The sequence below is a fragment of the Platalea leucorodia genome (assembly GCF_965183815.1).
Source record: "Platalea leucorodia genome assembly, chromosome: 3".
NCBI lineage: Eukaryota > Metazoa > Chordata > Aves > Pelecaniformes > Threskiornithidae > Platalea > Platalea leucorodia.
This window is the reverse complement of record NC_138825.1, coordinates 69,578,738-69,650,826: the sequence shown is the minus strand read 5'-3', so window position 1 is coordinate 69,650,826 and position 72,089 is coordinate 69,578,738. Positions and strand designations below refer to the sequence as shown.

General features: G+C 41.7%; 1 protein-coding gene across 2 annotated transcripts; it reads left to right on the top strand.

Moving 5' to 3' along the window:
* Window positions 1-11,655: 11,655 nt before the first annotated feature.
* On the top strand, window positions 11,656-71,475 carry TPD52L1 (TPD52 like 1; the record flags this gene model as incomplete). Of its 2 annotated transcripts, XM_082305941.1 has the most annotated exons (8): window positions 11,656-11,737; window positions 29,528-29,643; window positions 37,319-37,467; window positions 50,427-50,528; window positions 57,573-57,587; window positions 60,358-60,396; window positions 66,907-66,967; window positions 71,344-71,475. In XM_082305941.1, 8 exons carry the CDS (start codon window positions 11,656-11,658, stop codon window positions 71,473-71,475), a joined length of 696 nt encoding a protein of 231 aa, XP_082162067.1. The 2 variants fall into 2 exon arrangements, with proteins under 2 accessions (XP_082162067.1, XP_082162068.1); XM_082305942.1 differs by lacking the exons at window positions 11,656-11,737; window positions 57,573-57,587 and having other exon boundaries at window positions 29,533-29,643.
* Between the last annotated feature and the right edge of the window lie 614 nt (window positions 71,476-72,089).

The following is a 72,089-nucleotide window of genomic DNA, read 5'->3' as shown; positions in this document are numbered from 1 at the left end:
ACAAATATAAACCAAAGAAGGATTTTAAGTGTATAGAGATCCTGCAATTTATTCTCTAGCAAGTCTCTTTCAAAGTCATCCTTAATTTGAGACCACAAGTTAGCAAAGAAATGGAAGGATGATGTTATTCCCCTGGGCATGAATTTACACTGTGTGTGTACAGCCCCAAAAGTCTGGCTCTTTCGAAGATTTCAGGCTCCTCTCACAAAAGCATGTGTCCCTTCAGCATGTGACATCCAGACACAGTATCTCAAAGAACCAGAGTTACGGTTTCCTCTTCTCTGTTTTTTTCCCACAAAATGTAAAATGTTTTGGTTTTATATTTGGTACCTGCCATTGTTAAACATAGAGAAAAGACTTGTACTCAGCTATTCCATATTTCAGTAATACCTCATGAATATCTAATCTTTTGAAGATTTACCAGTTATATAAACTATTCAACTAGAACTGTGTTGAAAAGAGAAATGTATAACCAAAGGCACAACCCAAGAATATACCAAGAGTAAAGTTTTATTACAAACAGAATTTTAAGATAACTGAGCAGGTAGCATCTGCAGAACCAAATATTTCTATGTACTAGATTAAAAAATTGCTATTTTTCTTTTAATTTGGCCTGTGTTTTTAAAGGCAGGCTATTTTAGTGCCTTTGGACATTTGCAACAAGCAAATGATAAGAATTTAAAAATATGGGAGAAAAGATAACTGACTGACTTTCTGTGGCTAAAAGTTCCTTACTTTTTTTTTTGGCTCTGAATTTTATCTTCATTTTTTTAGTGATAGAGTAACTAAAGCGTGTTTAAGGCAGCTGGTTTTTAATCTATACTTACCAATTTAAAATTACATTCATAAATGAAGCACATTCTGATTAGTTACCTTTCTTTTGGTATTTTTCTCTAAGCAGGTTCACACCAGATATTTACATAACCTCAGTCCTGTTGCTGGTTTGAACAGCCTGTGGGACTGTGAAATATGTTTTCTTAGAGCTGTAAGTGGAAGACGCTGACCCTCTCTAATTGTGTTTTCTTTTCTTTTAACGTAGTTGTGCTTTGTAATGTATTTCAGGAAAGGACACTCAAGGAAGGCAATTACTCACTCTTCCAGCATTAGTCAGCTTCTCCCAGTGAAGGGTCATGAAGACTACGTTCAGCATGAGACCAAGAGATATCAAGAGGTTCTGCAGCAGAACTTCCAAGAAATCATGGAAAAGGTTATTTGAGACTAACTTGACTTTCCAAACCCACTGTCACTGTTTTCCCAAAGATGAGAAGTCTGATTCTTTTCTAACAGGAGTGGTTTTAGGGGGCGGCTAAGTCCAATTAGATCCCTATCAAGGTCTTTCAACACCAAACTCTTCAATTAAATCAGGTTCATAGTGGTCTTCTATGTACTGAAGAATATCAGACAGTATTTTTTTTCTGTGGTCAGTAAAAATAAATTGGACTTTTCAGTTCAAGTGAAAGTAATGGGAACCAGCTTCAAAAGAAATGAGGACCTCAAGTACCAGGTTATTAATCTGTGGAGCTCCCTGCCAAAGGATGGCCCTCAGAGGGCTCTAAAATTTGTGGGTCTGTGGAGGACAAAAATGTTCATGGAAGAGAAATCCACTGAGATTCATGTCCCTGAACTGGAAATGGTTGGAGGCTGGGAAGTGTATGGGAAAAAGCATCGTTTTAAATAAATATTGTGCTAAGTGGATCTTTTCATCTGTGTCTTTCATCTGACCCCGTGCAGCTGTCTTGGGCTCACATATCTTCAGAATGGCTCACATATCTTCAGAATGTATGAAAGAAAAAAAATCTTTTACAGCCTTCAGGCTACATCTGAGACCCCTGTGCGGGGGGGAGACAGAAAGACCTAGGAACATTCTGTGCTTCCAAGCTTTTCTGATACTGGATATCCTAGTGCCAGTCTAGACATCACCAATGGTAACATCCTGGTGTTCCCAAAGCTCACCTGGCAGGTAATATGTCCCCCCTTATATCAACATTTATCAATTTCAATATAGAATTGGAAAGTATTAAAGGAGCTCGTATGGAGGTATGTGTGTATGTAGTAGGTGGCAAATGCTGGAGATACATCTGCTACTTTATCCCTTGGACAATAACAAGTTGATACTTTGGAGAAAGGAAGCAAATGTCTTGACTTAAATGTTGCAACAAAGTGCAGTTGAACAGATGAACTGAAAGCTATGTTGAACAATGCAGACACAGATGATATTGAACTGCAAAGAGTGTTAAAGCTTTGATGATGGATCTTGTATCTAATTTACAAAACAAGGTAACGTCTTTTCCTTTATCTAACCTATGTGATAAGAGTAGGGAGCCTTAGTAGAAAATACACACAACTTTCAATAAATGCAATAAATTCAACTTTCTTTGAAGTGGGTGAAATTCTCATACTTAACATATTCCCTGTACAGACTTTGTTCATGAGTTTTCGGGATGCTTTAGGCAGAGAGTCGCACGTTTCCTCTTACTCAAGTGCCGGTGGAAAATGGAGTTACAAGTATCGCTTACTGTTAAGAGGTAAGGTCTCGTGAGTGTAATATTGTTCTCTAATAATATAATTGTATAATTTAGCTTAGTGTTATTTTTTGTATTGTTTTGTATTGTTGTAGTACCTTTCGCCCCATAGAGCCAGAACCCCACTGTGTGAAACTGCAGACAAAACTGAAGTCCCTGTCTATAAAACTTAGAATGCAAATAACATTTTGTGCAGAAACACAGCATATCCTTGGCCTTTCCATCCATGGCGTATTACTAGAAAGTTTTAACCTGCGCATTGCTGGGGGATCTAACTTTTTATCACAACTAGAATGTTGTGCTCACTGAGGCCTGCCATTTTTCTTACGAAATGCATGTATGCATATGCTGCAGTTTATCCTACTAAACAATCATTCAACCTGAAGGACCAACAATTTCCACTGGTATTTCACAGTTCTTAGACCGTTTGCACTTATGTGAATTATTCAGTACAGGTTTTCCTCATTATTTTCCCTGGAAATTTAAAAGGAGTTTAGGATACTCGGCATCATGTGGAATCCTGGCTTCATTTCTGCCTTCTCTCTGCAAAATGCATGTAGTGACTCCCTACAAGCACAGAGAGATCCACTGAAGTCTGACACTAGATTGAATGGTGTCATTTTTGTGATGGAGGACAAAAACCAGCCAGTGTAATGCCATAAACATAATAAATGTATTTGATGCCTTTTACTGTTGTGTTGTGAAAATGGTGTAATCTGAAGTGTACAGTAACACATAAGTATTTCAAAAATTGAATAATTTGGCCTTTGTTTTATTCTATCTGACCTCTTAAACAAACAAACAAAACCCAACTGTCTTTAATTCCAGCATGACGAGAGAGACAATGACCTTTCTCAGGCAACAACTAAGCTGCTACAACTTGATCAAGACCTTTCAAGACAGAAAACAAAGTCTGAATTATGTCAATCTCTTCAGACAGCAAAGTGGAACAAAATCTCTCACAAGGCAAATTCGATGAGGAATCTCACCAAATCAGTGCAGAACTACATTAAAATAGGTCCTACTGTACTGTAGGTAGAAAATGAATCAGTTACTTTAAAATTAAATGACATAATTTCAATGGGATATTAATTTTATAACCAGATTTACCTTTAAAAAGCTGATTTCCTAACTGTATGTTACAGGAGAATATTAACTGGTAAATAACTGATTTCTTTTCCTGTATAATATGCCATGAGATGAACATGTTACTATTGAGCTCGTAAAGATTATAAGTTTGTTTCCCTAAAGATATTTATGGATCTCTTGAATGTAGAACGAGTTTTGTTGATTGCCAATACTTGCTAGGTAAAACACAGCTTGGATTTTCTTTACAGAAGACCACATTTCTGGTGTGGAAAAATAAGTAATATATATGAATGTAAAGAATAAATCAAATACAGCATCTAAAAATTTAGTAAAATTTTTTATTGTTCAGTAATTTGAACAGCATATGCCCCTGTAAGATTTTTAATTATGCTTCTACATAAACAGTGTTGTTAATATTGTTATAGCCCTGTAAGTAAATTGGGTGCTCAGTTTTCATTACGCTTCATAGAAACTTCTTAGGCTGCTTTAAAAACCTCTGCAGACAAGTAGAAAAAGTACATGTTCTAATTACACTGATAGTTTCACATGTTGAGAGAAATTTCTCAGCTATTTCATGCATTTGTGGCTGGAGTTGGGTTTGGGTTTTTTCATGTAGAAGTTGATGGCATTTCTGAGCTCAAATCTTGTCATGGTAGGATGTCTCTTATATGAGTACAGGAATTCATTCTTCCGACAGCCTCTGTTCTGCTTTTGTAAGTGGTAAATTCCAGCCTAAGGAGATGTCAAATCACAATGAAGTGAGGCTTGCCTAGAAAAAACAATCATAATTCATGTTTTATAGTAATTCAAATTCAAAACCACGAGCATGCGGTATATTTGTGGTATATTAAAGCAAAATGCTATTAGATGTATACAAATTAAGGCTGCCTTGGCCTTAGTTTTCTAATTTGTTAGAAAAGCAAAGTTGAGAAATAAGTAAATTTGGCACTTTGCTATGTTCTACAATATTTTAAGGAAAAGAACTTATTTTCTACCTAAAAATGTTCTTTTTCTTTAACCTCACTGCGTAATCATTTTCTTTTGGATTTGTTTTTCTTTGAGTAAAGTATTACCTGTTTGTATAGCTTCACAAACAAATGTCCAATACTTCCTTCGTCTGCCTTTACTCTCTTGCTTTTTTATTTTTAATATTACAGGCCTCGAGAAGCTATGCATCCTCAGTGTGTCCTGGAAAGCATTCAGTAGTATCGTATACACAAATTGGATATGGTGTCTGACTGACAAATATATGGATAATCAGCCATGGCAAATGCAGCATCGCTCAAACAAGTATTCTGGATCCTTCCACAAGTGAAGTTAACATGGACTGGTAATGAAGTGTGGAAGTTACGATGGCATGAGCAAAACCTAGACTAAATCTGCACTGCCCTGCCAACTACATATTGCCACCCCAGCTTCCAGCGAATAGCAGGATACAGACTGATGTACTGGAAAAAAAAATTTATTTTTACCTAAACTGCTAAACATACATGACAGTATAGGTGCTATCAGTATTCCTTTGAATGTATTCCCATGCTTCTACCATAGGAGTTAGGATTTGAAACCCACGGGTACTCAAGGAGACCAAATACCTGGTCTCTTCTCCGAAGTGACAAGTGGCAGGACAAGAGGACATGGGCTCAAGTTGTGCCAGGGGAGATTTAGATTAGATATCAGGAAAAATTTCTTCACGGAGAGAGTGGTGAGGCATTGGAACAGACTGCCCAGGGAAGCGGTGCAATCACAGACCCTGGCAGTATTCAAAACACGGGTGGATGTGGTGCTTAGGGACATGGTTTGGAGGGGGACCAGGCAGTTAGGTTAACGGTTGGACTCGATGATCTCAGAGGTCCTTTCCAACCTTAACGAATCCGTGATTCTATGATTCTACTTCAGGCACCGTGATTCTACTTCACCGTGCCGCGGTCGCACCCCCCGGCACGCCTGTTTGCTCGTCCAGGGAGCTTGCTGCCGCCGGCGGCCTGGGGCTCCCCGCCTCCCCGGGAGCGGCCCCCGCTGCCTTCCCCCTGCGGGGGACAGCCGCGGCCCGGGGCACAGCCACGCGAGGGGTGGCGAAGAACAGCGCTGCAGCCCGGGAGGGTGGGTGCTGGCCAGGGCCAGCCTCAGAGCCGAGGGGTGGGCCCAGGCAGGGGGACCAGCGGGCTGGGGGAGAGGGTCGCCCACACAAGGTTTGTCCTTGGGACGCCGGGGTCTTCTGTGGGGAGGCGACATCCCCTGCGTGTGCTGCTTTTGACCCTTGAGCCGGAAGCTTTCCTCGTACTCTCGCCTCTGAGCCTAGTATTTAAAATTAGATTTTCATATTAAAAGAAGCAGGAGACCGTAGAGGCGGTGGCCGGGCAGGGGACGGGCACTGAGAGGAGCTCGCCACTGTCGCACCTCCTGGCAGCCGTGGGGCTCTCGCTTGCACGCACAGGAGAAGCGCCCTCACCCGGCGGGGCGGGCGGGCGCTAGGCGGGCGGCTCCCAGCCCGCCCCCGGCAGGCGGCAGGGCGAGGGCTGCCTCCCCGGGGGCGGACGCGCAGCCGGTCGGGCGGTCCCTGCCCCCGAAGGGCTCCTCTTCGCGGTCATCCCCCCCACGCCGGGGCCACCACCGCGGGGCTCCCGCCGCCCGTCCCTCAGCGGGGCCGGCCGCGCCGCTGAGGCGAGGGGGCCGGGGCGGGGCGGCCGCAGGTGAGCGGCGCCTGGCCGGCAGGTGGCGCCGCCCGCCTCCGGCGGCGCGGGGGCGGGCAGCGGAGCGGCAGCGGCAGCCGGGCGCCGGCTGTCAGCGCCGAGAGAGCCGCGGGTGCGCGGCTCCGGCGGACGGCAGAGCGCCCCGCGCCATGGAGCCGCAGGCACAGGGTGAGTCTCGTCGGGACAGAGCCCCCGGGGCGGCGCGGGGGTCCCGTCCCTTCCGCCGCCGGGGGCTGCCGCTCCCCCCGGGGAAGGGCCGAGCCCGCCCGGGGACAGCGGTGGAGGTGCCCCGCGGCGGGGCGAGCCTGAGGGAGGGCGAGCCGCGGCCCGGGGCGCCGCCCGCCGCTCCGGCGCGGGGGCCGGTGAGAGGAGCGGGGTTGGAGGTACCCGTGAGCGGCTCCGCCGAGGGGCGCGGCGTGGCCCGGCCGGCCCGCGGAGCGCCCTCCATCCCGACCCGGGCTCCTTTCGGCTTCCCCGGTGTTACTGCGGGGTTGGGATGGAGACCTCCCTTTTCTCCTTCTGCTGCTCTTAAACCTTTCGCGGCCAAGTAGCCGGCGTACAACTTTGCCTGCGGTGAATCTGGGCGAGGGTGCGGGCTTCTCGTGGGCTGTCGGAAGCAGCGTCGCCCCGGCGGCGCGGCGGGAGCGGGGCGGCTGCGGCCCGGCCCCCGGCAGGGAGGGCGGGCGGGCGGGCAGGGCCCTGCGGGTCCGGCCCGCAGCGCTCCCCGCTGGGACCGGCCTGAAGTCGGGCGTGCCACAGCGTTTCTGCAGTTTCACCTCTCTCTCTCTCTCTCTGGGTAAAGTTAGCTGGCCTCCAAAGAACAGAAGAAACTTTTCTTGCAAGGTTTAGATGATGTTTGGGTCAACCTAAGGTCTTTAGCGTGCACAGATCTTCCTCACCTTTATGGTCTTATGTTTCCTGAAGAACCTTATGACTTCACCACACATGTCCGTAAGCCAGCAGTGCTAAGCAGGTGGTACAAATATTTCTGTGAGAGCAGAATGTTTAGAAACCGTGTTACGTCAGCTATAAAATAGGGAGAAGAAGTAAAGGGGAGATATATGCTCATTGAAATTAACTGACAAACTAGTCTTCCAGAATAGTTAAAAACTCCCTTAAACAAATGCACATGAAAGAGACAAATGTTGATTACAGATATGGTTGTACGTAAAGGAATACAGTGTGAAATTTGAGTTCGTGATGCTTGTGAAGGAGAAAGCCTTTCTGGCAAAAGTGTAGTATATGTGGTATCCTAATGGATACCTGGCTGAGGCTGACTGGCAAAATAAATGGATCTGTGGCTCAGTTCCTGGGTTTTTAAAAGTCAGTATTAAGATTATAGCATAAGACTGTTATTTAAACTAATTTTCTGAGTACATCTGTACAAATACTATGGTGGGAGCTCCTGTTCTTTAAACAGGAACTTCATATGGTAAAGGATTTGATCATTTCTTATTTTGTAGAACCAATGGAAAACAGTATCTGATTCTAATTAGCCAGATAGTGGTATATGTGCATGTGAATTTTTTACCTTCCCTGACTAGTGAGATGAGTAAATAGTATGTGTTAAAAATTCAAGCCTATAAATGTGTTTTGCTAATGCATGGTTTGGTCAGCAACTCTGTTTCTGCCATTGGTCTTTAATAAATTCTTCTGGATAAATATCTATTGGCTAGTGAGACAATATAAAAGCATTTTGTATTGCTTAATTTTATCTAATTAAGGATTCTTAGCCCTTCATTTTTCTGCGTGCAATGCAGGAGCTCAGGAGCTGGTTTTTTTTGTGATCTTAAACTTAGTTGACAGAAAGACAAACACAGGACTTTTCAAGGCTATACTCAATTCTTAAGTCACTGTTTTCTTCTGTTTCTCACCTGTGTCTTTTATTTCTACAGTTTCTCGGAACAGTCTCCTGTTACTTAAAAAATATCTTTCTTTGATATACTAGCAATACAAGCTGAGATTTTTGTGGTAGGTATTTGCATGCCAGCAAACCTTTGTTCCAAAATGTCCCTCTTCCATTGTAGACTTAATTCAGTCTAGATTCTTAATTCAATCCTACTGCAGTTAGGAGCTTTGCTGGTGAAAAGAATTTAACCTGTATGTGTCTAATGCAGCTGAGTTCAATTAAGTACATCTAAGCACTGGGCAGAAATCTGAATTTTTCAATCCCACTATGCAATTTGCAGAACATAGTTATAGGTGGTTGCTAACAAAACAGTAGCAATTTGCTTGGAAATATCGGCTTAAGCAGCAGGAAAACTGTGTATAAATTTTAATGAGTTTATGAATTGCTTCTAAGGAACCTTTAGATGCCCACAGAGAAATTAATCCTGAATGGTTTGTTCCAGTGTGCTCTGCTGGGGGATTGCATTCCAGTTGGAAAGACAAAGTAAAAGCTATAAATTTGAAAACACTGTCGGATTTCTCATATTTAACACTTTAAAGATTTTCTTCAAAAGGACTTTTCTATATAGTTGTGTTGTTTGTGCCATTTTATATTGTCCTGAAGGGAGGCTATGCCTGAGTAGATCAATTTCATGTACGAGAAATACACACATGCAAGTATAAAATTCTTCAGAGCACGAAAATAATTTCTGTCAGCATTTTTACATAGCAGCATGAATCAACTTTATAAATCTTAATGCAACTGTTGACCAAAAAAAACTATTATTACGTGTAACTGTACCAAGGTACTGCATAGAGGTCACAGCTAACATTTCTAACACAGTTTCTGTGTGGTTCAAGGCACAACATCTGTCCATGCCCCAAAGACTCTGAAAGTTAAATTCCCTCATGTTGATCTTAAAGCAGTAGAGAGATTTCATGGACTGAAATGGAATTGCTATTATACTTAAGTGTATTGAATATGTCTTGCAACATTCATGCTAACTAGATGAGACAGTCTACCAGACAAAGAATAATAGTAATTAATGTTAAAATATTTTCTAAAGAAATAAGCTTCTGTTAAATGTAAACAAATTCGTAAGTGTAATAAAAATAATAAATTGTACTTTACTTAAATTGTACCTTTAAGCCTCTGGGTGCTTTTATCTTTGATCACTTTTTCCTCTTAATGGTCCCAGAGCTAGCTGATCCCGGGAACACAGCAGCTATACTTGTGCTAGGTGCTAAAAATTCCATAAGAGCATCTTTGTTTTCCTTCCTATATCTGTCAGTCATTTTTAAAGTGAAAAGTTTGGAAGTCTGAAGAACAACGTTTCTCTCGGAAAGAGAGGAAAATTAGAACTGTGTATTTGCCTCTCATGATGCTCACTCTGCTCCAGGTCCAGATTAACTGACTGTCCTGCATAGTCCCGCTTTCTGGTTTAAAACTGTGAGTGTCCTCTAAGAATGGCAATGCCATGGATGTCTTCATCTGTCTCTCGTCTGAGAATCCCATGTGACTTTTAACACTGCAGCTTTGCTCTTAATACATCTCTCTCCTTTAGCAATACTTCTCCCTTTTTTCTTGTATCCAGCTATAGTCATACCTCCTTCTTTCTCTGTCATGCCCAGTCTTGAGTCTTACGCTGATAAAGCTCTCGTGCTTTCTGCTCTTTGCCCTTTTGCCTACCCAGGTAGCTCCGCCAGCTTCTTGCACTTCTAGCCTCTGAAAGGGTTTTTGAGGCATCTCCCTGTCCTAGCAATTCTTCTTACAGGTGTTCTGCATCCTCTGCCCCTTGTGTGTTGTGGCCGTAACAGCTTGCTGTGGCTCTGCGTACACCTGTGAAGTATTGTGGTGAGAGGTGTAGTTAGTTCAGATGTTAGACTCCTTCTCCCTCTTGCCTCTGCTGTGTGCGGCTGACATCGTGCTTCACCTGTGATCCTCGGGGCACTTGCATCTGACGTGAGGCCACAGAGCAGAGAGGCACCACCTGGGCCATTTGGCTGGAGCTTATGATCAGAAGAAAATCATCAGAAGTCGCAGCGTTAGCCCAGTGGCCCTCTCCCTGCCACGGTGGCACCTGTCATCTGACAGTCGGATGGTCTGAGGTCTCCCATGGTGGGAGCCAGTGGTGAGGAGGTTGTGTGTTATCTGCGATATGGCGTACAAGACTCGCCAAAACAGGGCATTGGCAGCTTGGTCAGCGTTCTCTCTCCCTCTTTCTCCTCACTAGCTACTCACGTGGTTACTAATGCAGACCTGAACCTGGACAGAGAGTCAGTCTCACGGTGGCAAGGTGGGGCTGAGGAACACAGGGAGATGTTACTTCACCGCAGCGGCGGTGCTGTGGCCGTCACACCGAAGCACGGTCTGGCTGGAGAGGGCAGCATCTTCCCTAGCCTCAGGTTCGGGGTTGGTGGCTTTGCCAAGGAGCACTGGCTGTTTTGTTCCGTGTTCACCTCTCCCCTGAGGGCAGAGTAAAACTAGTGGCTTGGGGCTGATTTACTGTAATTGTTCTATGAGAAGAAAATCCCTCTGCTCAGGTAAGTCCATCGGCACACAGGTTGGTCAGTGTTGATACATGTGAGAAAATGGGAAGGATGAGGGAAGGGGAACCTTAGTTTTCTTGCCTAGCAGCACCTCCTAGTTCCTTCCATTGTGAGAAGTTCATTTATGTTCCCCACCTATCTTTGCAAGGAAAGTGCCAGGCCATACATGCTTCTGAGGCCTCAAGATTCACTCTTGTTAACCAGGGGTTTGTGCCGTCTCCTTACTGCCCTCTGGGGCTCACCGTTGCCCTGCTGTGGAAAGCAGGAGAGAGGACTTTGCAAAGGGTCAGAAGTATATTGGGGTGATTGAACCAGCTAGTGATAAACTGCATATTTGATTGCATGATGGAAGTCTCAGCTGCTGTGTTAATAAGATCACATGAAGATGAGGTCAAGTGAAAATGGTAGGGTTGTAATTTATAATAAGATTCTTAAATATTTAACAGGAGTGCCCAGAGCTCGAGATAATTGCTCTTTCATCCTTTTTATACTAAAAAGAGAGAAAATATATGCATGGAATGAGTTATCGGGTATATCAGATTTTAAGCAAATAAATGTCTGAAATCAAATACAGTGCTTCTGTTTTACCCTTTTGAACCTGTACTGCTTTCAGCTTTATGACACTTGTCACAGGACGAAATTCAGTTTGCTGGGGCTGAGAAAATTTGAGTGGTTTCATGCTACATATGAGAACTGAGAATAGAATGCAGTGGGATTTGGAAAAGAGATATAAAAGTGATACCTCCTCTAAAATCTAGGACCAGTCTTATGAGGCATTGTAATTTTGCCGGTTTTACAACCATGAAGATAGAAAATGCAGAACACGCAAAACCAAACACGTCAAGCCCTAAAACATGTTTTTAAATTCTTGCTCTGTTTTTTCTCCTGTATCTTCTTATTTTCACAGGGCTGCTGGTATGAGTCCTACTGTGAGGCAGCACAAGCGTAGTCTGAGTCTGCTCTCAGTCAGTGTTCTCAAGTGTATGAGTGGAAAGATGAGTCTGCTGATGCTGTTCCAATGTGCCTCGCTGACTTGCGCAGTACAGTACAGAAATGCGTGCAATTCTTGAGGTGCTTTGCTTAGGCCGTGTGCTGCTTGAAGATCAAGGATGTGGCACAAGCTTGGCAGAAGATTGCAGAGGGGTTGAAGTATGTTCTGTGTGGCCGTATTTAGAAATGTAGATATTGTTCAGTAGCTTGTTTTAGCGTAATCCTGGAATTTGGGGTTAGAAAGACTGTAGTCAGCCTTTGTTTCAGAAAGTGTCTTAAGGGTAAAATTAGATCTTTCTTACTAATCAGAAAATACCTCTTCAGGTAATATATAAAGATGAGATCTGGACAGGCTAGTTTTGTCTGGTTTTATTTGTATGTCATAGAAATGCACAGTGGCAATGCCAAATTTTAGAAGTGTAGTCTGCTGTAGTCATATCGCTGCTCTCTAAACTGGGCATTTTGGCTGCTGGATTCTCTAAACCCGTCATGTACAAGAAATGGTGAGAGGGGACTGACAAATCTGGATTCTAATATCAGATGTCACACTGACCTTCTCCAAAACCTTGGGCATATTAGCTGATTTGTTTGATTCTCTAGGACAGAGGTAATGCTGCTTAGCCATCTTTGAAATCCATGGATCAAAATCGTATAATAGCTAACTAGGCTACCATCATGACACTTCTGCATCCGTGGCGTGGTTGTGTCGCAGGTGGATAACTGTAAAAGACACGGTCATTTAGCAGTGTTTGTATTGCACTTCAGCACTAAACCTCCTTTCTTTCTCTCGTGCTGTCTCTCATTCCCTCTCACTTTGTAAAAAGAAGTAGCGTTGTTAGCAGTGAGGATCTTTCTGCAAATGTTCTTATCTGAAAGTGTAAAACAAATTGAAGAACGGGACATACATGAAGTGATACTGCCTCAAGTACCATCTTATCATGATGATAAAGGTCTTCTACTGAATCCTCCATTTTGCCTCTCCTGCTTGGCACATTTTGCCTTTTCTGCACTTGTAGGACTTAAACTCTCTGGATAATAAAAACAGCTTCTAAAAGGCTGTCCTTGTTATTTACTTCTTTGCAAGATTTCTTGAACTTTTTGATTCTTTTTCACTTATTCCAGTAAAAAGGTACTGCGTTTATATTAATGGCGTGGGGTTAATGGCGTGGTGAAGTGAAGGATCCACTGTTGGATCCCCAAGCAGACAAGAAAGTTCCCACTGCAAATAGTCGCATAAAATCCTGGGAGTTCCTGGCTTCTCTCACGCTATCTGTCATGAAGCTTTCTTATGTAAGGCTGGTTGCTGAAAGCCATCTCCTTTTTGTAGCTGAAAGCCAGGGCTTTTACAACAACCAAATAAGAATAATACAACAGTAGAATTTATAAAGACAGTTTTACAGAAATAAGGAAAAGTCATGGTTACGTGTGTGTATCCTCTGGCCAGATACAACAGCTTCTCTCGTTTAGTCTGTTGTCAAACTGATGGACTTTTGAGATGCTTAGGAACTATGTGGTCAGGGATCCAATTCTTCGGCAATTTTTACGTCTTTGCTTTTCTAGTCACTGAAGGAGCATCCAGGTAGTGGGTATAAAGATCAGAAGGAGGTCTAATGCCTTCTGTCACTTCCAGAAAAGGGAAGGTAACGCTATGCCTTGAGCAGTCAGTTCCTTCTGAAGCAAGGAGGACTATCGGGAAAAATGCTTTCTACTGGGTTTTTTTTTGTTGGTCTTCTGGAGTTTGGGTTTTGTAAAGTTGTCCTGCTATCACCACTAATTTACCTTAGTATGCAGTTATCCTTGTTGTCCACCAAGAACCTAGTCAGTAAAGTGTTTTAAAGTAATGAAAGTACTTAAAATGTGTAATGGAAAGCAGTCACTTTTCAGCTTTGCTGTTTTAAAGGCAAAATTAGACTTTTAATGTTTTTGTAAGACAATAGAATTTAAAGTACTTTTAACAACAACAGATTCCTCAAAATGCAAACTCAAGATTCAGCGTTTAGTGTAACACAGGAACTAGGGCTCTAGCGGTGCTTTTGGCAAAGAGAGATATAAAATTACACTCTGAAAACATTTTTGATATTCATGCAAGCATAAAGTATCTCTAGATATGGTGTTGATTTTCCCAGTAAAAAGTGTTTGCACAAAATGTTTTTGTAGCAGGCAGTGCAGTTTATTTTCATGTGCTTTCTTGCTGAAAGAGCTACTTTTGTTTGCTGGTCAGTGAAGTTGTTATTTGCTTTCCCAGGCCCCAAGGGACCAGATCCTGCCCAAACTATTTCTTCCCCTTTTGAGAACCATTCTTTCTGTTTTTTCTTTCCGTTTGTACAGTCTGATTTCTGTCTGCGTTTAACTTTTGAAACAGCCTTCCTCTTTAGCCATCCAAATACATTAGTTGTCTCTCTTTAGTACTGGTGCTACACTTTAAAGTTGTATTTAATAACTACCTAATAATTAAAGCTACTAATTTATAAATTGTAAGTATGGAAAGCATGATTAAAAACTATGTATGGTATGGATTTGAAAGGCTGTATGATTTTTATTCTGTAAATATTTACAAATGGTGGCTGAAGGGAGCTGATGCTTTCCATGTTTGCCTCTTCAGTAAAGAGTTAGGTTTTTCTGTGCTCACCTGTTTGTCCAGGTGTTCTCTTTTCACCAGTTTCCTCACTAGGAAATTGCCTTGCCGCCTGGGTGGAGCTAAGGTGGTGCAGGTTTGTGGTTACAAAAAGGTTGCTTATAACCGTCTTAAAGTTTTAAAATACTTTTGCATGGTTTCCTTGGAATAATCGTTTTCATTGTGCTTTAGGTGGATTTAGTAATAACTTGTCATGCTGATGTTGGCTCAGGCATTTTAGGTGCTTATCTAATTCCTCTTTCTATATTTCTCACTTTAATTAAAATGTTCTTAACTCCACTGAGTAGATCACAGATAGGTCACTCTAGGAAATGCTGATAGATTTTTAGAGAATGATGCAGATCAAATATGTTTAGTTAGAATATCTCCTGAAGGCCTCAAATGCTTTATGTTCTTTCTCTGCTGGGTTGGTGCATGCTAAATTTTCATTAAAAAGTGATCAGAGATAGTTGTATTTAAACACAACCAGATTTTCCTTAGAGACAAGTAAAATGTATGTACATTAGAGTTAGAGGGGCAATTATGCCAGGAACAGAAGATTATCTTCTGCTCAAAGTATTTTAATAGGCAGATGGCAGCTATTAACTTATTATTGTGGGAGGAAGGAATCAAAGTCATAATCAGGGAGAATGATGTTTGCTGTGTAATTAAACTATCTAACCAGTGCTGTACACTGTTGTGTGCATATGAAAATACTGAAGAACCAATGAAGCCGTGTGGCCTTGCAAGAGTAAATCCTTCAGTCGTGTTGTGGGTCAGGTGGTGCCAAAGCTTTGATAGCAAAGAAAAGATGATGGTGAAGAAGGAACAATTACTTGAACAGCCTGACTGATTAAAAAAAAAAAAAAAAAAAAAAAAAAGGCGCTGAATAATGTCATTCATATAAACTGAATCACAATGCAGTTTTGAAGATTCAAATAGGGTCTTTGCAGAGTTAAATAACAGATATTGTCAGGAAACTGGAAGTCAAATACTACAAGTAGAGGAAAAAATATGTCTTCCCTTGTGATTTCAGATTGCTTCAAAAAGTAGAGAAGCATAGATAATGAGCAATATAGATGAAGTTTGCATTAAGCACAAGAAATAAAGAAGAGTATGCAATGATAATAGTATGTACCCATTCGAGAGAAGTTCAAAGATGGGAACTAGAGTTAGACCTAGATCCAGAATTAGAAGGCTGCTCGGTTGTGTCCAGGTCTGCACAGAAATATGGAGCGTGAACACATCCTGAAAGGGGAGCAGCAGTATTCTGGTCAGTTATGTGCTGCACATGGGAATCGAGGACAGGGGAAGGGTATAAGGAGAAGAATAAGATTTTTAGCAATTAAGTTGAATAGGGATGAAGATGTGAATGGAACTTACTAGCAGAGGTGCAAGCATTGGAATACTAGTTTGTTTTGGAAAAGTACATTGCATTATGTCCATCCTGCAACAACATCCCCAGAAAAATCTTACATAAGGTAGTAGAAGAGTGAAGACAAGAACTGTCTTGTGCTCTCTTTCTAGACCTTCTTAAGGTACTGAAGTTACAATAGGCATGATAACAGACTGGTTGATCTGTATGGAGTAGGGTAGAGGTCTGAGTGATGTGAACATCACCGCTGTGATCTAATGCAGCCTCGAGGGGGTAGCAACTCGTGCCACGTGCCTAAACCCCTTCCTTCTCTTACCAATTGGTCTGCCATTACCTGTATCCAGAGCAGCTGTCAGAGAAGCTGACCCTCTGTGGTTCAGGGCTGATCTTCCCTGTTGATCTTCAAGGAGGAAAAAACACACTCTCTCTGTGACGGCTGCCATTTTGGCTGGTATTTGAAGATAAATCAGGGACCTGAAAGACTGAGACAGTACAGTGTGGCTGGAAGTGCCAGTCTCTGTCTCCTGGTCCGATAAATAGCCGCCCTCCTGCAATACGGTCATTTGTGTAACTCAGGCCAACTGCAGAGGCATGCCTCCTGTCTTCAAACCCTACCCAACAGAAGGGAAGGCCAAGAAACCCGTTTCTATGGGAACTTCATGGATATCCAGGGCCCTAAACCCCAGATGTCTCCACCCACAGCCTCACTAAGCAAACACATTTCTTTGTAATGGCATGCTACAAAACACTGAGTGGGCAAAGCCACAAAATTAATGATGCCAAAAACTCTGAAGGCCTTAACATGGAGCTTAACATTAAGAGCAGAATAAGAAGTACCTCATTTCACAGCTCAGGGTGCTGGCAAAAAAAAACTAGAGGAAAAACAAATGAAACTTTGAGTTGAACAGGCCTGGCTAGATGGTGCTGTTCTGATTGAGAAGTGTTTTGTGTGGCCTGTGTCCAGAGAATTAGTGTAACGCTAACTCCAAATTCCAGGTTGATCAGAACCACCCACCGCAGCAATGGCTGCCTAGCTGCAAGGCAGTGCGTTTGCCGGAAGCAAGGTGGCACAAATTAGAGCTGCTTTTCAATATATTTGGAGTATGTGTTTTAACAAATAAAAAATTGTTTTATCTTAAACAAAGGGCCTGTGCAAGGGAATACATGGCCTTTGTCTCTGGTAAAATGGATTGTTTTCAAATAATATTTATATAAAAGAGCTTTATTTTTATTGATTTTAAATGAGAATGCGATTGTGTTGCAAGTAGATGCATCCAAGAGTAGGTCAGGTTTGTTTAGGGAAGCCTGGAGGAGGTCTACACTGTCAGATAACCCGCCTTAGGAAGGCTAAAGTGCACTGGTGCAAAGTAGCTACTCTTAATTACGAAGGGGTATTGCAAACTGAAGCAGGTAGTGCTTAAAGGTTGTGGGGAGGGGGAAGGACACAAGACATGCCTGTTCTGAGGAGCACGTTGATTCACTGCCTCTTCTTGGTGGCCGTGAGCTCTTACATAGTCAAGCATAAACATTTAAGAAAAACTCTGGGGACAGGAACTGTGCCTTTATCCCAACTTAGTGAGTGATTTATTGTTGTTAATTTATAATTATGATGCTGCCTACAAAGCTTAGTCACAGATCATGGACCTTTTGTGCCAAGCAGTATGCAAAAAGACAGTCCTGGTCCTTAAAAACTATAATCTTTACTCTCCCAATGTGAGAGATTGAGCAGATGTAGGGGAGGGTAATTTGTTCCTTCTCAGCATTCCTAAATGTGTGTTTTAGTATAGGTGACAATGCCGAGACATTTAATCTGTATTAGCGCAATGAATTTGAGCCTGAAGAGAATAAAGAATCTGTCGTGTGCCCAGTTATAATGGGCACTCTACACTGGGTTAAAAACTGGCTGGATGGCCGAGCCCAGAGAGTGGTGGTAAATGGAGTCAAATCCAGTTGGCGGCCGGTCATGAGTGCTGTTCCCCAGGGCTCAGTGTTGGGGCCGGTCCTGTTCAACATCTTCATTGATGATCGGGATGAGGGGATCGAGTGCACCCTCAGTAAGTTTGCAGATGACGCCAAGTTGGGTGGAAGAGTCGATCTGCTGGAGGGTAGGAAGGCCCTGCAGAGGGACCTGGACAGGCTGGATCGTTGGACTGGGGCCAACTGCATGAGATTCAACAAGGCTCAGTGCCGGGTCCTGCACTTCGGTCACAACAACCCCATGCAAGGCTACAGGCTGTGGGAGGAGTGGCTGGAGAGCTGCCTGGCAGAAAAGGACCTGGGGGTGCTGGTTGACAGCCGCCTGAACATGAGCCAGCAGTGTGCCCAGGTGGCCAAGAGGGCCAATGGCATCCTGGCCTGTATCAAGAATAGTGTGGCCAGCAGGACCAGGGAGGTGATAGTGCCCCTGTACTCGGCACTGGTGAGGCCTCACCTCGAGTACTGTGTTTAGTTTTGGGCCCCTCACTACAAGAAGGACATCAAGGTGCTGGAGCGTGTCCAGAGGAGGGCAACAAAGTTGGTGAAGGGTCTGGAGCACAAGTCTTATGAGGAGCAGCTGAGGGAGCTGGGGTGGTTTAGTCTAGAGAAGAGGAGGCTGAGGGGAGACCTTATTGCTCTCTACAGCTACCTGAAAGGAGGTTGTAGCAAGGTGGGGGTCAGTCTATTCTTCCAAGTAACAAGTGATAGGACGAGAGGAAATGGCCTGAAGCTGCGCCAGGGGAGGTTTAGGTTGGATATTAGGAAAAACTTGTTCACCAAAAGGGTGGTCAAGCATTGGAACAGGCTGCCCAGGGAAGTGGTTGAGTCCCCATCCCTGGAGGTATTTAAAGAACGAATAGATGTGGTGCTTGAGGACATGGTATAGTGATGGACTTGGCAGTGATAGGTTAATGGTTGGACTTGATAATCTTAAGGGTCTTTTCCAACCTTAACGATTCTATGATTCTGTGATAATTGTTCCCTGTGTGTTTTCCCTAGTAAGTTTACAGGATCAAAAGTGACACATCTGCCTTACATGTTCAGATAGTTGGATGAGGGTGTGGGGAAAGCAAAGCAACCTGCTGGCTGCAGCAAGATTTTGCTCCTTTGTAAATTAGACCTATAAAGATCTTGTTACGTATGTGTTTTGCTATCTAAAGGATTCAAATTATAGCTACTTGAAGATTTTATTTTTTAATATAATCTTATCACTTCTTGCAGCACAGATACTTTGTTGGAAGTTAATTGAGGAGGCTTGTGAGTTTAACTATACTGCAGTTAGATTGCTGTCTAGTGATATTCTTTTGCACCTGGCTTTAGAGAAATATAATAAACTGATCTTTTCTTAGGAGAGAAAGGTTATTAAATCCTGCCATTAAGTTTCTGTGATTTTGATTCAGTGAAGCAGATGTGTGAGCTTAATTATACAATTGATAGGATCACAGTCACTTCTGCCAGCTGAGGATGGGACCCAAGGTGCCTGTCTATTCTGAGATTAGAAAAATGTACCTTCGTGTATTTTTAGTGTGAAAGGGTGGGTTTAAGAAATTTGACTGACAGCTTCTACCTCTGACTGCCAGCATTTCCATGTCATAGCTCTTACCTTCCCCTACATTGCTTTTTCTCCAGTCTGATTATATATGCTTTTTTCCTTCATTTGTTTTATGCAGTCTGTTACAGTTTCTAGAGTACCTTACTTGTAGAGAACAAGACTCTTTTGTGACTCAGTGTCATCCACTTTCTCATTCCCTATTATTCCATTGTGACTTCGTCTTTTTTCTTTTTTTTTTTTGCCCCCCGTTCTGCCAAAGGAAAGAAAAAGAGATGATAACCCTTCCACTTGTGGCATATTTTTCTTGCCCTCGACCTTACAGAAGGTTGTGCAGAATGATCAATAGAAAGCACAGTAAGTGGTAAAATACTGTCATTACTTTCAGTATTGACATAATAGAAAGAAGCATCTGCTGTCTTTAAACTGTTAGAAAGCAATTGTTGTGAAATGTATTTCCATAGCTACAGCTTAGAAAGCAATGTCGCCCTTGTCTTCCCCAGGCAGGCAGGATTATTATTTTATACAAAGAGAGCTAGCTATTGGATACAATTCATAAGATCATGCCTACTGAGCATTTCTGGACATTTCAGATAATTATTTTGTTTGGAAGATCAGTTCTCACGTTGAAGCTTGGTACCTACTTTTAGTAGGTGATATATAGGGATTTTTTACCATGATTGCTATTCTCACTTTATCCATTGCATTTCTGTCTTTGGGGTGATTATCAAACTCCTTACCAATGTGTATGGCTTCTCGGTGCAGCGATCAAGCTGTGGAGTCCGTTTTCTGCCAGTTATTTGTGTGTAGACCATCTTTCTTCACTGGCATAGTTTGGCAGCTGTATCAGTGGCTTCTGGGGGAAAAATAACTTAGAGATCCTCAGTGTATGATTAATTTCTTTTTATTTTACTAATACATAGAAAAGAATTAGCACACTACAACTGGCTGCTTATCCAGGAGCTTCAAATAAAAGTGTTCCTTTGTTTGGAAACCTGCCAGTCTATCTCATAGCTATGGATAGATTTATTAATGCCTGGTTTTGCAGGGGTTAGGAAATGGAATGGAAAGCCTTCGTAAGGTCTGTAATGAGATGCTCCAGGATGGCTGGGGACACTTATTCTGAGATGGTAGACTATGTCCTAGAGCTCTTGAACACCCAAAAGCTGTACTCGGTCCCTCTCCTTGACACCACCCCCGACCCAAAGCCCAGTGGAGAGGGGAAATGCGAAGACACTTGCCCATCCATATCTCTTTCCCAAGACAGCATATTCAGAGGAAAAGGAAGATTGAGCCCCCATGGTCACAGGAAGTAGAATCTACAATTTCATTTAATATTTACACTTTTGACCTACATGACCTATATGTCTACAGTTCTTTCCTCTCTGAACCAAGATGAGCCCAGCCTCTAGTTTTATTTTCCAACCATAGCTTCAAAATCAGCCTTCCTCCTATTCTGAATTGTAAGTCCTCTAGGAGAAAGGCAGGCTGTAGGGTAATTTCTAGGCTCAAGCAGTTCAGACTTGTCCACAGTTAGCACCAAACACAGAAGGGAAGATCTTCCTTCAAGCAGTTTGTTTTCTATGTGAATCCTCCCATAATAACTCTGGAATGGAAAAAATGGTACTGGAAATCCTTGCAATTTTTAATAGTTTTTCTGCTCAATTTAGTTGTTTACTGTACATGCTTCTAGTCCCCCTTTTTCCCCCCTTAATCTGTATATCTGGTATTAAGACTACATTATAAAGCAGATCAAAGACACTAATGCAATGTCTGGACAGTTCCTTTGTTCTACTTACCATTTCATCCCTTTGAAGACTTAATTGCAATTTAAATTTGTAAACAGGTGTTTTCCAATTTTAAATAAGAAACAGTTCTGCCTACCTTGCTATGCTGTTAGCTACAATATAAGGACATGACAAAAGAAGATGTAATGTCATTTTGTTTACTAGAAGCGTTATACAATTAGAAGACGTTTTCTCACTATTTGATGTGAATATTAGATAACAAGGTAGGTATGCTATTTTTAACTGGTTGAGAAAAAATCAGAGCAGTAAAAGGGCTTCAATTCTTAACTGTTTTGTTAGAATACAGGATCATCTATATGATGTGGATCATCTATATTCTGCCACTGCCCAGCAGAAAAGGACCTGGGGGTGTTGGTCGACAGCTGGCTGAACATGAGCTAGCAGTGTGCTCAGGTGGCCAAGGCAGCCAGCAGCATCCTGGCTTGTATTGGGAACAGTGTGGCCAGCAGGACCAGGGAGGTGATGGTGCCCCTGTACTCAGCACTGGTGAGGCCACACCTCGACTACTGTGTTCAGTTTTGGGCCCCTCAATACAAGAAGGACATTGAGGTGCTGGAGCGTGTCCAGAGAAGGGCAGCGAAGTTGGTGAAGGGTCTGGAGCACAAGTCTTATGAGGAGCAGCTGAGGGAGCTGGGGTTGTTTAGCCTGGAGAAGAGGAGGCTGAGGGGAGGCCTTATCGCTCTCTACAGCTACCTGAAAGGAGGTTGTAGCGAGGTGGGGGTCGGTCTCTTCTCCCAAGTAACGAGTGATAGGACGAGAGGAAACAGCCTCAAGCTGCTCCAGGGGAGGTTTAGGTGGGATATTAGGAAAAACTTGTTCACCGAAAGGGTGGTCAAGCATTGGAACAGGCTGCCCAGGGAAGTGGTTGAGTCCCCATCCCTGGAGGTATTTAAAGAACGAATAGATGTGGTGCTCGAGGACATGGTATAGTGATGGACTTGGCAGTGATAGGTTAACGGTTGGACTTGATAATCTTAAAGGTCTTTTCCAACCTAAATGATTCTATGATTCTATACATTTCCCTGAAATGAATGTCAGAGAATGTAGACGAGCCAAAATTTGGTGTTCTTGCCTTTAATTTTACTATCATTATGGTTAATTCAACAGACATCACTGCCAGTAGTTTGGTGTTTTTTTTTTTTTTTTTTTTTTAACAAGGTCAGCATACAAAAATTAGCCTGATACGTAATACTCCAGAACATGAGCCTGAAAGGAATATAGAGAAAATACATAAAAAGCACTAATTAAAACATCTTCATCCAGTTAATCTTCCGATACCTGAATGAGTCTGAAAATCTGTCTTGGATTTTATCATTGTGTTCTTTAGTTAATTTAAATTTTGTGGAATAGTTACAGATCCTGTAGTTTCTAAGTGGCTTATTTAATTGTCATTCCTACAATTCTAGTAGCAAACATATGCACAGGTACAGATCAATGCTGAAACAGTTTCTTGCATTAAATCAGATTTAAGAACAGACTGTAAAACCAGTTACTAGTCTCAGCCACAACTACCATGACTTTGGGAGAGAGCTCAAAAATGCCTGTGAAGTGTTTCAGCATGCTGTAACTCCTTGTATGGTTGTTGTATTATCTTGTCATATGAATCTTTCAGAAGATCACATTAAATGTGTTCCCCCAGCTATCCACCCCCTACTTCTTTGTATTAGGATATTTATACAGAAGGATTGTTCGCTCAATTGTTTTGAGTTGGATCCTTCTGTATGACTTGCAGTTCCTAATTACTGATAATCCCATATTTTTCATATTTCTTGTGTATTTTATCTAATTATATGTGACAGCAAGTACGAAAACTTTCTTTAAAGTAAAAGCCAAACAGCTCTTTGCACTGATTTATACCTACTGTATGCTTTCCTATACTTTATGGGGGCTTTTTTTTTTTTTCTTTTGAAGTAACATATGTCCAGACAATCACTAGTCTGCCTGTTTGTGGAGGATAAATGAGTTACAGGGGTGTATTCTTAGTGTAATTTGTTGTAGGAATATAAGATTGTATGAGACCATAGGGACCTTCAGATCTTGTCCCCAGCAGTCTTAGGCTACAAGAAGAGGGGCTGTCTGGAAGAGAATGAGGGAGGTAGGCTGGGTCTTGCATCTGTCTCTGGGCAGAGTCCTGTGATGGCACATCCCAGAGCTAAGTCTTGATTCAGCTTCTGGATTGAGCTTGATTGCAACTGGAAAAAGTGGAGAGAAGGAAATAGGCAATGAGGACTCCTCAGCTGACCATGGGGTACGAGAGGTGGGAAGTTCATGGAATAGTTTCCACGATAGCTTCTGCTCCATTGATGCCTCTTGTGTGATTTTTCTGTGGAAGAGAATTGCTGAGCACCAGGCACAGCAACTGAAATTAAATTCAGGAGAACCAGCATTGACTTAATCTGGGCAAGACGAAGGAGGAGAAGAAAATAGATGCTAGTAAGTGGTGGTGTGTAGGCTCTACCCTCATGTCCTGTCTGTTAGTGACCTGCTTGAATGAAACTTGGAAAACATCTACTTTAGACCAATATATGGAGGTCAATGCCTAAAATATTGTGCTGTTAGTAAAGGTCACAAGAGATGCAGGACATCACCAATGCATTGTGCTCTTGTGATGGCTCGTAATCTATTGGATGAAGCTCCTAATTCATTCTGGGAAGCTTGCAGCACCTATGCTACAAAGCGAAGGAGAAGCTATTCACCCACCCAGCAACTAAATTGCTATTCTAAATGGGTGTAAAGTTAATTCCTGATTCCACACCTGGATATTGGTATAATTCTGAAATCGTAGCAGCTGTGCATCTGAAAAATTTTAATAACCATCACAATTCCAGTTTTCCCAGTTTTGACCATAGCTAGAAACAAGGCATGATCTTCAGTGTTTCTGGGAAGAGTGGGGAAGGGGAGCAGGGAATGCATCTTGAATGTGACTCCTCCATGAAGAAGCATAAACATACTAGTCAGGAAAAGGAGGAGCATTGGGAACCTCAGACCGACCTTTTCTTTTTTTTTTTCCTTTTTTTTTTTTTTTTCTTTCTTCTGCTACCAAATATCCATCAAGATTTTATGTTAATCTTGAAAACATCTCAGCTACTTGTACAACTCACTTCCCAAAGTGACCAAATCTTCCATGGTTCATAACTGATACCTGTGCATCTTTAGGCAAAAATACTGTCTCTCCCAGACCAGCTAGGTGTGTGTTGTCAGGTTACATAGCCGGGCAGGGGAGGAGAATGCTTGCCCAGGATTTTGAGACTGCATGAGAGCAGTACTTATAGGTGGGCTTATATGGCATTCCTTAAAGTGCACTGGAGGGTGCTAGGCTGCTCCTTGGAAACCTGCCCTTAGAAGGTGACTATATCATGTTCAGGGACTCGCAGTACTCCCCTTGGTCTGGAGGCTTTAGTTGTAAGTGTGTGAGATGACAGCATCTAGAGAGAGAAAGCAGTAACTGCAAGAAATGTTCTGCTGTCTTTGCAGCGTAGCACAGTGCAGAGATACCCACAAGCTCTGAGCAACATCAGAGCTCCTAGCTGAAGGCTCCAGAGCAGTATGTTATGTTATGTTATGTTATGTTATGTTATGTTATGTTATGTTATGTTATGTTATGTGTGTGCCTGAGCTGATAAGCTGTATAACTTGGTATGGCTAACTAGCAGAGAACAAGTTTGTACTGATGCAACTGTAGTCTGAGTTTGAGCTGGTGGATGCTGACCTATATGGTGCTCCATTTCAAATATAATAATGCCCTCATTGTAACCCCTCTGCTTATTGTTGCTGCTTTAGCAGTGCCGTTGACTATGTAGAACTTGTCTTTCATTTAGGAGGATTAAAGCATCATTATGTATTGGTCTGGGGAGTATCAGGTATCTTGCAGTTCTAGTATTACTGTGAGTCTCGGTGCAGTGAAGTCAGATAAAATCCATAATCAGGGGTAGGAACCCTAGCAGAGTAGGTTATTTTAGTGTCTTTACTTTTGTGAGCATGTAGGTAAAACTGCTTTAGCTTCCTGCACATAAAACCAGTTGGTAATTTAGCAGTAATGATTCTGACCAGGCATGTGTTTGTCACTTCATATGGAAAACTAATTTAGCCATTGGGAAATGTTTCACTTTGAAATTTTATGCTCCCTATATTTTGACAGAAGGAGCCTTAACTGGGAGTTAGTAAGCAATAAATATTTTCCCTAATCCTGGAAGTTAGGAGAAAGAATGACTTTAATTTTACAGCTTCCCCATACTTTCAGTAAGCTGTTGGGAAAACAGAGCCTTGAAATGTTACCTGACCAGATTCACAACTTCCCAACAACCTTCTTTAATAAGCAGCTAATGATCATTTGAATATTATTATTTAAGATAGCCTAAATTTAAAGGAAAATATGGGTTTTGCGTAGAGATCAGCAAATGGAAATTGAGGTGCGCTGTAAAAGCTACCATATTCCAGTGCTGCAGGAAAGATTTGCCTTGGACATCTGATCTGTATTTTAGTTTCTGTGAGAAGTTACAGATTATTTCTGTAACTACAGATACATTATGACTATCTGTAGGTATCTAGTTATCTATATAGATATATACTATGTAGATATATTTAATTCCAGGTGAATTGGAAGCAGTTAAGTTCCTTCTACCCCCAAAGGAAGAAGTGTGAAACTAACAAGAAGAGCTGTGTTACGTGCTCAGCTGCAACAACTGTATGTATAAACTGAATGTCTGTACATGCACACAGATGAATGTCTGCATTGCTAAAGTGCAGCTTTCTTTTTTCCTGGGTGAAGTACCTAATTGTTGGAATTGAATGTACATGGCGAAGTATAAAAATGCAGTGTTATCTTAAAATTCTGGCTTTTGGATGCCTAAATCTGGTACTCTTCTATATAGTGTTGAAAAATACTTAGTTTCTAGGGCTCAGCTCTAACCATTTAGCTGAATCAACTCATCCTTGTGTGTGTTTTCATGAATTGATAGATTGTGTGCTTAACAAAATGTGTAGTTAGATTAAACACACCAAATAGGATCCTACCTTGTTCCTTGATTCTTAAAGAATTACTCATGTGGTTAATTCAAGACATATCAGCAATCCCGCTGAGCTCTTGTATTGTTATGCTTCCGTACTTGGTGCATCTATAACCAATGTCTGAAAGGTGTATTTTCCAGGCTGCCTAGCTGAAAGGACCCTGCAGGGAAGGCTGAGAGGAGGCTGTGCTTCCTGCACAGAGTAAGAGGTGGGAGAGTATTTTGGGGTCCGCAGTACTAGCAATAGGAGCTGGTTTACTACCAAAATCATTACCAATTCTTACCTTGTCCTGGGGCTGTGCTGAACTCCTGCTGGGTAAGGTGCTGTAGGAACCTTGCAGAAGGTGTCCTTTGGTGGAATGGATGCTGTGCTGCTCGGAAGTACAAACCTGGACGTTTTTTTCTGTTGTTGTAAAATGGATTTTATGAATGGCCCTTCTTCCCTGGTTGGTTTCTCTGATACCTCATATAAGGATGAGCTCATCTAGCATTCTCTCTGTCTGTGAGATCACTTTAATCTTCTCTACCAACTGACTGTTTTAAGAAACCTCTAATTCTGTTTGAAATATAATACAGGACTTTGTGTTTATTAGAGGGGAAATAGGGACAGGCACATACATTAAAAAAAAAAAGACTAAGAAGAACAAAGTCTTGGGAAGCTTGCCTGCATACTTTGCTGTGCAATTGCTTGGAATTGTGGATAATAAATTCTCTAGGATATAAATCACAGGGACAGAGTTCTATGTTTACATTCTCAGTAGATGGAAAGAGTTGAGATCTCTTCTGCCTCAGGGAGCCTCTTTTCTTCCTAACGTATTCAGTTTTTTATTCCTCCCTTTCGTAAGACAGGCAAATTAGAGAAATGGCCTGTGAGGGTAGCCCCAGACACTGGTGAATAGATCTTTTCAGGTCAGATTCAAAAAATCAGTTTCTGTTGCTCAGGTGGGGAAGAGAGACTGAGAAATTCAGATGACCTAGCACTAGAAGTGAAGCATGCTATTAATGCTGATAGAACTGGCCCAGGACTGAAGTGGTCAGTCATAAGTGGTGAGAGGATACCAGCAAAGCTGTCTTCAACAAAGTAGAATGGCAGCAGAAGGTGAAGCCCAGGGCTGAGAGCTACTAGGTGTGGCTGGAAAAAACAAGGGTCATGAAGGAAAGGCAGAGACTGAGAACAGTGAGGAAAGAGTGAGTGAGTAGGTTGCTCATGGTAGTGCTCCTGTGAGGAAGTTCAGAACCAAGACTGAAAGAAGACTGCAACCCACAGTGTGGTGGAGAGATGTTCAGACTGGAGCTGTGAGGTGACTGAAGCGAAGCCACTGGCAATGGTCAGTGACCATTGGGGAAGACTCTGGTAGTGGCTTGAGCAAGAAGGTGGAGACGGAAGGATAAGACTAGATTTTGGAGGACTTGGATGAGAAGCAGGAGGTAAGAATTGGGACTGGCACTGGATGAGGTTGCAGAGGATCATGCAGAAGATTGACATTCATGTGCTATTTTGGAATCGATTGTAATTTGAGTTCAATCTTGAAGTTTGAACTTGACTGTTAGGTCTAGTTAAGTGTTACTCAGTCGTCTTTGATGATTTTGGCCCATGTTGGCTTCCATATCTATCTAACCATTGTCCGCCCATTCTGGCCTCTTTACCTAGCTAATCCCAAATGAATGCTGTCAACTAGTCTTGAGCACAGATCTGCCTTCTTTTTAGCTCAAGTATCAGTTGCTCCAAGATCACCTCATCTCACATCTACCCCAAGATTTTCCTTAAGGGTTTTCAGCCTTAACCCTGTTGCCCCTGAGCTTCTTCCTGGCATTTCCAAGAGCTGCCCTCTACTGCTGCTCCTCTATCTGTGAAAAAAAGAGACTGCTTTCAAGACCGTGGGGACTAAGTTTAGCCTGATTCCCATAGCAACGCCGTTAATCCTCAAACAAATACCAAACAACAATGGTGTTTAGGGATGGAGGGGTGTTAATAAAGGTGTTTTGGGAGTATTCCTACTGAATAAATGTGCTTTTCTTTTGTTGTGACTTTGTCAATCTAGGTTTTCCTGGCAAGCTGCTTTTTGGGTAATAGCTAAGGTATCAACTACTTCTATATGTTTTCATGTTTTTTAAAAGGTTTTGTGCTTAAGGATGGCGTTCTATTCTTGCGTATGGTGCCAGGCAGGGGACCAGCACCTCTGTTGCTGCTCTTTATCTTCCCACTCAGGGGAGGTTGTAATTAACAAGGCTGAGTTCACCACATTGTGCTCTGCAGTGAAGTTGATGGTATGAATCAAATCAGTTCTGTTCAGTTAAATAGGAGGAAATCCAGGTACACTGGGGGACTCTAGGTGGAAGAAATGACAGAAAGCTGGAGGGAGTTTTGCTTTCTGCATGAAAATATTAAGTACTCAATTTCAAATTGTTGAATATTCCAGACTTGTTGCTTGTAACCTCTATTCCCTACTGCCAAAACTTAACAAAGTTAAATTCTAATCTCTATGTAATAGAGTATACAGGCCTCTATGGACCTGGGAAACAAGTTGTTCCCTTCTGTATTAAGCAGTATACAGATGTCAGGAGTCAGCTGAGATGGTTGATTACCCTGATAAAGAACTGAAATACAGGGAAAAGTGTTGTCCCAAATGTAGCCTGGAGGAGAATTTTCTTCCACAACAGAAACAGATTGAGAACTTTAAAACAACTTCCAAATGAGTGAGAATGTTTTCTGTTATCTCATGTTTTGCATTGTTTTGTTTGCAGACAATGAAGCAATCATTCTTCTCTTTACTGAATGATTGGGAAATAGGTTGTATTTTGTTTCCTCTGTATATATTGGTGCTTATCTTGGTTATCATACATACTGATCCTGATCTTGGACACACAGAAGAAGAAAGTAACTGGAGGTCCAGTGAAGTTCACCCTTCACAGGTTTAGACTGGTATGTTTCTCTCTAACATTTAGAAAATTCAAACACTAGCTATGGCATTTGCTTCTGCAAACTGTGTACATCTGTAAGGTTCTCAAATTGCTGCAATCAGAGGTACTTTTAAAGCAAATTTCGCTCAGTTATATACTTCCTATATTGCTCAGTGTACTATTCACTATTCACATCAGTGATCCACATTAACTAGCTTTCTTATTTTGAAGAAAAAGCTTGCTTTCTTCCTTTTTTTCTTCTGTATTGTTAGAAGCAAGGAAATGCCTCATCAGGGACTAGTGGGGTCTGAGGTGATTGCTTCCTGGGAATGAGTGGTGCTTTCACATATTAAATTGCTTCTGTGCAGGCGTTATCATCTGATGCTTCCAATAGCTTTTCAGAAGCAAAGAGGAGCAGAATCCAAATGACCTTTAGGAGGAAAAGGTTGTTTTGTTTTTCTTTGTTTTTTTTTTTTTTTTCCCCTAGTGAGTGAATCATTCTTGGATTTTAGGGGAGGTCAGAAATAATTGATAATGGTTGTCTTGACATTTTAACTCTTTACTTTAAGGCCTGTTGGAAACGCAGTCTTTGCATGAAGCAGATGAAGATGCGGTCACTGATGTTGATTTCACCAGTATGATTTCTGAAGAAGAAAAAGAAGAGTTAAAGATTGAGCTAGCCAAGGTAATGAATTTGGATTTCTGTGAGTGTTACTGCTTCTGCTTCCTTGAACTGGACGATATTAATTGTAGGATGAAGTACTCATCATAAAGGTATGCTCTTCCTTTTTAGTAAAATTATTCTAGGCTACAATGATGTGAAGCAATTAATTTCCTTAAATACTTTTTGAAGATTAAATATCTTCTACTTGATGATTGTAGAGAGAAAGTTAAATATACCTTACCATTTTAGTCAAGACATATGTCTTTATTCATAAACCTTGCTTCATAAAGAATGAAAAGTGTTCTTATTAGATCTATGGTATTGTTGTTACAGTGGTTGTGATGTCTGATGGAAAAGATTCTTTGTGTGGTGCTCAGAGGAAAAGCTGCTGATGATGGTTACAGAAGAGACTGATGATGATTAGCACAGTAATTTCACCACATTTTTGTTTCCTTTGGCACTGATGTGTTTAGAAAGGGTTATATTTTTGGTTTGCATTTGTTGTTTGCTTAATTAAAGAACTTCAGAAGATGTCATGACACCATGAAGAGGTTTAAAAATAATAACAAGCAGATGGGAGGAAGAAGGTGTGAACCATGTGGTCTTTTTATTACAAAGATTAAAGAGATTGTCTAGATTCGGTCTACAATGGGAGGGTGGATTCAGCTTTAATTACTGCTGCTGAATACCACAGAAACAGAAGTGAAATTCCAAAATGGAAAATGAGAGAATGGGAAAACGTGAGGATTTACTTATTTTAAATATGAGACAAATAACAGAAATCACAGCTGTATGAAGCAGGGGAGTTGTTTCTGCCTTAATTGAAATAATGAATTTTTAAGACAGTAGGTTGGAAACTTCACATAGCAAGAATAAAATAACAACCCATTTGAATAGTAGGAAACCCAAAATTTGGGACTGTGAGCCTATATCCTCAAAGTGTAAACTGGCTAGGGAAAAAGCATTCCATCGTAATTGTTCCGTAGTGCTCTGTGAAGCATTTGCTGCTCTTACACACAGAATGGGCACCTCCAGAGGGCAGTTCTTTTGCAGAGATTGATCCCTCTCTTTCATACAACAGAAATATTTAAATTAATATTAAGTTGTAAGTTTAAATACTCTTAAGAAGTCACATTCTTTATGACTCTCAAGTCATTTACCTTCAGTGCTGATTTAGGATTTTCCGGTGAAACAAAAACCAAAAGATTCTTTTTTCACTTTACTGTTTTATCAAGCCGTGTGTTTCTGAGTTGCTAGTTAATTTTTACTTCTTTGCTGATCCTGTCACATCTGTAAATAATAAGGAAGCTGAAAATTTGCATGTTCAGTTCATCACATAGCGATGAGGTAGGAGTTGGGATGTTCATTATTGGCTTTTCGTCAGGACCAGAGGCAATGGGCACACACTGAAACACAGGAGATTCCCTCTGAACATCAGGAAACACATTTTTACTGTGAGTGTGACCGAGCACTGGCACAGGTTGCCCAGAGAGGTTGTGGAGTCTCCATCCTTGGAGATATTCAAAAGCTGTCTGGGCACAGTCCTGGGCAACTGGCTCTAGGTGGCTCTGCTTGGGCAGGGGGGTTGGACATGATGACCTCCAGAGGTCCCTTCCAACCTCAGCCATCCTGTTATTCTCTTCTCTTTTCTGGTGAAAGGGACTTAAGAGGCAGATGGAAACAAGGGAGGAAAAAAAGAACTTCCTGCAACCATCTGAGAATGATATGCCTCTCAAGAGAATTAATCTCAAGAGTTTCTAGGCATCCTTCCTGCTTGCTGATTCCTGTGGGAGCAGAGAGTTCTCAGTGGCTCATGGTAGAAATGCTTTAATTCAGGTACCAACACACAAGTGAGAGATTGCCTTTCAAATATTATGATCTTGGCCAACCTAGAAATTATTTTCTAAATTGCTCACAGCAGTTTACTGTCATACAGCTTATGCTTAAAAACAAAATAAAACTGATAATTATGCTAAGAAAGGTTTGGAAAACTTGAATTTAGAGTGAACAAAGTCTAAACTTAAATGAGGCTTATGATTCTTAGAAAAGACTGTGAAAACCATGTAAGACCTTGACTCCTTCAGAAAGAACCTCTGTGGGAATTGGTTAATGTTTCCTTTTGAAAAGCCGTTAGTCTTTACTTTCAAGCCCCCTCTGCTCCACCTGTGGTAGTTTTGTTTTCTTCCATGTTCTTATGTGTTAGGTAATACCTGTTTGAGCCTGTAGGAACAAGCACCTTTCTTCTTATTGTTCTGAAAGGTTCAAATCTTCCTTAATGCTGCAGTCACTTAATAGTTGATATAACGGGGAGCTGTTGTGAGCACCTGTTGTGCATGTATTTAAACAGAAAAAAATATATTCCATCTCTGTGTATGTGCTGTATATATTCTCTGTCTTCTTCCTCTTCCTCCTTCCTTCCCTGACATTAGGAGCGGAACTAGCACTACTGTTTCTTGACAGGTTTCTTGTATACTCTTTTCCTATTCCTCTGCTAGTAGTCTCTTTGTACTGGAAGCTTTTCAGAGTGTGTCCTAACTCTGTTCTTGTATTTGTAGTCTGGCTAACACAGCAGAGCTCTGACTCTAATCAAGCCTTGGAATTTCTACAATGCAAGTAAAATGAGTACCTCTTACAGGAACTTCCAACAGTCATTTGAGTTAACAGAGGTCAGTCTGAGACTTTGGATAATAGCAGAAAAATGTAGCCCGAAAACTTTACATAAGGCCAGAAGCTTACTAGCAGAACAGATTTCCCGCCCCCCCCCCCCCCCCCCCACCTCTTCCTCCCTCGGTGTGAGGAGCACAGTACAGTGACTCCTGAGTCATGATGGGGGCTGAGGTTTTGAGCTATCTCGCTCACTGCTGTCAGTTGTCCTTCCATTACGCTCACCAAAGTAGTCATTCACTCCTTGCTGTCTTCCCCCTCCCATGCCTTCACAAAAGCAGCTATCTGCTTTGATCTACAAGCTTTCTAGCTGATGCACAGGTTCTAAGTTCACCTGTGTGTGTTACTGCATGTTTATTCCCAGTTCGAGGAAAGATGTGAGTACCTTTTTCTGCTTAACTTAGGGCTAATTTTATTTATGAGTGTCCCTGATGTCTCTGGGTGCTGTTCACCCAAGGAAAAACTTATAAATCAACAGGTACTCGGCCTGGAGGTGTGAAGTTTGAGCTATATGATTTGGTGCAGAGGTGAAGTGCCTGTTATTTTTTTGTGCTGTGTTATTCTGTTCACAGTTAAAACGGCTTTCTTTAAAAGGCTACCATAGTAAGGCGCTCACATTTCCTTACAAATATTTTATGCATTTTATTATACATGTTATAATACTCAGCAATTTTGAAAAGGGGTAACAATTCAATAACAATCAGTAGTTTACTAAATACAATAGCTAATCAAAATTTAAGGGTCTCATGGATTGGCTTCATTGAGAAACAGTTTTTCTGTATGTTTGATGTAACTTTGTGTCTTCTGACATAAAAAGGATTGTGTGAAAAAACGATATAGAAAAGATGCAGTCTTGTGGGGTTTTTTGGTTGGTGTTTTTTTTGTTTGGTTTTTTTTTTTTTTTTTGAAAAACAATGAAATGAAGGGAAAGATGATTTTCTTCCTCACAAAGTGAACTTCTTTCTGTTATCAAGTACCCCCTCATAGTTGTTCTTCCCAACAGTGATATAGCTGGTCCTTCCTTATTACATTTTTTTGTTACATGTTTTCCAGCTTTTCTTACAGGATATAACTATGCAGAGAGTAGATACGCAGTTGTAGCCCAGGCGGGCAGATGCATGCTGCAGTCTGGCTGCTGCCGTGGTACCTGTGGTGGTGAACTGTGTGAGCCTGCCCCGAGGTGTTTCCGAGCCATGGTTCCATGATGTGAGAGGTTTTGTGGTGCTGCCCTTTCAAACTTTCTACCCCTACTATTTTCACCTGCTTGCCTCCTAGCTAGTTTTGGCAGCATGACGAGGAGGTGCTGTGCTGAGCTAGTGTGACGCAGCTGTGCAGGGGTGAATTGCGGTGGTGCGACAAAGACGGGTGTCCCAGCTCACAGGGGCCAGTGGGAGTTCCTTGGGACAGCACTGGCTCCAGGACCTCCCTGTCAGGGGACCGTGGCCTTAGTTTCTTTGCTGGCTTTGCTGTAGTTGCCTGCTGGTGTTGGTTGCATAACTCGCTTTTTATTTCTTTAAATGATACCTGACAAAGCCTGTCCCTGAGATACTTCTCACTCCTAAACAGCCATGTCTACCTTGCTTTCAGTAGTGATATATGCCTGTGGTACATATCACAGACCATGACCTTGGTGGGTGTACTGCTTGTGCTGCTTTAATTGATCACTGCCTGCCTCTCTCCTCCATCTCCAGCCGCTCGTTCCTGCCGCCTGTGCCGTGCCCACACAGGTACTTGCACACCTCTCCGCATTGGATCTGGGAACTGATCCGGCTTAAAAGTATCCCATGTTTTTTCTATGATGGCTTTTACCTGGTTCAGCTCCCCCTGGTGATGAGGGCTGTGCAAACAGCCAGGCCAGGGCACTACATATTTGGGTGATGTAGTGGTAGGGAAAAAGGATGCTTAATCTATCTTAGAAGTACACATATAACTATGCTGGCTTCTGTTTTCTGTTGCAGCCCCTTAATATTTTAATCACTTACTGCTTTGATCCTTAAAACAAGCATAATAAATACTCAATTTACTATTCAGCTTACCATTCAACCCATTCATCAGTATTATTCCAACCAGTAGCTGAATCTTTCCACCTCCACATTTTACATAGTACTGTGTGTATCTCAGAATATAGATAATACCAACTGAAATAATTTTTTATTAATAGTGGTTTATCCAAAATGCTCCATTTTACTGAATAAGTACTTTTTGGTTTGTTTTTTATGAACTTTTGTGAGTGTCTACTGGAAAAAATGGGAAAGATTATATGTTAAAGGTTAGAGAATTACTGGGATGTTTTTTTTCAGGCATGCCACCATCTTAAGAGGATGTTCAACCCTCTAAAACATACAATTTGCCCTAAAATAGTCAAAAAAGGCAAAACAAGGGAAAATACGTTTTTGTGCTTGTGTGCCGGACTTACGTGAACTTCACTGTCCTTCTTCCATATTATTAGTCAGTCCTAGATTTCAGAGAGATCTATGTGTAGTTGTGGATTTTTTCCTGGGGTCTCACCTTTGTGTCATTTACATGTTACTCATGTCAGCTAATCAAGGGAATCATAATGTCTTAGGTGGTCAGCTGCTCTCCTTGCTTTTGCATGTGTCCCACGCAATAATAGAGGAGAGAAAAAACAGCTACTAACTCTGATTCCTAAGCCCACAAAAAGGGAGAAGGGAACTTCTTCCCTATATGATGCATCTCTATTCTTCTGACTGTTGCACTTAGAAAGAAGGGAAACGTGAGGACTAGAAGGTTGTATTTCTGTTGACTTAAACCCTAGTTTCATAGTGGAGTCTGCATTTATAACAGTGGACTTTTCAAAAATGCCTAAGCAGGTGATGCCTGACTTCCATGGGAGTTAGGTATGTAACCTGCTTAAATGCTTTTCCAGATCCCACTATAAGTCCCTAATCCTTTCTGCCTACTTCACAGTCTTCAGTCACTGATATCTGAGCACTTGAGGGAGGCTTTCTGTCTTGCATTGTTTTAAAATGATGGAACTTGAGGAGGATTTTGTCAAATCAAAACCAGACTCTGATCTCTAAAGTAAAATAGTTTATTATTTTTAATACAGTCAAAAATACTGTTCATACTTATGCCATTGAGCACATGGTTAATTCTTGCTTAGGGCTTTACAGCTTTAGGTGTCTATTCAACGGAACAGATGGAAAGTAATTTTAATAAAGCCCTCAAATGTTTACATATCCAGGTACCTAATGATCAGCCCATATGGAAAGCATTAATGTTTAAGTACATGTAAGCATACTGGTATTGGTTTAAGTTAAGTTCTTTAGCAGTGTTAACTCAGGCAGGCTTGTGCGCTAAGGGGTTTGCTGTGGGTGGGAAACAACGAAAGGGATCTCTGAACTGCTGCCTGAGGAGTGCTGACATTTGCGATTTCTTCTTTCTGTGAGCATTTAACCAGTTATCCTCTCAGAAGAGAAACTCATGCTGCCTCTTGACAGCATTTCATTTGCAGGTTAGGAATATAATGGAGCATAAAGGACAAGGGAAGGAATAAAGCAGTTTTGGATTGTTAGGTATTCTATTGTCGAAGTGTTGGCATCACAGACATTGGTGAATACTGGTATCTTCTTCACCGAGGTCATGATTTTGCCTTGTGTTCATAGTCTTGCTGCTTAATTCCTGAGCTGCTTGAATAATTTAGATAGCAGGTAGTGACAAAAGAGAAACTGATAGCCGGGGGATTCAGGCGTGAGACTTTTCAAGAACAATGAGCTTGCAGCCAGTTTTACAGGGAAGTAGAGCATGAGTGTGTAAAATAAAAATAATGCTGGTATTGGCATCCTAAATATAGCCCTGGAGGTCAGCAACTCATTCTGCTGCTGCGTGCCTTGTTCCCTGCAGCCTATGGAGTTAAATCACAGGGAGGCTGTGGTTCCAGGGAACGCAACATATGGTGATCAGATACATTACCATATGTTATCCTATTAACATATGGAGGAAGGAACACAGTTGGTAAGGGAACTTCTAAACCTGAAGTGAAAGGCAGCTACTCTGGTGTCGCTTGCCCTTGCTAGCGTCAGTACCTCTGAGCGCTGCTCGCGTAGTTGGCTTAGGAGGCTTCCGGATGAAGAACGCAAACCCCGCTCGCAGCAGTGCTGCCCAGGGGAGGGTCCCGAGCCAGCGGCAGGCTGACTCAGCGGTCCCTCCTCTCAGTCCAGTGTTCTGGTCCTTGCCTTGCTAAGCCACTGGCTGGGTTCAAATGTTTGAAATAATGTTCACTGCAGGGAGAATTGTATCCCTCTGTTTGGGCTGAATGGTGTCTTTACAACTTCGCAGTTTGGTTAATGACTAGGAGCTCTGAAAAGACTAATCTGCTGTGTCTTCTGAATGATTCTATGCTTTGGGTAGGACCAGTTCACTCATGTTAACAGTACATCTGCTATATATTTTTATTTTACTGTTTTGAAATATGTAGAGCCTAAAATACATAGATAAAACTCATGTGACAAGGACGTAACTTTTTATGATACTCTGCAGTCATATGTTATCATGTGATTTTTTTTTTTTTTTTAACCTGCTCCTAAGAATTTGCATCTATTTTTTTCATGAATGGAAGACTCAAAAGCTGCAAATACGAAGTTAAAAGCCTGTGGATTGAAAGAGAGAGATCAGCCTGAATTATCCCATCTTCCCTTGTTCTGCCCATTCCCATTTTACTAGTGAATGGAAAGCTGATGTTTGAGACTCCTAATGCTCTAAGGCAGATCTTGGTCAAGTCGCTCAATAGTCACTTCCTTACTGGAGAATTCTCTCTCTTATTAGATGCACGTGTATGGTGGTGCACAGTGGTGGCATAGGTAGAGACATTCATTTAATGTAGCATCAGCTCTATTCTGGACATGTCTTTGTGATCTCCACAAGCACTCAAATCTCTCTGTCTCTCTAGTCACCTACGAAAAATGCAAGTTTATGTGAGATTAATTTAATCTCTTCATATTGTACATGTTTATCATTCTGTGGGAACAGGCTAACACCTTTCTCCTTTCTCCTCCTCCTTTGTGTCTCTCAGCTAGAGGATGAAATTTCAACTTTACGGCAAGTGCTAGCAGCCAAAGAAAAGCACCTCGTTGAAATTAAACAAAAGCTTGGCATAAGTCTGATGAATGAGCTGAAGCAGAACTTCAGCAAAAGCTGGCATGATATGCAGACCACTTCTGCGTGAGTACAGACCTTGCACAAATTCATTCTTATATGTTGTGTAGCATGTTGGGGGTACTGTCTTGATGAGCCCTGGTGTGAAATTTAGCAATTGAAATACCTGCCAGGAGGAGCAGATGGCAGGGACAAACATGTCAAGCTTCTCACAGCAAGGAGACCTGGAAAAAACCCTTCCACAGCAGCAACATGCTTTGCTACTGTGTCTTGCAAAATCACAGCAACTAAAACTGTTGTGGCACTGAGAAGGTTATTTTCCTGTCCATGGCACGTTCCTACAGTGTCCTTACTGAGGAGAGAAAGGACCTTTTTTAATCTCAGTGTATTATATTTTTCAACTTCCAAAAGAGACAATATAAAATAATAATAAAAAATACCAAAATGTTAGCAGCTATTTAAAAAAAAATGGTACCATCATCTGAATTATAAAGAATACTGGCAGGATTGGTTGATGTGTGACTCCATTTAATTCCTGCTTTTGGTTGTCCAAAAGAAACAAAAAAAATTGTTGGAGTAACTGTACCATCTTTGAGGTTATCATAAGTTCTATGCACGTTGAGTTTTTTGTTATTTTCCAGCAGCATGTTCTTAGGCAAGTCCTCAAAGTCTCTCACAGCCTTGGTTTACCACTGTGCAGAATGGGTAACTAGTTCACAAGTATTCAGTGAAACTCATCTTGTGTAATGTGTAAGCAGCTTTGGGTTCTCAGGGTGAAAGGTAATGCAGAAATGTGAAGAACTGTTACTCCACTGCTGTTGTTAAAATGGTTTTAACTTGATTTTTTTTTTTTTTTTTAACCCGAGCAATTATACTGTGGTAGTCTGTAGTCTAAGTCAGTTGCTGCCTTCCAGGAGGGTGTCTCTTAAAAATGCACCAGTTCTCGGATGAGGAAGCAGGGGAGGGAGGTTATTTGGGCTGCAGGTTGCTGCCAAGAACTACTGGTGCGAGGCTTTTGTCTCACATAAGGAAGGACTTAAAAATACATATATGGACATAGTGATAAGACCTATCCTGAATCTGCCACAAAAAAATGTTCAAACATAGGATAGGTATTGTTACTTGTAAGCTTCAAACACTTCTTGCTCTGTATCTCTGATGGAGTATCACTGAGAGAGACGGCGAATAAAACTATGAATTCCAAAGCTCTAGGAAGGCCATGATAATTACTGAGGGGCTGGTCTCAGTTTCATCCTGGTCTTTATACTTACACGTATGAACATACCATATTCCTCTAAATTTGGGGGGGCTGAATTAATAGCAACATTGGTAGAAAGAACCACCCACCTTTCATCAAGTGCTGTCTGAAAAGTTATTTGATTTTTTTTTTTTTTTTTTTTTTTAAATTGACAACTAAATTTGACACTTTTCGGGAGAAGCAAGAGTGAGCTGCTCCACAACAGAGCTGAGCTGAGAGTTGACAGCAAGGCAGGCAGGGCAGTGGCATCACCCACAAAGGAGCAATCCCACAGTACCTGAACAAAGAGAGCAGAGCAGGTCCAGTGACAGTAAACAGGGTCAAGCAAAGAGTTCAGATCTCCAGGTGAGTCTGTAGTGATGAACCATGTCCAAGGTCAAGCCAGGAAGACAAATCTGTGGGTCAAGATCAGTGGGGTACCTGGCCAGATACAGGCACCAGTAACGTATCTCAGGCAAGGACCAAGGCCTTAAACGGAGTCTGAGCTTTAGTGTAACTCCCAAGCGAAGGGGTGAGGAGCATAACAAGGCTTCTCCCAACTCTTTTCTCACACAGCACTGTCACCACAGTGTTACCCAAGGTTACACAGTTGTGCAGTCAGGACTGGCCTTGAGCCCAGGCGGCCAAACCTATGGGAGGAGTGGGGAAGAGTTTGCAGTGCCTCTTCATGCACTCAAGGCCCTGACAGAGACTTGGAAAAAATATGTAAAAATGTACATTTTTACATTAAAATAATCATTCTTTGTATTTTAATGAAAACTCAAATGACGCATAAACCCCTTAATAGGAAATGTAGTTTCTGTGTCTCCTATCTCTACCTTTTGGACAGTTTCTCAGCTAGGTCCTATTTCTCATGATGTGTCATTAACAGGGGCACTGCTGGCTCGGTGAGGATGTCTGGCATGTGCTAGGAGAGGATAGTCAAGACACACTGAGCTTTAGAAGAGAGGAGAGGCACAAGACACCTGAACTAGAGTTACTGGGAGACACTAGCAAAACTTTGAAACAAAAATTTTCATTTTTACTTGAAATTTGGTAACAAATTCAAAGACAGCTTTTCATTTTCCCTTTGCAATGTTGACATTTTCCACAAGGATAGAGAGAAGTAGGAGACTTTATCAGTATGGTAGCTGCTACTTTTTATATAAGATGAGTTTCAAAAACAACAAGCCATTAGGTGATGAGTGTCCATAAGTAGTTATGTGCAACTGAACAGCAGGGATGTCCATGGTCCAACTGCTATATAATTCTGGCTGACACCCATGCCAGTACGTGGATGCCAGTACAAATCATGGTAATCTGGCATTCTTCAGAATGGATGTGTTAAGTAATAAGAGGTGATTCATTGTTGCTGTACCAAAATAGCAATGGCGTAGCTTTACTCACTAAGATTCTCTGATTTAGTAAGGATGAAAAGCCTGTTTGAAAAAATGAAAATTCAAAATATTTACATGCTTGTACTTCAGGCTTCTAAATCCACAGTTAGTCATTTTAAGTTTTAAAAAGACCTGTTTTTAAGGAGGCACATTTTGCTTTCATTCAGTCTTACTGGGTTTTGTAGCTGCTGTGCTTTTCTGTTAAAGTTAAAACCACTTTTCTTTAATGGAGGACTTTTCAAAGCCACAGAGAACAATGAAGCACCAAATTTTTGTCCTCTTATTGTTAATAATCTTTTTAAGCTCTCCATTTAGGGATGCATTCTTAGGGTTAAAGTGGACTTAGAGGCAGAGAGGTGGACTTCTCTCAGAAAAAAATCTGTAAAGTGTGTCTGAACTAGTTAAGACTCGTGACCTAACTCACAGGACAGATGCCACCTGGAATGACTAAATTTAAACTTGAGATTCTATTTTTAAGCATTTACATTTTGAATGGTTGGCCACAGGTAGCTTAGGAGTTAGCCTGAGCATGCTTGACATGTACATGTCAAAAATTGTCATTAAAGGATTGTTATGATTAAAAAGGGAAAAAAAAAAAGTCATAATTTTCATACTGAGGAAAGCTAGAGCTGGAGGTCAGCGCTCTGATGTCCTCCGTAGATTGAAGGTTATGTCAGGCTCAACATACAGTTCTGTACAAAGTCTGTTTCCTTGTCATTGATTCATGCTTTAAGGTATGCAAAAGCAATTCTAACTACCTTTAGTAAGACATTACATTCGCAACAGTAATGTGCAGCTTTTTTGTATCAAATTAGCTTTTTTAAAATCAGTTTTCTTTCTCGCTAAAGAAAACCTGTAATGTTGTTTGCATTTTTTTGGCCTTGTATGAAATACAGCTGGAAGTCATTCACTTATTATGATAACCAGAATCATAATCTATTTTTCAAGTTCCTTGTTCATTTCCTCTGCCATTCTTCAGTGCACTGATTTTTTAGTATAATCTATGTGTTAGGGAAGGCAGGGGGTTCTACTATAGAGGATATCAGTAACCAGAGAGCAAACGATTGCCTCAAGTTTAATTTACTTTCATGGTGGTAAGGCATTCAACTGGAATGACTTCCCACACACACCTTTTTAAAGATCGGGTTTCCAGTGAATAGAGGTGGGTGGATATTCAGATAGCTTCTAGCAATGCAGTTTTTTAATTTATATTTTAAACATAGATAATTCATTCTTATTTAGATGCTAGAAGCAGGGTAATGTTGGCAGATTTCGAGGTTATTTATTTTAGCTTAAGAAATCATTAAAAATGTCTTTACAGGGATATTTACAAAGACCATAATTAAGCTGTTCTAATTAACATTTTGCTACAAAGGAAAGGTTTTATGTAACCTGAATGCAGTATGTTTACTTAGTTAAAGCTGTTTGATTGGTGGTGCTTCAATAAAGTTCCCACAGCTCTCTAGCCTTCCGTACTTCAGATTTTCACTGCATAGTGCGTTAAGGTAAGAAGATAGCTTCTATAAAGATTGACCAAGTTTTATACAGAATCACAGAATAGTTGAGGTTGGCAGCAATGTCAGGAGACTGTCTAGTCCAGCTCTCCCTTTCAGAGCAGGGTCAGCTAAAGCAGGGTGCTCAGGACTATGTCCAGTCAGGTTTTGAATATCTCCAAGGATGGAGACTCTACAGGCTCTCTGGGCAACCCGTCCAATTACCCTTATTGTGAAAAACCTTTTTCTTTTATTAGAATATTTCTTGCATTCAATTTGTGCCCATTGCCTCTTGCACTTTCACTAGATACCTCTGAGAAGAGTTTGCCTCTATCTTCTCTACTCCCTTTCATCAGGTTATTTATACACATTGATGAGATCTTCTCACGAGCCTTCTCTTCTCTAGGCTGACTATCCCAACTTTCTTAGCCTTTCCTCATACGAGAGATGCTCCAACCCCTTAGACATCTTTATGGCCCTTCACTGGACTTGCTCCAGTATGTCCATGTCTGCCTTGTGCTGGGGAGCGCAGAATAAGACCCAGCACTCCGGATGGGCCTTAACCAGGGCTGAGCAGAGGGGAAGGATCACCTCCCTTGACCTGTAGTCCCTCTTCCTAATGCAGCCCAGGATACTGTTAGCCACCTTTGCTGTCAGGGCACATTGCTGACTCATGTTCAGCTTGTTGTCTACCAGGACCCCAGGTCTTTTTCTGCAAGGCTGCTTTCCAGCTGGTTGGTCCCCAGCCTTTACTGACACATGGGGTTATTAATCCCAACCTACAGGACTCTGCATTTCCCTTTGTTGAACTTCATGAGCCTCCTGTTGCCCCATTTTCTTCAGGCAGTCAATGTCCCAGGTAATAGTATTCTTCAATGCAGTTACAGAATTGCATTGCATTATATGTGGAGAAGGTTGCAAGGATTAATTTATCCTCCTCACCAGTCCCTCACGTCAAGCACTAAAGACAGATCCACAAGATACCTTGGCCTTTGCTAAGCATATATGTTGTAACTATGCTTGACTTTGTCTGTCCCTTAGCTTTTAATTTGGTGCTCTTCTGTACTTCTCTGGAAAAAACCAGTAGGATGTTATAGTGTTGTCCTCTCCAGAGATATTTCGGTACTACTGAGTTTCTAAGGAGCAGTTGTATCTATAAAATTACCCACCAATAACCTCACTCCAGCCTAATAGTTCCCGGAAGCTCCTTTGTCGTTCTTTCCTGAAATAGTAGCAACTGTTAGAGGGCATAAGCATCCTCTGTTTTAAATGGATAACCTTTCAATCCATGGATGGAATAGTGATATAACTACAGGGATAGCTTCTAGGGAGATGAAAATGGTTCGTTTTGCTACCAACCCCCGCCTGCCTGCCCCCAAACAATACTCCGGACATTGAGACCACTGTAAGCAGCAGTTTTGCCATGGTCAATAAATTATTAGAACAGCTAAAAACTTAAAGAAAACCCATTATCTCCTTGAGGGCTGTAGCAGTGAAATGAAGTGAAATGTCTCAAAGCCCATACACTTAGTGATGCCAACCAGGGGATTGGGAAGCCTTTGATGTGATGGAAAGCGGACCCGTGCAAGATTGCCATCTAGGGTAGGAGTCTCACAAAGCTATGTTTTCAAAATGACTTTCCATCTTTTGCCTTCACAGACAAAAATTGTCACTTGTTTTAGAAAGGGAAAAATCTCATTAATTAGAGGCCAGAATCAAGAGAACTGTAAGTGCAAGCTCTGAACAGCATGTCTCCTAGAGAGTGCCTGGGGCTTTCTCAGGTGGTGGCTGTTTTTGAAGCCTTTTTAGGAAGGTTTCAATATTGCTCTGCTCTTACATGTAATACTTAGCTGAGATTTGGGACAAGCGCATTCAACATGGACTTGGCCTTTCCCTCCAGAGACAGAATAAGGCTCTCTTCATTGAGTACTAGTTGAAAACGAGGTGAGCAAGCTTAGTTCTGCTCATAGGGAACCTGAGGACAATTGTATGGGTTTCCACCAATAATAGGAGCTTAACGTTTTGTAATTCAAATTTCTACCAGGTAATGAGAAAATAGAATGTAATAGTCGCACTGCATGTGTTTTGGACTTGCAATCTATGCTACCTGCAGTCTTCATTGGAATAACTTTAAATATATAGTAATGTGTTCCAGAGGTTCAAAATTTTCTCAGGAGGTCAGATATAATTTGTGGACAGCTGCAGCCCTACTGTGACTTTTGGGAATTCAGTATACCATGTTCCCACACACATACTTGATATGAGCGGTAGTAAAAGAGACGTGGGTGTTTCTGTTCATTGCAATGTGTAATCACCTTTTGACATTTTCTTCTGTAAATTTGCAAGTAAATGTAGCAGTTGTGTAAGTGAAGAAATAGGCATGTTAGCTTTAGCAAGCACATTACCTGCATGTGAGCCTGTGCTATATGGAAGTAAAGGGAGCCTCACGCTTCTACTGACTTTGTGTCCTTTGGGTCAGATCAGACAATGTTCATGCCTTCTTCAAAAGACAATTTTTTTGCCACTTTTCAACATGTTATCTCTGGCCTTGAACTTGGAAGGGTGGAGTAATGGAAGATAAGGTTGAAGAAAGGACTTTGAGAAGTTAACTTAGCCTATTCTCATCGTCCCTTTTCTAAAAGATGTATGTCCGCTTGTTTATACCAGAAGCTTCAGCTAATGTAAATTACCCAGCAATGTCAGGTGATCTGTTCCAGATCAGTGAATATAGTTTTAATTTCTCAGGGAAGAACCCACTGTAATTATGATTGTGCACCAGAAAATATACACACATATAGATATCTGTATGTATGTATATCTAACCGTAAGGAGGGGAGGGGACGCCTGAGTGTAAATTGGAATCTCTGAAATGACCAGGATTAAAAATACCCAGGAAAGGGTCAGTGGAAAGGGGACAGAGGAAAGAAAAGGAAAGGGAGAAATGGAAGGAAAAGGAAGAATAGAAATGAAGCAAAAGGAAAGAGGAAGAAGGAAAACGAAAGGAAATGGAGGGAGGAAAGGAAAACAAAGGGAAGGGAAAAGGAAAGCAGAAAGGGAGAGGAAGAAAGACAAAGGAAAGAGAGGAAGAGGAGAAAGGAAGAGGAAGAAAGGAGAGGATGGGAAGGGGAAAAAAGGAAAAGGGAGGCTGGGATATGTTTACTCTGCATAATTTTGTTGATCTAGTGTACAGTACAGAACCCACAGACAGTGTTATTGGCATAGTTTAAGGGCTGGTGAACCGAGAAGTTTCGGCCCGGGATGTCTTAAGCTTATCTGTGCTTAAGCCGACATATTGTGGCTTTTCTACCTGGAGATTAACTGTACCACAACTGCTTGTTTATCCCCCGGTCTATGCTGCGTTGCACAAGTAGTGCCTTTCACGCAATTGTATCCCCAGTTTTTCCCAAGGTTTTGAAAATTACAGCGCAGGACAGCAGAGAATATTTGTCGCCTTCGTCTGGCACCTTTCCTGACCCGTGACTCTCTCCAGCCTACTGAACAGTCGTCTTCCGTGTGCTGCGCACGGGTTTCTGGCCGCAGGCAGGTCCCCTGTGGCCTGCAGAGGTTGGGTTCCCTCAGCTCTGCCCTTCCTCTCTGTGGGAGAGGAGCTACCTGGGGCACGCTTCCTCTGACTGATTCAGGCATATGTACCCATCCAACTGCCAGCACCGTTTCAATTAATTCTTAACGTACCTGGCAAAGGGAAGAATGGCTAAAAAAGTACATCAGTCATTGTTTGTTTTTGAAGTTGGAATGAATTCCAGGTGAGCACTAAAAATACAGCAACAACCCCACAACACCTTAGAGTTCACTGTGGGCAAAATGGCAATATGAATGCTTTTAAAGAATGTTTTATGTACGTGTTATCTGCCGTTCGTATATGCATTTATTTCATTTGAGCATTACAATAATTTAGTTAATGCTGAGCCCCGTTTTCACAGAAAATCAACAGAAAAATAGTTTACTAGCTGAGAGTTTCTCAGAGACCCAGATGCTTTACATTGAGTCCAGAAATGTCATTCTTAAGCTGACTAATGGTTTGAAAACTAAGAAGCAGCAAGCTCCATAGGGCATGACTTGTGCTACCAGGCTCCGCTCTACTGTATGGTTTTGTTGTTAATTGTTTGCATTTTGTTGCATCTTATGTAAGCTTTATCACAGAATAGGGTTTCTCAAATGGATTAATTTTGCATTGATGGAGAGGCACAATGCTGAATGAAGATGTACTAATTAGCAGATGTACTAATTTTACAGAAGCTGGATTTAAATTCTTTATAATTTACTGTAGTAGGTCAAATGTGCAGCTTGCCATGGAAAATATGAATATTATATTCGTAGCCTACTTCTGTCAGCAGTCCACATACTGCACCTCTAAAGGAAGGTTAGATTTGACTCTGCCATGTGAAGGTCAGTTCTGTACTGAGTTGAGATCAAATAGCATGCAGTATGATTATCCTGTCTTATCCTGCAGATGATGTTGGTCATTTAAACATCTAGTTCTCTGACCTCTCTGTATGTCTGCTGCTTGGCTATGCTCTACATGAAGCACTATTTCCTTCACACATTGTGCTTTATGAAACAGTATCTTCTTTCATTTGCTTTCGCTGGCTGTAAAAATCAGGTAGTGAGACCTGGTTGTCACGTGATAGTACAACCTAAACGCAATATATGAAACTGTCAAGTGAAAAAGCAGTCAAAATATGCTGCAAATCTACTTTGCCTAATTAGTATGTTACAGTACTGGAGATGTGAGTTATCTTTAAAGCTTCTTTTAAAAGTGTTGGGTATATTATCAGAATATAACTGCAATATCAGCTTATTTTATAACCTCCAATAATAATTTATAAACAATTGCTTTTGTTAAAGAAATACCCTATTTTAAAAACGCAATTATAATTGGAAGATGATGGACGAAATTCTTAGGTGAATGTCATATAAAAATGTAATGTTCAAAATGACACAGGTGAGTTTTATTTAGAAGTTTACAGTTGTGACAGCAATTCACATACCATGTTTGTTCAATCTTTCTGGTCTGTGAAATACATTATAAATATTTACTGTTAAGTGCTAAGTGAAAAGCGTGGAATATGATCCTTGTTAGCCACTACCAGCAATTCTTCTGTGCTGTGGAGTATGTTTAGATGCCACAAAAACAGAGAAGGCATTTCTACTCTAACTGCATAAATCAAGTAGCCTGTTTCTACTTTTACTAATGCTACTGGGCATCTGGCATAATGCTGTTAAACTCAGGGAGGTTATGGTGACTTTTTATTAATGCAAGAAAGGCATAGAGCCTAATGATGTATTTGTGTAAAAATGAGTGCCATGGGTTGGGTGGAAAGTGATATTTCTTGAATCTCTGTGTCCTAAATTCTCTGAGTTTGTTTCTACTGGATCATTTTTGCCTTAAGGTTCAGGGTCACTGACGTTACTTCAGCCGATGGCTGACTGCCTGTTGAGATGCTGTCACCTGTCCTGATGAGCTGGGTGGTCAGTACTTGCCCAACGATAGCCAGCAATGGCTGCTCAAAGGATGAAAGTACAGGTTTTATAGATGAGTTAGCGTGTTGGAGCAGTTGGGGGTGATAGGAGGGCTTATGCCATACGTACAGCACTTTTTCCCATAAATAAATGTTAGTAGGTCTTACCTGGAATATCCAACTTTATTTCTGCTCTTAAAGGTTTCTGAAAATTACATAAGCTGTTCAGTGCATTAAAACAAAACTGCAAAGTGGTGTGTATTACATGAGGATATGAAAATTGCGGGCTTAGATTATTAATGCTACGTACAACTGAGAAGATTCCCAGAAGTCAGAGAGAATATGTTGGAGATCATTGTTACCGGAGTGTTTGGCAAGGTATCAAATGAATGCTGCAAATATGACGTAACTATGATGATAAAAATATCTGAGCCAAAATACTGTGCTGTGTATCAATGCAAAGCATAACTAACTACAGTAAGGCAATGTCCTCTGTGGAAAGAGAATTTATTTATGAAGAAGGCATACTGATATGTATAATGCTGGAGAGGCAGGGATGGGGGGGCTTGATTTTTAAGTTAACTATCAGTGAGCTTTACTGAGATGCAAATTACTGTTTCTTGTCTCTGCTGACGGGTATTGCATGTTGCACTGCATTTTTACCTTTCTTATTTTTTTGTTCCTTAAAGCTCTTCTTCAGCATGGCTGGGGGAGAGGTCCATGTCAAAGGTCATTTTTGCTGAAGTTGGTGCTGAAAAAGGACCAGTTGTGTAAGAGTCTTAGCTGGATTTATGCTGTTACATAATGTCAAAAGCATTAGGAACATAAATGCAGTCTCCATGTCTTCCTTGCTAGTGGAAATACTGGGGAGGACGTTGGGTTTATGGGATTTACAGAAAAAACACAGTATTAGTTGGAATGCTAAAATCAGTGTCGTTTCAGCCAATTCCTAGAAAGTGTGTTCTGACTAACATAATGTTCAGAAATATGTAGAGGGGTCTAATGTTTCTCAGTTAAAGTTGAGTCTGTCTGCTGTATGGGGCATTTGGGACTATTGTCTTAACAGTTGTGAAGTATGAAGAACCTGCAGCAGAAGGATAAGACATGGAGATGTTTTTTCATAAAGCTAAATAGGCCTGTGAATAAAATAAACTCCAAAGGTGTCTTTTTCAAAAAATTTGTTCAGAAGGATATCTGCAAAGTATTTTACTAGGTACGGTTAACCTGTACATAAATAGGTTCTGCTACTGAGGACCTTTTCGACCTGGAAGTCTTGGACTTCATTTTGTCATCAGCAAAATTCCACTTGTGCTGAATGGTTTAGGAAACTTCTCTGTTAGGAAAATGTCTAAAGACTTGTATGCAATAATACATATACACACACACACACACACACACACATATGTATATATAAAAAGTCACAGACATTAGAATATGTAATTTTTTTTTGATAGGCAACGCTTATCAAAAAGCTACATGCTCATAGTTTGACTGAAGCATCATTAATGTCAATTTTAGGGTCTTATCCCACTCTAGATTATATGTCCGCTGACAGCAGGAGAATGACAGAGCTATTAAACTAGTTAAGCTAGAGAATGAGGCCTCAGTGAAATAAGAGCATTGCAATCTTGCTATGTCCAGGGGCAGACAGCAGGACTGAGGAGAAAGGAGACCCAGTGAAAACAATGTTTTCAGTCTTCTTTGTATTCTGCCAGAACAAATAAAACAGGCATAACCAATGCTCCTACCTTTCTAATTATAAGTTGTGCTCCTTCTGCCACTGTCGCAATGTTTTAGCCCTTGTTGTCATTCATTGTCAACATTGCGCATGTAATTGATTCGGCTTATCTAACTCTTGTTTTCTAGAGATTTCGTACCCTGGTCTTGCTCCCTGTAGACTGCCTTGCTAGTCAGTGAAAACAGAGACAAGCGCTTTCATAGAACAAACTGTTTCACTTGGCAGTTTTAGAACTTGTTAGGTCAGTAGTCTATAAGATATTTTGTGGCTTAGGAACATAAAATCAAAGTATTTGTGCTGGAAAAAATTAATTGTTGATAGACTATTATCTGAAAGAATAGAGCATTACTTGGTATCTGCCTTCTAACATGTGGTTTGTAAAACACAGTCCTCAACAGAGGACTTCCAGCAATAGGTACTGCTAGGTCTAAAAGGACCCGACATAAAATGTGATGTGCTATATTGCAAATGTTAATCTTCTTATTTCCTCTCCTGCCTCCACAAAGTTATATTGCTTTCATATGCCTAAAAGTAAGAAGAAAATACTCTGTTTTAGGAATTAGGCAGTGCGATTTTTTTTTTTATTAATCTCCAGTGTATTTTGGTACACATTTGCAATCTTACAGATTTTGTTCAAAGGAGAAGTAGAACCAGTGGAATTGTATTGCTGAATTTTTCATGATCATTTCTTCAGTTCTTGTCTGCCAATGCACGCCACAGGGTACAAGACTGATTATAATGTGCTCTCCTTTTGTTACTAGGTCAGTACTTCTAATTCTGAGCTTGTCTGCGTCACTGGGAGTATCAGATAATTTACTCGGAAGGAAGCCTCTGACATGCTCAGAATTAGTTTACTCAGCAAAAAAGCATCTGTGAAGAAAAGCTTATTGATTACTCTGAGAATGCAACTTAATTGTACTGAAGGGTCTATGTGGGTCAGAGCGTATATTCTGTATCAGTAAATTAAGATGATTCTGTGTTTGAATGTGTATGCTATATGTGAAATGAGTGACTTCTAAAAAGATTCAGTGCCATAAAGAATATGCATTCACTGTCTAGATTTTTTTCATCTTTCTTTCTCTGTCTCTCCCCAAACCTTCTTCCTTTAAAGAAATTTTTAAAAAAAAGTAAAATTGTAGCATATGGAAACAGATTTGATCAATTTTGTCTAGTTTGAAATATCAAGAAATAATTTTGAAGTGCATCTTTTAAATGTACCTAATATGTATATGCATGGAAGAGCAGAGTTTATATGTCTTGATTCTTTTCTATGCTTTAGACAGCAAATTTTGCTACCAAGTCAGTGTCTGCTGCAAGAATGCTTATTTGATGTAAATTTACAGAAAATGTATCAAACGGGTATTCAACAAATCACTGCATTCTACTTTTAAACAGCTTGCACTGTGTAACATCCCCTAACTCAGGGGATGTTATCTGCAAGGGGGAGAGACACAGTGAAGGATTGCTCTGGAGAGCCTTTTGCTCCCATTAAGATTAAACTGCACTTAGGAAGCTGTGCAGAAGCGAGCATCTTTGTAATTTGTTTTGTGCCACAGTTATTGTGTTTCTTAACCTTTCAGTGGATGGGACTTTAAGATGTGGAAATAAGGGAATTGTAGGGGATTCTAGCCTCTGTTTTTTAATACTTGTCACTATTTCTGTTCTATTTTTCATTTCCAGTTACAAGAAAACACATGAGACCCTGAGCCATGCAGGACAAAAAGCAACAGCAGCCATCAGCAATGTAGGAACTGCTATCAGCAAGAAGTTTGGAGATATGAGGTATAGGGACCTGCTGCTTCTCTGGTCTTATTTTGAGGACAAAAAGTATAAGTCATCTGTCAGCTCTTCTTTTCCTTCTACATTAGTGTTTTAAAGGTTCAAGTACTTTGTAGTCAGAGTATTCTATAACATTCATGGTTTCAACCAAAAAGAAGGGATAACGATGAATGAAGATATAATTCTTATTTGAGTCCTGGTTTAAAAAAAAAAAGTGCAATTTGAACTCCTTTTGGAATAACTTTGCAAGCTCAAGGAAATGTACCAGTAAAATGGAACAAAAAATTGCTGTTAGATCTTTATTAACCCAATTTTATTCATACATGGATTCTGGAGACCAACATCATCTGAAGAAAACAAGCCTGCCTCGGAGCTGCTTGTGGAAAGATAAATCAAAAAAATATTTCAGGCTATTTTTAATCAGCTTATTCAAGATGTACAAAGGCAAAGTTTTGTTCTGCACTTCTATGTATAAAAACAGATATGATGAAAGTAACAGGAGTTGAGGTCAGGGCAACTGTCACTTAAATGCAACTTAAACGTCAGGCTTCATATGTTGATGTATGTTTAAAAGTGTTGGTCTTAAAGTTCCTCAGAATTAGAGCATAAATGAAGAAATTGTGCACTGTAAACCAGCACTTCAGTTTTCAACTTGGTAGCAGGATTACAGAACTTCTCAGGTGTTTTAGGGAGTTGATTTTTTTGTGATGAAATAAATGGACAAGGGCAGCTCTACAATATATTGTTTGAGCTGCAGAATTAGGGCCTCATTTATTAGAGATATTGGTATGTACTCACTTTTTTGGTCATTTTGTAATGTATGAGGTAACCATATCCTAAGATCTGTGTGAATCCATTTTACAGTTTTTCAAATATATACGGGGGGTTTTGCTGCAAATGGCTGAAGCATAGTTCTTGGCAGCTAAAACTTATTTTTTTTCCACTTTTTTTACTTTTAATCTGAATCTTAAGAAATCTTTAGTGTCCCTCCTTTATACCTACCTTTTACATACAGTTTAATAAACCCTCTACAGAAGTATTACTGTTTTTCTAGGTGAAACTAAAGAAGGAAGATCTTCATCACTGTATGATCTGCTTTACAATGTTTTTTTCCACATTGCAGTTTAAAATGGAAACCTAGTGAGTGACTTGCAACCAGGTGATGAACATAAACCAAGAATTGTTTGACTCGATACAGTTAAGCATCCATAGGTAGTATATGTCTAGAAAAGGATATAAGAATAAGGAGGCATGCAGTTACATTTTCCTAGTACATTTTTTTAGCATTCAGCAATCTGGGAGCCGAAAACTTTCTAAAACAGAAGTTTGAGCTTTCATTTAAAAGTCTTTGAAGGGTTTTTCTTCATGAATTTATCTTTTTAAATTTAACTTGTATGAGCTTTTGTCATTCATAACACTTCATGTCTCCCCAGATGAAGAGATAGTTACGTGGTAAAGAAGCATGTGGTTTATTTGTTTGTTCATTCATTCCCTATTCTGAGTCTCCCTGATCTTTCTTTTGATGCCTCCTAGCTCTTCTGTTATGAGAAACAGTGAGTGTAGTCCTTCTGCTGTCCCTCATGTCACTCATGATTTCCTGTGGTTTTATCCTATTTCACTTCAGTTCCCGCTTTTCCAGGCTGAGGCTCCAGTTGCATGAGTTGCTTTCAGAAGCCTTTTTCCTACCTTCATTTATTCTTACTGCCTTCCCTGCATTCGTAGTTGTATTCTGTATTTTCGAGGAGTGCACGAGATCCGTGTGCTGCATGTAGCACCAACATATCCTCTGTTTCATTTTCTGTTCTTCCCTAACCCTTCCTCCCGTAACAAAGACAAGCCCACGGCTCAGTGAACAGGTCCTGTTGCTGCTTCTGGGCTTTAGATCCTGCAGCAGTGAGCAAAGAGTTGCTGCGCAAATGCCTTGAACACTGGCTCTTGATCATAGAGGGAAGGATGACTCTAACAATTCAGTACTTCTCGGGGCCTGTTGCTTGTGCTTTGCATAGGGTGTGAGATTAGCTGCAAAGGCAGAAATGCCTTCACTGTAATAGAGCATGTTTTTCCTTTAATATTTGCCTTAATTAATCACTGTTACCAAATTCCTTTGTCTTACCTATCCATGTCAACCCCCACCCCCATGGCGATCATGCTTCTGACTAGCGCTTGGAAAGCAGATGGGTGGTATTTATTCCATTAGCCCTTTAGCCAAGGGCTCAAAGCAGAGGCTAAGTCTATAAGCATTTTGATTAATTGAGAAGCTTGTTTCTAGTAGCTTTCTTTGATCAAAATGATTACCTTGAACCTGGTTGGGAATTTTTCAGGAAAATATGAACTACCAGCACTGCCAATTTTGTGGATGCTTACTGTTTTCACTTAAGTTCTCGGTTAGGAGCATTTTCTTAACACTTGATGATGCAGAAGCAAGCGATATAGCCAGTATCTCATAGTTACATAAAGCATGGCATGACCTGGGCCTTCTGCATCTGCTGACCATCCTAAATCTGGAGTAATGGCCAATATGCTTCCTGCAGCAACAAAGCTGGCCTAACGTCTTGGCTCAACTTGGGCAGGTGCAGTTCTGTGTGGGGTCACACTGTAAACCTTATCACTTAAATGACTTGATTTTAAAAATCTTCCCCTCTCCCACTCCAATGCCAGTCATGTTTGGGGGAGTAAGCTGTAAGGGGGCACGCGTTCTTTGTTTCATTGTTTGCTTGCTTTTTTGCTAATCCAAATCATTTTATTTCGGTGATCTAGTATATGGATTATTGCCGCCCCCTCCCATAATGCTGATTTAAACACACATCAGCTTCTGGTGTAATTCTCTTGGTTAGGCATTAAGGCTGTTACTCACCAATGGCATCCAGATGCAAATCCCTGTTCTGTTTTCATTCAGAGCAGACACTTGAAACTGATTTCTAAAACCCAGATGATCATCATAATTCCCAGTATGTTCAGCAGTCTGGTGTACTTGGCCTTTACCCCTTGCCTGTGGCAACGATGATTTTGAAAGGGCTTGTAGTCAGCCTGACTCTAAATATTGAAGCCTGCCTTCTTCATGAAACAAAATTCTGCTTTCCAGGTTGCCTGCTATGTCATCTGTACAGGGCACCACATGAAACACATATATTTCTGTTCTGAAGATGCAGGGTCTTAGTAACCTGAAAGATATTTCATCTTGTATTAGCTCTAAAAATATTTACTAAAATATCATATATCAGCAACAGGCCAGATAGGCTTCCCCAGATGTGCTATTTTGCTGTGTTAGAATTCAAGAAGATGAAATCTACAAGAAAGAAAGAAAAATGACAAAATTCTGTGTGTCCCAAAGAACAGGGAAGCCACCCTTTAGGGACAAAGTGCTTTTCATGCAGCTGGTGTGCTTGTCTTTCATCCCCACCCCAGCTTCCCAGTGTCACAACTCTCTAACTCATTTTGTGCACGAATAATCATCAGCATTTTAAATCTTCTAATTTTTTTATTAATTATTAGTGCTTGTAAGGTCTCTTTACAGTTGTAACGCATTCTATATAATATCATCATGTTACTAGAAATACCAGAAATGCGTGTAAAATCAGTATACGCATACTTTTGCTTTGGGATAAAAGCCAGGCACTAGTAATATAGTTAAGACAATAGAGTCTTCATGAATAGCTCTTGTGATTAATGATATGCCATCAGGATTATTTGTTGCCCCTCCACCCCCAACCCATATTGTCTCCTTTAACATTTTCTGACATGTAGAAGGAAGGCAAAGGGGAAGAGGGGAGTCCAAGATCACTCATTGGGCAGTAGCATGGTCTCAAATCTCTCAGAAGTAGAGGTTACACTGACATTTCAACGTGGCTCTTACCATGTAGAGCACAGAGGTGATACTAAGTTGAGGGTATTATTTGTCCCTTGCTCCTTTGCATACTGGTAAAGTTTGGATCTTTTCATGCAATACTGCTGGACTGCTCTGCAGCTGCCTGTGTGGATCTAAGAGTTTCAGCCCTGCTGATGGCCTTTTTAGAAATAATTTGTGATAGCAAGTGGGACACTTTCTCATTTTTTTTTTGTTTGCTTTTAAAAAAAGGAAACTACATACACTACTACATGCACATTACCACATACATTACTACTACACAAGTAAATGCAGTTAAAGATTAAGCTAACAAAGGCATGCATGCAAATTAGGATGTCAGCAGTTATACTGCTTATACATCCTTCATTCAACTGTCTCGTATGTTTTCTTTAATTACGTGATCGCACAGACCCCTTTCAAATTCAGTGCCTGGGATGAGCCAGCTCTGAAGATGAATAAAGGTAATATAATGCCTCATTCCTGCCAGGAGCTGGAAGGCACATGTGGAAAGAGACAGAAGACTGCAGGGAGGGAGAGCTTGGGGGCACGACTGTGGCGGTTGAATGTGCCCCTCGGAGATGATGGGAATCAGCACAGGAGGCACGTGAGGTCCCAGAGGGGTGGAAGAAGTCAAAGTTCATCCCTCTGGAAAGGGGCAAGGGACGTTCTGGGAAACACAAAGCAGATACGGGGGGAATGCATTAACCTGTTATTTTCTAAGTGTCTAGAAAATAGCATGATGGCAAAAACATAAAAGGGTTTGTCAAGAACAATTACCTTGAACTGACAGCACCTGTCATAGAGGATGGAGGGGAGGCAGGAGATGTGATAGAGCTTGACTTTGATAAGGCTGCCCATACTGGTTTTGCTCCTGTGAGTGAACTAGAGAAATACAGTTTAGGTGTTATTGCTTTAGCAGGAAGAGGGCATAGGGAGCTGAAAACGATTTTCAAAGAATAGGTCTCAGTAGCTCACCATAATGCAGGATTTTGCAGGCATCTGTCCCGAGTCTGTTACTCTTCAGCATTTTCATTGCAGGTTTAGATGATGGCATCGTGTGTACGCTTAAAATCCCCAGATGACTGCAGTGGGAGTCGATGCAAGCACTTTAGACAGCGGGATTAGAATTCAAATTTATTTTAAATGATAAAATAAAATTCAGTGTAGGAAAGTGTAAGGTGTTTTATTGACAGATGGAAAAAAATCAAAAGCAGAGATGAGGAGCACTGACCGGCCAGCCGGGCAGTGGCTTTGCAGATAAGGGCCTGGGAAATGCTAGGCTAGTGGGTCACAAATGCAGTAGGAGTCAATGCTGTCATGCTATCGTTGCTAATGCATACTTAATTCCAGCAAGTGTTGCCTGTAAGATTTGGGATGGAATTGCTTTGCTCAGCTCTGATGAGGACTCAGCTGGAATATTTGGGCCAGTGCCAGGGTACCGCCCTTGGAAGGGTGTGCAGATGAACTGGAAGGAATGGGGCGAAAAATCGGCTTCAGAAAATACAGCCGGTGAGTGTTTGAGCGAGCTGGCTTTCAGGCCAGGCAAACGTGGCTGAACAACGAAAGGAGAGGGAGGATGCGGTAAGTTCATGTGAGAGGTCAGGAAGAGCGTTCAGCTATAAAGCTGAACGGAGGCACAGGTTATTTCTGAAGGCTGTGAAATCTCTCTCATTGGAGGTTTTTAGAAGTAGGTTAGGCCATTATCTGTTGGAGATGGCTTAGGTATAATTAATCTGTTTTAGTGCTGTGGGAGTTGATTGTTGCTGTGCCTTTATTGTTGTGCCTTTTTGGGTTTTTTGTTGTGGTGGTGGTGGCAGTGGAGTTCTTGCACAGCCTTTTGCTGTGCATTTCCAGGATTTCCCTGATCTAGGGATGTTCTGGGCACTTAAAACTGTTGCTGAACTCATTGGGAGGTGAATTCGTTGAAATATTGTAGCTGTCATACCCAAAACTACCATTGTTAAACCTCTATGTCTCTGATATCCCCTATAAAGGAAACAGTAACATTGTCTTGCTTCAGAATGTAATTTCATAAGCATTTCTTTTGCTGACGGGTGAAGCAGTTGTTTTCTCTCATTTCTACTGACACTCACCCCTTCATTTGTGCTGGTTTTTAGAGCTCTGCAGTAACACAGATTGCCTCATCATATGGCTGTACAAGTGTCTGTATTAGCATGGAGAAGGGGGTGGCTCTTACTGCTAGTCAGCAGGTAGTAAAAGGAGGCTAAGTATGGCAACAGTGTTACTTAAGCTGGTCTAAGCAGAAATGTGTTGTGAAGATAAATCCATGAATGTTTGAGAAGCACCAATATACGTGATGATGAACCCTGTAAATAACCATGAAGAAATCAATGCTTTTCTTCAGAGCAAGGTATGGATATTGTGCGGTAAATAATGCATCACACCACACATTGAAAAAGGATGTGAAAAAAGAGTATTGAAGAGGTGTTCATTAAGTGTGCACCATCTATCTGGCTGACTGCACGAGGCAGGTGTTCTCTTGAAGTGGTCTGTAATTAAAGACTACATCAATAACACACAGATGAAGGAGAGGCTGTCTGCCTCGTCATTTCTCGACTTTGGAACCTTAATGACACCCTTTGAATATTGTATATCGGTGTGCTTCTCCCAGTTCTGCTGCCTTAATTAAGTTTCTTCTGAGCTGGAAAACAGTGCCATAGTGTTTCAAGTATTGCTTTCAACAAGGAAGAAGTATTTTAGAAAATGTCATTTTAGGAATTAAAAGCCCCTTATTTTTTCCATACCCTTCTCAACTGAGAGATGATTACAAAATCCAGAGGGGGGGAAAAAAGACATTTGCTGCTGTGATATGTATGTACAATTCCGGTTCGCCTATACTTTCTCTTTAATGAGATTAAGGTAGGATTTTGGGAGGGAAAGCAGTTAGCATTGTTTAAATCTGATCTAATAAAGAGAACACAAAGTTTAGCAGACAAAACTTGAGTTCTTCATTGCACACGGTATAGGTGACAGTGTATTAAGGAGTGTGTGAAAATTTTTGCTTTGAAGGAATCTCAACTGATCCACGTTCTAGTGTGAATTCCAGCATCAAAACTTGAATGCAAATGATTTTATTTTTCTCCTCGGGCAGTTTGACATGCTACAGATATATATGTATATTTTTGTTACATTTTCATAATACTTTTAACTCTTGCTTTTCTTTCCTTGTGCATCCACCACAGATCGCATTCAATTGGGTAAGACACATTACTCTCCTTGAATACTGCCTCTGTATTTGACAGGATTTGTTTTATGGAATGTAATGCAGTAACCTCTTTCCTTTCAGCATCGTTATATATGATAAAAACATATGCTACTTACACTATAATGCCTCATTTTTACAGCATGGTGAGTATAATGAGGAAAGGACTGGACTAAGTGGCTAGAGTGTGTTTGCCTTGCTCTTGAGTAGATTAGTCTCAAATTCAAATAATGAACACATTCAGAAGATGTTGCTCTTGGGCAAACTTATTTATTTGGAATCCCATTCTCTCAACCATCTTTTTCTGTCAGAGGTTGGAACATAAACAGCAAGTGCTGAGTAAAAATTGTGTTCAGCCAGCAGAGTTTTATAAAGATTGTATAAAGAATTTAACTACCTCCTCTTCAATAAAGCAAAAGTGTATTAGTCATGAAGTGTACATGGTGACTCTTAAAAGTCTTGAGTCCTGGGGAAATTTGCAAGAGTAGGCCAAGTTCTTAACATGATTAAAAGGGTTCTTTATACTTAGAGCTTGAATTTATTGATGCTGTAAAGCACTTCAATATATGATGAATTATAAAACAATTTTATGTGTGCTGAAAGATTCTATAAGCAGTCTGGCTTTACGTCAGTTCACCCAGCAGAGGGGTTGAACAGCCCTGAATCCCCTACAGTCCCTCTGGCCTTGTAGCATTGCCAATGCATGGGACAGCTCAACAGTTTTTCTGTTCAGCTCAGTAATCCAACATGGACTCTTACTTCACTGAGAAAACTTAAAAATGGGGCATAGATTGACCTTCCTGTCTCACACTGACGTGAAATCAAAATGTCGTGTTCAGCAGCCTTTGTCAGGAAGGATCTCTGTTCTCTGCACTGATCACTGTCACAGACGTGTGTCTTTAAAAATGCTTAGTGTTTTAGTCTTCTAGGAAAAAAAGATGTTGTCCCTGTTCCTATAACTGGCATCCTTACCTCTTTAGAGAAATTAAAAGATGAACTCAGTGAAACATGCGCTTAGTATTCAGATTGTCTGTCACATGCCATCTCTCAGCTGTGCAAATTTAATTTGGCACAATGTAATCTTCTTACTTAAACCTTCACATTTGGAATGTTTTGCTATTAGAAGAGGAGCAGCCTATGCTGAAATACTTCCAAATTCTTATTTTTGCCTATTTGTCATGTGTTACAGGACTAAAATGGCAAGCATGCTTGTTTAATTTAACTAGGATTGTTAAAGATTTGCTGCACTTGTGAAATGTTTGGGCTAATCTTTCATAAGTCTGAAAAATGATGTGAAAAATTGAACATGAAACATTTGCACTGTCTGCTGTCAGTTCTTGTCTATCTGAGCTTAGCAGAAGCCTTAAAATATACACAACAGCAAACAGTTTGTATAAAATCTCTCTGTCCCACCTGCTTGCCAAATAGCTCTTTCCTCCTGCCCCCTGCCCCCATTTCTGAACCTTTAATCTGGAAAAAAAAAAAAAAAAATCTTTTGTGTGTATATGGACATAGTGCTGCTCTGAATTTGTATAGTTTAGAACAAACACGTGCTGTTTATATGAGAGCTTTCATTTTTTTAATGCTATAATCATGCTACAATCATTGCCAAATGTTGGTGTCCCTTAAAGTAAAGCTCTCGCTGTTCTCAATCAGAGCAGGCTGCAGCTGTCAGTCAACACTGAAAGCAGCCATGCAGGAATTTTTGAAACAATACATAGTCTTGCAGTGCACAATTGACTTACAATGTTGAGATCTAAATGTACTTATGGGCAGTTCTTACATTTCAAATAAAGACTCATATTCAGAACAGGCTCAATGCTTCCCAGCAGCAGGGAACAGGTGATGATATGATCGCAGAGTTGGCTTTGGTGGCTCAGGTGGGAGAACGTGGCTAATGTAAGTCAAAGCGGTTAGGGTGAGTGGCCATCTGGAGGGTTGAAGGCGTGCAAGGGGATTTGAGGATCTTTGAGTCATGCAGAGGCTCCATCCTCCGCTTGCCAGCCTTCCGATATTCTTGCTGCTGGGAAGTCTGCGGAGGGAAGTGTGGCAAGGAAAGCTGGACGAGAGCTGTGGAAAACAGCTTTCTATCCTTGTTAGTGTTCAAGTGTGAAGGAGGAGGTGAAATGTCCCAGAGAGATGGGGACAGCAACTGCTGCAGCTGAGAGAGCTGTGCCTCTGGTTGAAGAAACCTGTTGTTTAGGTAGCCCGTTGTGCAGGAGCCTGTACAAATTGGGGGCCAGCACTGGCTGTTTGGCCTGTGTACGTTGTACAACAAAGGCAGGCGATTGCCTGCTTACCTTCTGCCTTGAACCAGCTCTGCTTATGTGCACAGACCGGAGGTGTACTGTGCTGCCCAGCACAGAGCCTATCGCCTGTCGCTGCGGAACACGGAGGCAGCTCTGTTCCTCTGTCTCATGTTGCACGTCTCTGTAGATAGCAGGGGTCTGCCTCATTTAAATGGATATTGCCAGGAACTGTTTTGCATCATTCTTCTGAGCCCTATTAAATTGCTGATCAGTTGATATGAGAATATAGTGGTAAGATCTTTAGTGCTGAAAGTGAGCTGGAATTCACAGGTGAGTTTGACAAGCTGTTGCGATCAGGAGAGGGAGAGTACCAGCGCTCATGTATGTGTATATATATTTTTTTTTTTCTTTTTTTCCTAAAGTTAATTTAAAAACACAAAAATTATATGTTATAATCATGTTGCAAACTGGATTTTACAGCTTTTTTTTTCCTTATCTTTTGCTTTCATCCCACAGTTACTCTATTCGCCATTCCATAAGCATGCCTGCGATGAGGTAATGTGCTACCTATATTCAGTTTGCTATGGTGATGTTCAACAGTGTAATGAGGGGGGATTTGCATACTTTGATCCTGATCCTGCAGTTCTTAGTTGGATGAATAGTCTGACTTCAATCAATTAAGTTTATTCATGTAGATAAGGGCTGCAGGACAGGCCATCTGTGGTTTTTTGCTTTTAATTGTATTAACTGTTTAATCTCTTGTACAAGCCTTTGAGTAAATGAAGCGGTTCTGAGATGTATTTGGGTAGTTGGCTGTTGTCAGGTTTGTATCACTGAATCTGAAATTCAGTAGTTTTGCTGTCTCTAGAACGTCACCCAAAGCCCATTAACGTCAGAGATGCTTTCCACTCCAGCAGGCTTTGGCTTGTGCTCCTATGGAGGGATTTTATATGAGTGCTTTCATATTTTAATGGCTATAATCATGCTTTACTTGACTGCAGCCAAATATTGATGTCTGTTCAAGTAAAGCTCTGACTGTTTTCAATAAAATTAGAATCCAGCTTTCTTTTTACCCCCTCAGTCTCTAAATATATGAATATCCCCACTGCCTGCCAAGCATGTGGGGACAACAGATCTCCTAACTATATGATGGATGCTAATTCATTCAACTTCAGCAAGTGTATAGTTCAAGGCAAGGATTCACCAGTGTGACCTATGGGTCAAATGTATGTCATTAAACTCAGTTTCTCTCTCCTTTTGACCCTTCTTGCCCCATGAAGAGTCTGTCACCTATTTAACAGAAACCAAATCTGCATTATTTTTCCAACTGGCTTTCATTTGTCCTTTCCTTAAATTAGAATCACAGAATACCAGGTTGGAAGGGGCCTCGAGGATCATCTGGTCCCACCTTTCTAGCACAATCTAGACGAGATGGTCCAGCACCATGTCCAGCTGAGTCTTAAACGTGTTCAGCGTAGCGGAGTCAACCACTTCCCTGGGGAGATTATTCCAATGATTGACTGTTCTCATTGCGGAAAATTTACCTCTCGTGTCCAATCAGAATCTCCCTGGGAGTAACTTGTACCCGTTCCCCCTTGTCCTCACCATGTGACTCCTTGTCAAAAGGGAGTCTCCATCTTCTTTGTAGCTCCCCCTTAAGTACTGGTACATGGTGATGAGATCACCTCTAAGCTTCCTTTTCTCAGGGCTGAACAAACCCAGCTCTCTCAGCCTATCCTCATACGGCAGGCTTCCCAGACCCTTGATCATATTGGTGGCCCTTCTCTGGACCCCCTCCAGCCTGTCCACATCTTTTTTTATATAACGGGGATCAGAACTGTACACAGTATTCCAGCTGTGGCCTGACAAGCGCTGAGTAGAGAGGGATAATGACTTCTTTATCTCTGCTGATGATGCCCTTTTTGATGCAACCCAGGATCCTGTTGGCCTTCTTGGCCGCAGCAGCACACTGGTCACCTGTGTTGAGCTTCCTGTCCACCAGGACCCCCAGGTCCCTTCCCACGGAGCTGCTCTCTAGCCAGGTGGATCCCAGTCTGAGCTGCACTCCTGGATTATGTTTTCCCAGGTGCAAGACCTTACATTTGTCTTTGTTAAACTTCATAAGGTTCTTGTTAGCCCACTCTTCCAGCCTATCCAGATCTTCCTGCAGGGTGGCTCTCCCTTCCAGAGTGTCTACTTCCCCATTCAAGTTGGTGTCATCTGCGAACTTTATCAGGCCACACTTGATCCCGTTATCCAGATCGCTTATGAAGATATTGAATAGCGTTGGGCCCAATATCGATTCCTGGGGAACCCAACTTGTGTTGGGTTGCCAGTTTGAAAAAGAGCCATTTACCACCACCCTTTGGGTGCGGCCCGTCAGCCAATTCCTCACCGACTGCACAGACCACTTGTCCAGGCCATAACGCATCAGCTTCTCCAGGAGGAGGCCGTGGGGAACCATATCGAAGGCCTTGGAGAAGTCCAAGTAGACAACGTCGACCGCTCGCCCCATGTCAACTGAGCAGGTCACTTTATCATAGAAGGCCACCAGATTTGTCAGGCACGATCTGCCTTTTGTGAAGCCATGTTGGCTTTTCCCAGTCACGTGCTTCATTTGACTCGTGATGGCCCCCAGGAGGATCCATTCCATGACTTTCCCGGGGATTGAAGTAAGACTGATGGGCCTATAATTACCCGGATCCTCCCTTGAGTCCTTCTTGTAGATAGGGCTAACATTTGCCTTCCTCCAGTCCTCTGGGACATCCCCCGATCTCCACGACTTCTCGAAGATTATAGAGAGCGGCCCCGCAATGACATCAGCCAGCTCTCTCAACACCCTCGGGTGGATGGCGTCAGGGCCCATCAGTTTGTAGGGGTCAAGCTCCTGTAATAATTCACATACTAACTCGTTCACTGATGGTGGGTCTATGTTTGGATCCTCACGGATTTTTGTTCCCAACGCCTGGGATCCAACAGTGTTGGTAAAGACAGAGGTGAAGAAGGCATTGAGAACCTCTGCCTTTTCAGCATTGTTGGTGACTGATTCACCTCTACTGTTTAACAGTGGGCCTATGTTTTCCTTCTGTTTCTGCTTGCAACTTACATACCGGAAGAAATGTTTCTTGTTATTTTTGACGTCTCTGGCCAGTTCCAATTCAAGTTGAGCTTTTGCCTTTCTAACTGCATCTCTGTACACTCTGGCAATGCCCTTGTAGTTCTCAGTGGACAATCTTCCACTTCTCCATCTGTGGTATGCATTTCTCTTGGTTTTCAGCAGACCCAGGAGCTCATGGTTGAGCCAAGGGGGCCTCTTGCTCTGCTTACTTCCCTTTCTTTTATAGGGGATAAACTGGTTTTGTGCTTTCAAGAGAGCATTCTTGAAGAACTCCCAGCACTCACTGGCTCCTTTATCCTTCATGGAAGCTTCCCACAGAATCCCTCCCAACTGAGCTCTGAGCGAGCTGAAGTTTGCTCTTCTAAAATCTAGAACCCTTGTCTTGGTGCTAACCTCCAGCGTGCTCAGCTGGATCCTGAACTCCACAATAGGGGAGCCAAGGTTGTTACTGAGATATTACAAAGCAGGTTTTCTTGGTTTGTGAATAGTAGGTTCAGTAGTGCCTCCTTCCTGGTTGGCACATCTAACATTTGTAAGAGGAAACAGTCCTCTACGCATTCCAGGAACTTGATGGATGACATGCGAGCTGCTGTATTGTTCTTCCAGCAAATGTCTGGGTAGTTGAAGTCACCCATGAGAACCAGGTTCTGTTGACCAGAAGCTTGCTTTAGTGTCCCAAATACTGCTTCAGCGGCTTTATCGTCGTGGTTTGGGGGGCGGTAGCAGATGCCCACTGTAAGGTCCTGCTTGGAAACGACCCCTCTGATTTTAACCCAGAGGCATTCAATAGAGCACTCACAATCACCGTAGTTGACTTCGATACATTCAAGGTTTTCCTTAATATAGAGTGCGACTCCTCCACCTCTTTTTCCCTGCCTGTCTTTGCGAAACAGCCTATAACCATCCATCACAATTCCCTAGTCATGTGAGTTATCCCACCATGTCTCAGTTACTCCTATGATACCATAACTTTCTGACTGGGCATGGAGCTCCAGTTCCTCCTGTTTGTTTCCCAGACTGTGTGCATTTGTATACGTACACTTGAGGTGGTTGCTCCTCTGGTACACGTCTTGGGAGACAGCTAAGGAACACCCATCGCCGCTCTGGTTGGCCTGACTTACTCCCCAGTTGGATGTGGTGGCATAAGCATTTGTGTTTTGGACCCCACCCGCCAAGTCCTTCAGTTTAAAGCCTGCCTCACCAAGTTAGCCAGCCTGTTGCTGAAGATTGCTTTGCCCCTTCTAGACAGGTGGATTCCATCCCTCCCTAGCATGTTACGGTCATCGAAGAATGCCTCATTGTCGTAAAAGCCAAAACCCTCACGATGGCACCGGCCACGTAGCCAGGAGTTGATATGCATTATGCGCCTATTTCTGGCTACCCGCTTCCCTCGAACTGGCAAAATGGAGGAAAAGATAACCTGGGCACCAATGTTTTTCACTTGCACCCCCAGGGCTTGAAAGTCTTCCTTGATTTTACCCAGGTTTCGGCTTTCAGTGTCGTTCATGCCTACATGAAATAGTCCATTATCTTGATGAGTTGTGGCACCCTCTTGGCCACGTCTCAAGCCTTAGCTCCTGGAAGGCAGCATACCTCTCATGACTCCCTGTCAGGTTGGCAGATGGGTGCCTCAATACCCTTCAACAGAGAGTCACCCACTACAAGTACTCGTCATTTCGTTTTACGGTGTCCACTGTGCGTTGCTGGTACAGTTTCCCCTTGCAGGGGGCTTTGCAGGCCTTGATCATGGGTGTCCTCAGCTGTTAAGGCTTCATATCTGGTTTTGATTTTGATGGTGGAGGGTGCAGGTTGATGTGGAGCCCTGCTTTTGTGAGTCACCAGGGTCCAAGGTGCCTCATTCTCAGTGGTGTCTGCCACAGGAACATGGCTCTGAAGCCGCCTATCTATCTCTGTCTCGGCTCCTCTAATATTGTGCAGCCTTTTGACTGTTTCCTGCAGTTCGGCCACCTGACATAAATTAGAGTCACTTTGACTTAGCCTGATGAGCGATATGATGTAAATGTGTTTGCAGAAATAAATGCCGTCATCGTGCTCCTGCTAAGTTCCCAGAACGTGCAAAGAGGATTAACTGGAATGCTAAAGTTATAGCAGCCATTGGCTTCATCACTTTGCAAAATGAAGTGCAGGCTCCTGCACGTGTTTGCCTTTCCCCATGGATGATACAGAGACATGGGCACCTGCCAGGGTAAAGTGGTTCTGCCTCAGTGTTCTGCTGTGAGGGTACCCCCCATTATGGTTAAAGATCACTTTTATGGTTTTTTTCATGTAGGAACAAATGGATGTAGTGGGTTTAGTACATCCTACTGGCCACGTTGTTAGGAGGTACCCTGTGCTTTCAGTGGCAGTAGTTTCTATAACCTTTCTGGGTATGCCACAATAGACAGGTGAAAAAAAAAGCTGAAGAAGTAAACACTTGGTTAAGTAACTGCTTCATTATACTGCACTGGGCTTAGAGAGATCCTATCACCTCTTTGTTTCTTGTGGTAAAGAAAGTATACAAGGAACCCTGCTGGACAACAGTTTCTGAGCTGCAGAGTCTTCACTACTAATGAAGCACAAAGTATGCTGTAATTGAGCTCTCAGTTGTCAAGCAAGGAGCAGAGAGCCAGAAGAAGGTCGCCTTTACCCACTGTAGATTTGCCCAAGTCCTTTGTGGTGGCTAAACTGCTGGAGGAGGAGACAACCTTCTGTACTGACTCCAGCATGCCTGCTTCAGGACATTTAAAAGACGGGTAGACGTGGTGCTTAGGGACATGGTTTAGTGGTGGACTTGGCAGTGCTAGGTTAACGGTTGGACTCAATGATCTTAAGGGTCTTTTCCAACCTTAACGATTCTATGGTTCTATTCTGGCATGTCTTCCTACACGGGACAGGGATTATCAGCAGTAGGGAAGCTGCTGCGAAAAGGGGAGAAGAGACATCCAGCTAAGCAACTGAGGGGCAACTTGAGTACAGATCTCTGTGGGGATCCATACTCTCACTTTAAAACAGCATATGCATTATATTCATAATATTACATGGCAGGTGTTAGTTGTGGTCAGTATGCTCTGTTTGCAGGAAAAAATGTAAAAAATTGAATGCATTCAAAATGAGGGAGAAGCTATGTTTCAAGTTTTGGAGAAAGAAAGAAAGAACAAGGTTGTCAGGCAAGCCAGCAAACCAAGTGTTTGATTTAAGAAGGAAAATCACAGCTGTTGCCTTTTTGGTTTTTTTTTGTTTGTTTTTGGTTTTTTTTTAATTCTTTTAAGATACGTTCAACTCATAGTTTTCCCAAAACCAGTGTTGTTTTCTGTTCTATGGGGAGTGAAAGGCAGAGAAAAGCTTAGCTTTGTTAGAGGGGCACCCTAGGAACACAGTCTCCCTAAAGTCTTTGCCTTTGAAAGCACCAGGATACACCTGCAGTCACAAAAATCATGGAGTGGGGGGTCAGGATTCCTCAAAGGCACTTGGGACCCACTTCCTATGTAGTTCTAATCTCCTTCATCCTAGCCGCAGGACATTAAACTGTCATCTTTTTAATTATGTAGATTATGAACTTGCTCATCAGCTGAAAAAAAAAACGTTAATTTCTTTACAGCAACACCACAAATGGATGAAACCACAGAAATGCAGCACTACAGCCAGCGTTCACTGGTTGTTCTGAGAACACAGTAAATGTATCAGTCGTTGCTTAGTTCCAATTACTAGGCGGGTTCTGCTTTTGCAAATTTGTAGCTAAAAAATACTCATCCGATGGCCGTAATTAGATTTGACTGACAGAGCACAAGTGACTCTTCATACCCTGTCAGTCTGTAGCCCTGTGCTGCCCGCCAGCCTGCGTTCTGGCCTGGCATTGTTGCCTGGTAAGAACGGATCAAATTGTGGAGTTACCCCATTACGTTTGCAACTGACTCTTCATCTTTCCTTCAATTTTCTTTTTCTCCTAGGAATTCTCCAACTTTCAAATCGTTTGAGGAGAAGGTTGAGACCACTGTCACAAGCCTTAAGGTAAAAGAGACAGAGTTACGTAGCTGTGCATGTTAAAGTGTGACAGCGTAGTTGTCCCTATCCTTTGTACAGGAGACCGATTGAATTTGCTGTTCCATCAAGAATTTCATAGAACTGCAAGAGCACTAATGGAAAACAAAGGCAATATGCAAAGAAATAGTCTTTCTCTGCTTTGTTACTAAGAAATTATTTCCGTTGTCTGGCAGAGTAAAGAAGTGGTCTCAGAAATGCCAAAAATACGACCATACTAAAAGGGAAAGCAGAGACATCTCCTAAGGTGTGACCACGGTTGGTTATGCTGCGCAAGGCAGAGCCATGTGCAGATGCAAGGTCAGCTTTTGAAAGCGGTGCGGCCTCGTGAGCTTTGCGCTGTGCCCTGCCAGACAGACACAGCCACGTGCTGGCAGGGTGAACCTCCATCCCTCAGCTCCACTCCTTGCAATACTGGAGATGTGCTCACCCAGTGCCCCCTGCTCAGCTGGTGGGAGCGGTCGTGTAACTCGGGTGTGATTCACACTACCTGGGTGGCTCTTAGCACTGAACTCATCGTTCTTTAATGCAGGTGTGTTTCCTCTCAAATTTCAAAACTATATTGACACATTTGCTGTGGGACAGGAAGATCTGATGGCAAAGTTACCAGTTATCACTAACAGCGCTTGTTAAGGCCCTTATTCATCAGGACAGAGCATGGCAAATTTGCAGTGAGCTAGTCTTTGCTGCATGGTAAGGCACATTCGAGGGGGGACAAGAGGATTTGTCTCGTAATGGTTCTTATTCATCAGATAAAGTCAAGTGTGCTCATAAAATGGCATTTTGCTTTGCTGCAATAGAAAGATTCCAACACATTCCACGTACCATCTGGCAGGGGACAAGGGACAAACTGATCACCCCTCATTTTAGGGGGAACTGAAAATACTAGATTCATGTCATAGGGTGTTACAACTGGTAAAGCATTAAAAAGGCAAGAAAGTGGCCTTCCACTTGGGACAGAAGGACATTCTTTCATACAGAAAATGCAAATTACAGCTAGAACTGAAGCAGCAAGTGCACAGGGAAGGTCTATCTTTTCCACGCCGCTGTGAAATCGTACAGCACAAAATTTTCCAGTCAGTGTCTGAGGAAAGTAAGCAGCAGAGAGCTTGATTTATTTTTATGTTTCTAAATAAGCATGTGCATCAAAGAACGCAGAGTTGCTCTATCATTTTTCAGATTTTGAGTGTTGACATTTATTTAGTGATAGGCTGTTCTGACAACTTTAAGTCATGATAGTGTAGGGTAATGTCATCCCCATTGCACCGTGTCAGAGAAGGAAACATCATCTCAGCTTCACAGGGGGGAGACAGCATCCCAGCAAAGACTAGGAGCATCCCAAGGAGCTAGAACAGAACACAGACCTCCAGAGCCCCAGCTCAGTGCCTGTATGCACTTTCCTATTCATTCGTTTCACCTTAGCTGCAAATGCTTTTCATACTCAGCATCGCTGTAGGAGAAATCATTCATGCAGTGGGGTGCATCAGCTTGGAAGCTCTGAATTCCTGTCTGTTGCAGTCAAGTGTATCGCTTGCTTATCCCTTTGTGCTCCTTCTACCCAGAAGGGTAGATAAGGGATAAGGGATGCGGCTCATTGGAACACCTGAGGTCTGAAATGGATTTTTTTTTTTTCCATTTTTCACCACTCACCAGAAGTGCAGCACTTTTTGTACCCATTTAGTCACTAAACCTGCTCTCAGGGCTTTCAGTAGTAATTTTAGCTCCCAAGTTTGCTTCTAGGTTACTCTAGACTCCACAAATCCATTCCTCCTACACTTAGGCCAACGTGCAAGAGGGACAGCTTAAAGCCTTTTGCCTTGTTTTGAGCAAAGGACAAATGTGGGTGATGTCCTTTCTGCACCAAGGGAGGGGTGTCTGTTTCCAGTCGCCTCAGTGTGTCGTTCAGAAAAAGTCAATTCAAACTGCACAGCTCTGAAGACCATTTCTTTTCACAGTGATCTGCTTGAGGAGCCTGATCTTATTTTGCTGGTTAAGCAAAGGTGTTCTAGAGGAGACTATTTGTCATGCCAGCTCTTAGCCTATCGTCTTCAGAGTGCTCTTAGATCATCCTTTAAGGAATCTTTAATTAAGCAGGACAAAACAAAAAGTCTAAGGTCATCTTCCACATCCCATGAAATCTTCATTGTCCATCTTTACTGGCAAACCCACTGACATTTTCTGAAATATTTTCTTTCTGTATTCTCTCTTTCTTTCATTTCGTTTTGCAAATGGAGAAATGAAGCTGGAGTCACAGACCTCGGGTGCCACCAGTGTAGGCTGTGGACAACTGGGAATGTCTCAGCACTGTTCCTCCTTTTCCCTGCCTCTGTTCCAAGGCTTGCAAGATTAGGAAGACCGGAGGGGGGGGGGGGGGGGATGAAATCACAGGCTGTCCCTTCAATTCTAGGATCCTGTTGTGGTCTGAAAAAGTGGATAACTTCCCAGAGAGGCTTCTGAAAAAAGAAAACAACAGCAGTACTCTTATCGTCTTCCCCCACCCCCCATATTAGCTACAGATCTTCAGCGGTCCTACAATGTTCTGTAGTCAGCCAAAACGGATGTTCAGATTTCTTACATTTAGAAGTCAAATTTCAAATTAGATTTTATTTGCTCTTAGAGTTTGGACTGTGGGTTGCAGCTTTCTTAGGAGAGTGTGTTAGTTCAGCTTCCCCGGGAAATCAACAGGAACTGGCTGCCTCATTCTCTTCAACTTTTCTGAGAAATCAGAACATGGATGAATTAAATGTTTGCGTAAACACCGGGGTATTGGCCAGAGGCATTCAGTAAAGTGATTTACATCATTCTTGTTTTCGGATGGAAGAGTAGGCAGAAAAGCAAACAGAAAATGAAACTGCATTAATGTTTCTGATTTTGAGGCGTCCAAATTCAGATGCACCTTGTCTGAGTCATTTGAAATAGTGCAGGAATGGGCTACTTTCACCATCAGTCCGAATCAATGTTCTTTTGTGAAATTTAATTGGCAAATAGAAGTCATGAGTTTTGCCATGAAAAATTAATAGTATCTTGACTAGGCAGCGGCTGCCTTTTCACTGCAAGTTCTGGGCCTACCAACATTTAACAATACATGTATTTTGTGTTGCTGTTTGCAAAAATCAGTGAGGGACTGATACTTTCTGAAAGTCAGCACAACGCATTAGACTGAATACATATTTTTACCTCGAGATAGGAACTTTTAGTAACAGTGACTCAACCTGTCAGAGCAAGTATCGAGCCTGCTACTACATTATTTTATTGAACTTTCAACCTAGGCAAGCTCCTGTGCTAGCTGATGAAACAAAGGACTACATAACCCTTTGGAAACTTAGGACACAAAGTTCATTTAATTAAAATAATCTTCCTAGGCATTCAGTGGCTGACAGGCTGGAAAAATGCCAGCTTGTCTTTTAAGTCCTGCTGCAGTTCTAGGGTGGGGTAAAAAGTTTTGCCCTATTTTCAGGCTTGAATCAACTTTGACTGGGCCTAACCACTAGCCAAACCACAAAAGAACATTCTCTTACCAAGACAACCCAGTGAAAACAGCTTTGTCTCTTCGTCATTTAGTCTTGACCATTTCCAAATCTTTAGATAAAGCTGTGTCTTTGTTAGGAAAACTCTGTTTCAGAGATTTAGTCATATTGGTTTTTATTTTTAATACTTAACATTTACAAATTCAGCAAACTGAAGCATTTTGAAAGTAGATGACCTGTGAGCACATTGTCAGAGGTTTCATTAATGTAACGTGATTGCTCTTCCTCCCCCCTCCCCACACGAAAATGCTGTGGGCAGTTTTATATATCAGTATCTGGGTAGCTACAAGTACCTAAAGGGAGACGAGCTGCTGGCTTTGTTCTTTGGTTACTATATTCCTTCTAGTACAGTTTATGTATTTGGAGAGCAGCTGTGTTACCATTGCTGGCAGATGGGCCACTTTACTCAGGAAATGAACCAGTTCATTTTGATACCCATCTCTTATCCAGCCTGTGTAGAACTGGAAAAGACAGTGAAAACCAGCGTGAGCTACTCATTTAAAGAACTGCTCTAAGTCTGCTGGTAGGATCTAGGATCCTGCCTGGGATCTACTTAGGGACTGGTCCCTTTAAGCGTATGATAAATGCCACTGGCAGATTTTATGATTGCAGCCTAGAAGTTTAGAAATTGGGGGAGGGAAGGAGTTGCTTTATTTGACTGGTTTTTATAGCTTTTGTTCTAAGAAAAACCCAACCCCGCATGTTCTCTGCCTGCTTTGAACAGTTCCCAGCCCTCCATGGCCCTGGGTGGAATGCAAATGGGACTTGCTGCAGTGTGAGCAGAGGAACTTGCTCTTCTCTTTGTTTGCCTTGTTTCAGACCAAGGTTGGTGGGACAAGCCACACAGGGGGCAGTTTTGAAGAAGTTCTCAGCTCTACAGCCCATGCCAGCGCTCAGAGCTCTCTTGCTGGCACCCGGCTCCCTGAGAGCGAGGAAGAGCTTCAGTGTTAGACGGCAGGCCCTCCTCAGCCTCACATGCCTCTCTTCAGAGACTTGCCCAGCCAGCCAGTGATGTTTAGACCTCCCTCACCACCCAGCTTGTGCAACAAGGTTTCGTCAGCTTTGGAAAATTGCCTCCCTGGCCTTCTGCTGGAGAAATGTTTCCTCTCTCTATTTGTATTTTGGGTGGGCCATTTTATCATCAGGTACTTCGTACACCATAGAAACCACACGCAAGTCATTGACTTACAATGCTCTAAATTCTACATTAAGTGACCAAAATAGTTTTCATTTTCACGTAACTTCCCTCCAACAATCTCCCAGTCTCTGTTTCTTATTTCTCCTAGTTTACTGTTTTCTCTCAGTTGGTTTCCAACTCCCCTCTCAGTGCCACATCAGACAGATGGACCTAGAGCTGTGCAAAGATTTCTGCTGCCAGCGATAGTCCGTATACCAGCTGTCTACCAGCCATACCATGTGCCCTTTGCTCAGGAGTGTCTGCACATGATCTACTTCCTAACGGAATTAAATCACTTGTTGTCACAAAAAGTTTTTTCTCCTTCGCTGGTACAGTCTGGCATTGCCCTCCACCCATTAGTCAGGAGAGTTAAGGAGAAGAGACACAC